General features: G+C 46.1%; 1 protein-coding gene across 1 annotated transcript; it reads left to right on the top strand.

Annotated features, from left to right (window-relative positions):
• Nucleotides 1-29,739: 29,739 nt before the first annotated feature.
• STMN3 (stathmin 3) lies at nucleotides 29,740-56,024 on the top strand. The gene is made up of 5 exons (XM_063959151.1): nucleotides 29,740-29,978; nucleotides 38,054-38,149; nucleotides 38,445-38,620; nucleotides 51,250-51,441; nucleotides 55,436-56,024. The coding sequence occupies exons 1-5, from the start codon at nucleotides 29,960-29,962 to the stop codon at nucleotides 55,493-55,495; spliced, it is 543 nt and encodes a 180-aa protein (XP_063815221.1). The 5' UTR covers nucleotides 29,740-29,959; the 3' UTR covers nucleotides 55,496-56,024.
• The last annotated feature ends 16,065 nt before the right edge of the window (nucleotides 56,025-72,089 follow it).

Below are 72,089 nucleotides of genomic sequence, written 5' to 3'. Positions count from 1 at the left end.
TAGAGACCCACATAAGGTATATCGACCCCCTAGACAAGAAAACGAGCAAAGTTATGACGAACGTAATTGGAATCATGGATCATATAGGAAAAATTTTTGCCCGCACCTGTAGTCTACAGCCAGTGAAATTAATTGCGAATCTTGGAAGTAAACCTGAGGTCCCAAGTTGATGTAATTGGTAAGTCATTCCTTGTAGATACAGGGGCGGCCAGGTAAACTCTGTGATTTATCTTTAAATGTTTCCTCTTCATCTCTGACGTTCACCGACAGAACTACAGCTCAAACGTCACATGTCTACTCGGTCTTTTCAGAGGTCTGCCCAACTCCGGTATATCTCACCAGCATCATTGTGCCTGGCCATGCACAGAGGGTGGAGAGAGGAAATACTGGTGGGGGAAGACTGTGCAGAGATACCGATAGACATGTTGGTGTGACAGCCTGAAGGTGAACGGAAACCTGACAATTTTTTTTTCTTTATTCTCTCTCTTTTTGTTTTTTCATGTTCTAGGAATGGTATTTCACACAACAGTTAAACACATGGTATTGCAAGATTTATGCTCCCTACAGAAAAGTCGCTAACTCGGAAAGTGTCACTGGACTGTCCGTTTCGGGAAGACTGAGAGGCAGCACTGTTGAGACAGCATCTGAGCAAGGAGAACAAAAAGACTAGAGGCGGTTATCGTACCAGTTTTCTTTCCCTTCTATTATTTTCTTTACCTCCCATTACCACTCTTTCTTTCTCCTCCTGCAAGATGGACTTACCCCAAGAGACTGCATTCCGGGTTTTCCTGTTGACCCTGTTGTTGACCAGAACAGTCTATTTCGGTGAGAGTACCAGAGAGGTCGAGAAAGGATCTGGAATGGGTTCTGATGACAAGGACGGATTAGTAGAATTCCAAGAGCAACACAGTCACCGAGCAAAGGCGAGTATCAGAAAACGATCTGGTAGTGTTAGGGTCTCCTGCTCTGTGCTGCCACGTCGTTATGGCAACCGGGAGACAAGTCCTAGCGGAGTAACCTGAGCGTAGCTGATACTCCGGTTCGGGTCTTTTGCTGTGCAGTGGTTACAGGCTCTGTGCACGGCAGGGGATCCGGTGCTGGTTTTTGTGCTCACAGTCTGTGAGGTCTGAGTGGGGCGTGGACAGCACCTGCTATATAAACCCTTTTCTCAGGTTAGGCAGATGCTGCTGAATCTTTGTTGGTTAGTCAGTTCCTGAAAGCTAGCTAGTACTGTGTAAACTTTGTAATTGTTTGTTGCTTACTGCAAATAGGCCTTGGGATTTGGTATTACACTCTGCCAATCCAGACCTAGCAGTAAGACTGGAGTCAGTCGTTTAACCTGCTGGGGTTCTTTTGCTACTCTGTGAACCTAGCAGGTTTGCGGCTGTATTCTCAGACTTGCCTGCCAAAATCCTTTCTCACTGTGCAAGGTGTTCAGGTGTCAGTTTAGTGGCAGTAAGCTGAACCAGTGCACTGCAAGTGAGGACTAGGATTGTGGAGACTCTCCTTGTGTCTATTACTCCATCTCTGACCAAGGAGTTTACTGCCACACCCGTTGGTAACCCTTTAGGGTTTTGCTGTTGCCCTTAGCAACAGCATTTCGGGTTCTCTACGTATTAAATCACAACATCTCGCTTCTTTCCATCTGAGCATTCCTAATACTAGGGAGACACCCAGTTTCTTAGCCTTTGGGCTTCTCTGTTCACTTTGTGTTTATTTTGTTACCCTATCACCTTCTATGTATGTAATGTCATATTCCCCAGTCTGTCTGTGAGTTCATTTGTTTTGCATCCCTCTCCGTTCAGACACCAGTACATTCCTGCTGGCACTGGTGTGCATAACATATTCAGCAGCCTAATACTCCTGTTGAAATTTTGTGGGAATATGGAGCATACCCCTCAAAATACTTTGCAACAGGTGGTCGATCAGGTGCAGGTCCTGACTCGACAATTTAATGATTTGTCCATTAAAATGCACACCTCGCAGGCCGCTGGCGGAGCTCCCGCAGCAGCAGTGCCTTCAGGGGTTAAGGAGCCGAAAGTAAATCTCCTGGATCGTTTTTCTGGAGATCGCTCGCAGTTCTTTTGTTTCAAGGAGAGCTGCAAGCTATATTTCCAGCTTAGGCCTCAGTCTTCTGGGTCGGAGATTCAGCGGGTGGGCATAGTGATTTCCTTGCTACAAGGAGACCCACAGGTCTGGGCATATGGGTTGCAGCCTGACTGTCCGTCGCTTAAAAGTGTTGATGTTTTTTTTACGGCACTGGGCATGTTGTATGATGACCCTGACAAGACGGCCTCAGCCGAGGCTCAGATTTCGATCCTTAAGCAAGGGCGAAGGCCAGTTGAGGTTTATTGTACTGAGTTTCGGAGGTTGGCCCATGATACCCAGTGGAATGACCCAGCCCTGAGACACCAGTACCGAAGAGGTCTTTCTAACCAGTTAAAAGACCAACTGGTACAATATCCCTTGCCTGATAGCTTGGATCAGCTCATGCAGTTATCCATTCGGGTGGATAGACGGCTGAGAGAGCGCAGGCTTGAAAGGGAGACCGAGGTTTCCTTCTTTCCCAAGGGAACCTCAGACTCCGAGGAATTTTCCGAGGAGCCTATGCAGATTGGGGCTACCCGCCTCTCCTCGCGTGAGAAGACGCGGAGGAGACAGCAGGGGTTATGTTTGTACTGTGGGAATAAAGGTCATGTGGTAGTATCATGCCCAGAAAAGCCGGAAAACTTCAGGGCCTGAGGGTGATGGGAAATATCGTGTCAGGCCAGAAGTCAGAATTTCCCAAGAAGACTTTTATCATTCCGGTGACCTTGAAGATCCTCGGTCAAACTGTCAAGACTGAGGCCTTTGTGGACAGTGGGGCCGACGGGGTTTTTATGGACCGCCAATTCGCCCTGAAACACTCTGTTCTTTTAGTACCCTTGGCATCGGAGATTGAGATTTGTGGGTTAAACGGGGAACCATTATCCCTGGGTAAAATTACCTCTTGCACTAGCCAGATTTCTTTGTTTATTGGAGCCACACACTCTGAAAAATTGTCCTTTTATGTGACTGTCTGTACTTTTACCCCATTGGTGTTGGGGTTACCCTGGTTAAGGGCCCACAATCCTCAATTTGACTGGGTCTCTGGGGAGATTCTTAGTTGGGGTACTGATTGTTTCAGGAGTTGCTTGAGCCTTCCAGTCAGGCTTTCGCAGCTAAGTTTGCCAGGATTGCCAGGATGTTATGCAGATTTTGCGGACGTGTTCTCCAAAAGAGTTGCAGAGGTACTACCTCCCCATCGCCCCTATGACTGTGCCATTGATTTGTTGCCGAATGCTAAGCTTCCCAAGAGCAGGTTGTACTCCCTGTCACGTCCTGAGACTCAGGCTATGGCAGAGTACATTCAGGAGAACTTGGCTAAGGGATTTATCAGACCTTCACAGTCTCCAGTTGGGTCGGGGTTCTTCTTCGTGGGTAAAAAGGACGGTTCGTTGCGACCCTGCATCGACTTCAGGGAATTGAACCGTATCACGATTAAAAACTCATACCCACTGCCTCTCATTTCGGTCTTGTTTGACCAGCTTCGTACTGCCACCATTTTTTCTAAGATTGACCTACGCAGTGCGTACAATCTAATCCGAATAAGAGAGGGGGATGAATGGAAGACTGCCTTTAATACCCACTCAGGGCATTATGAATATTTGGTGATGCCTTTTGGGCTCTGTAATGCCCCGGCAGTCTTCCAGGACTTCATGAACGATGTGCTCAGGGAATATTTGGATAGATTCTTAGTTGTATACTTAGATGACATCCTAATCTTCTCCCATTCCCTGGAGGAACATTGGAAGCATGTACGCTTAGTCCTCCAGAAACTCAGAGACCACCGGCTTGGGGCGAAGCTGGAGAAGTACGAATTTGAAGTTCAGCAAATCGCATTTCTAGGATAAATTATCTCCCCAGAAGGTTTCCAAATGGAGGGTTCCAAGGTACAGGCAGTCCTGGATTGGGTGCAGCCCACTAGTTTGAAGGCGCTTCAGCGTTTTCTGGGCTTTGCAAATTTTTATAGATGCCTCTGAGATGGGTATTGGGGCAGTGCTCTCTCAGATGGGGGTGTCTGATAATCGGCTTCATCCCTGTGCTTACTTTTCCCGTAAATTTTCGCCTGCCGAGATGAATTATGACGTGGGTAACCGGGAATTGGTGGCTATTAAGGATGCACTCGAGGAGTGGAGACACTGGCTTGAGGGGGCTAAGTTTGTGGTCTCAATTCTCACCGACCATAAGAATTTGGCATATTTAGAGTCAGCGAAGCGCCTCAATGCCAGGCAGGCACGATGGGCTTTGTTTTTTGCTCGCTTTAATTTTTTGATAACATATCGCCCTGGGTCAAAAAACATCAAGGCTGATGCGCTCTCGCAGAGTTTTGCTCCAATCCAGGAGACCACCGAGGAGCCATTGCCCATTGTGTCCCCACCATGTATTAAAGTGGGCATTACCCAGGATCTCTTGTCATTAGTCCTTAGAGCACAGGAGCAGGCTCCTCCAGACCTTCCGGTAGGTCTTTTGTTTGTGCCTCCTAGGTTAAGACAGCGAGTGTTCCTGGAATTCCATGCCAAGAAGTCGGCAGGTCACCCGGGTATTGCCAGAACTCGGGAGTTGCTATCTAGGGCGGTGTGGTGGCCCTCGGTGGCTAGGGATGTGGATCAGTGGGTTCGGGCATGTGACATCTGTGCCCGAAATAAGACTCCTAGAGGGGTTCCTGTTGGCCCATTACATCCACTCTCTATTCCATCGAAGCCATGGACCCACATTTCAATGGATTTTGTGGTGGACTTGCCCAAATCCTCGGGGATGACAGCCATCTGGGTTGTCGTTGACAGGTTTTCGAAGATGGCGCACTTCGTTCCATTGGTTGGGCTGCCATCGGCCAGACGCCTGTCTGAATTATTTATGCTGCATGTTGTGCGCCTCCACGGGTTGCCACTTGATGTGGTCTCTGACCGCGGATCCCAGTTTGTGGCCAAATTCTGGAGGGCATTTTGTTCCGATCTCCAGATTTCTGTCAGCTTGTCGTCAGGCTACCATCCGCAGTCTAATGGGCAGACTGAAAGGGTGAACCAGTCCTTGGAGCAGTTCCTCAGGTGTTATGTCTCCAAGTGTCAGACTGACTGGGTTGCTCATCTGTCCATGGCGGAGTTTGCCTATAACAACGCGGCTCACTCTGCTACAGGGATCTCTCCCTTCCTTTGTGTGTATGGGCATCATCCTAAGGCCAATTCTTTTGACCCCCAGGACTCCACGCCTGGTGGTTCCTCTGTGGTTTCGGTCCTTAGAGGTATTTGGAGGAAAGTGAAGAAAGCCCTTGTGTCTGTGTCATTAGTGACCAAAAGGGTTTTTGATAAGCGGAAAAGACCCTGCAGCTTCAAATTAGGAGACTTCGTCTGGTTGTCTACCAAGAATTTGAAGTTGAGACAGCCATCTCATAAGTTAGGCCCCCGGTTCATCGGTCCTTATAAGATCACTAGGGTTATCAATCCGGTGGCATTTCAGTTAGATCTACCCCATTCTTTGGGTATCAATAAAACATTTCATTGTTCCCTTTTAAAACGGGCGTTTTGTAATCCTTCTTCCAGTGGAAGACCTTCCCCTCTTCTGATACGTGGCCAGAGGGAGTTTGTTGTTGAAAGGATTCTTGACTCCAAGATGGTTCGGGGTCGGCTGTCATTTTTGGTGCACTGGAAGGGGTATGGCCCGGAGGAGCGGTCGTGGGTGCGCAGTTGTGATCTTCATGCCCCCAGACTGTTACGCTCTTTCTTCTCGCAGTTCCCCGATAAACCCGGTGGTAGGGGTTCTTTGACCCCTCGTCAGAGGGGGGGTACTGTTAGGGTCTCCTGCTCTGCGCTGCCACGTCATCATGGCAACCGGGAGACAAGTGCTAGCGGAGTAACCTGAGCGTAGCTGATACTCCGGTTCGGGTCTTTTGCTGTGCAGTGGTTACAGGCTCTGTGCACGGCAGGGGATCCGATGCTGGTTTTTGTGCTCACAGTCTGTGAGGTCTGAGTGGGGCGTGGACAGCATCTGCTATATAAACCCTCTTCTCAGGTTAGGCAGATGCTGCTGAATCTTTGTTGGTTAGTCAGTTCCTGAAAGCTAGCTAGTACTGTGTAAACTTTGTAATTGTTTGTTGCTTACTGCAAATAGGCCTTGGGATTTGGTATTACACTCTGCCAATCCAGACCTAGCAGTAAGACTGGAGTCAGTCGTTTAACCTGCTGGGGTTCTTTTGCTACTCTGTGAACCTAGCAGGTTTGCGGCTGTATTCTCAGACTTGCCTGCCAAAATCCTTTCTCACTGTGCAAGGTGTTCAGGTGTCAGTTTAGTGGCAGTAAGCTGAACCAGTGCACTGCAAGTGAGGACTAGGATTGTGGAGACTCTCCTTGTGTCTATTACTCCATCTCTGACCAAGGAGTTTACTGCCACACCCGTTGGTAACCCTTTAGGGTTTTGCTGTTGCCCTTAGCAACAGCATTTCGGGTTCTCTACGTATTAAATCACAACATCTCGCTTCTTTCCATCTGAGCATTCCTAATACTAGGGAGACACCCAGTTTCTTAGCCTTTGGGTTTCTCTGTTCACTTTGTGTTTATTTTGTTACCCTATCACCTTCTATGTATGTAATGTCATATTCCCCAGTCTGTCTGTGAGTTCATTTGTTTTGCATCCCTCTCCGTTCAGACACCAGTACATTCCTGCTGGCACTGGTGTGCATAACAGGTAGTCATGACACTAGGAGACATTGTGAAGGATTGTTAGCTGAGGAGAATTGTATCTGTAGAAATTGTGAAAACATAGTTGAGGACGGGTGCATCCAGAGATGTCAGTCCAGCCTTAATATCAACATGGACCGTCATCCATTGGGTGACTATCACTCATTAGTGGGTAAGGTTTTAAACCAAACGGAATGCTGGGTGTGCTCACAAGTACCTCAAGGTCAGAGCAAGTCAGGATTAGTACCGTACCCTTTAACACTAGATGAGGTACTTGAATTAAGGGGTGGGAGACTGGTGGACAAGAAATTTAATATTTCTAGGCCTCCTAGTTTGAAGCTCCACCAATATCATGTGGATAGGTCCTTAGTATGTTTTAACATTTCCAATCCCCGAAAGCTGGGAAATTGGGAAGTGACATGGAACAACCAAACCATGGCATTTTCACACAGAGCCAATAGAATGCCCATAGACCCAGAACTTATACGCCAAATAGCCGACGGTGGGAGATATTTTCGGTACAGGTATACTCTAGGAAGTAGGACCATGCGGGTTGGAGAAGTATCACCAGGATACTGTGCGCATATCATACAGCCTGATACATGTACTGAACAAATGAGAGAGTTAGGGATAGGATTTTTCACTTGGAAGGTTTGCAGTATGGTGATGTCATATTCTGTCCCATATGTTCTCCCCGATGATGCATATTTCATATGCGGGAGGAAGGCGTATAAGTGGCTTGCCCCAAACTCAGAGGGATTGTGTTACATTGGAAGAGTGTTGCCAGAAGTAATGACCATTACCCATAATAAGATGAAAGACGTTCACCGCAATGCTCAAGCTCCTTACACTCACACTCACTACGAACACATTGTTAAGAGACACCTTATAGATAGGACAGAGCACGCAGCCTCTGATTTGATCCACGAATCCACCGGGATTCAATTCCTACTCGCGTTAGATATCACCAGGGCCGGAGCTTCCACTAGGCAGCTTTAGGCAGCTGCCTAGGGGCGCCGGGACCTGAAAGGGCGGTCTGCTATAGCTGCATGAAAAAGGTAGTGTGGTCCTACATCTCATAGCCGCCTCAATCTCCCTGGCACTCGTATCTACAGTAGCCGTGACTGCCAAGCTCCTGTATTGCAGCATCCAGCTCCACCTGGCACAGGCAATAACTTTGACAGCTCCTGGACTCCTGGCTGGGGATGACATGCAGCGCTGCTCTTCATTCCAGGCTCTTTCACAGACTATTCAGTCCCAACTCTGCATCGCAGCCTGTAGGTAGGGTGGCTGCACAGTGCACTCTCTGCATTTAATAAGAAAAGAGGGGGGAGAGCAGCAGTCTAAGTGAGGGGGGGGGACGTAGATGAGAAGCTGGCATGCACGCAGATGGTGGAGGGGACAGAACAGAAGACATTTAAAAGAGTGGGGTGGGGTGGGGGCAGCAGGAGACCGCACAGACTGGGTAGATGGGGAGCGGGAGCAGCCATACAACAGACGGGGTGGGGGAGAGCAGCAGTATGCCTTTTTCCTGAAGGGCAGGTAGGGGGAAGGGGCAGTAGGCAGAAGTTTTGCCTAGGGTGCCGAGAGACCTTGCACCGGCCCTGGATATCACCCATTCCGCCAGAGGAATTATAAATTTTAGGTATATTCATGCGCTAGCGAACCTGATAGACAATATCACCGAGATGTATGATGACACCTTCAGGTATACTGGGAGGGAATTGCAAGCTTACAAAACGGAACTGATCCAGCACAGGATGGTTCTTAATTACATCACAGCGGTGACAGGCGGGTATTGTGTCACCCTAGCAACTCAGTATGGTGTGAAATGCTGTACGTATATTACAAACAGCACTGATGACCCCACCGAGGTCATAGATCAAAAGATGGACGATATCTTGCAGTTGAAGTGGGAGTTCCAAAGGAGACACAACCTTACCCTGACTGCTGTGAGTAATGAACTGACCGGCTGGGTTTCATGGTTGAACCCACGCAATTGGTTCTCAGGTTTAGGAGAATGGGCTCAAAATGTTATCGTGAATGTAGGAAAGTTTCTCCTTTGTATCCTGGGAGTTGTCATAATGATTGGTTTGATATTTAGATGTGTTCGGATTTCAATGCAGTGCAAGCGCAGTACCAAAGTGATGAGTTTGAGGAGCGAGGGCATTGTTACAACAACTGGTTTAATTTATGACCCATCAATTGAGACAATGTTGTGATAAGACATGATTCCACGGTCCGTTTATTTCACCCGTTTCTCCTTTGTTTTTCTCCCAAGCAAAAAGACATCCATTCGGAAGAGGACTACAGACTTTGAGGAAGAAGACTACAGACCTTTGATGGACATTTCCACAGACTTTGAGAGACACTTTAGAGACTTTAAAAGACTTTTTATGGACACTTGAAAGACTTTGATTATCACCCACAGCAAGGATACACCTATCCGGACAAGACTTCAACAGACACCCAAGGACAATTGCACACATTATTATGTGAATGTATTTGCGACACATGTCTTATCTTCATCTCTACAACCTTCAGGTAGTGACACACATAGTCGACAGGTGACATAGGTACATATATTAGCATTCACATGTTTTTCCCCCTGCATGCATCATCAACTAAATGTGCACCCCATTTGTTGGAACAAGGAGCCGAAAAGAGCTCGGTAGTGTTTGTTGGCCCACTTACAGACCCTTAATATGGGATAAGAAGGATTTAATGTATACTTCGCAATACCTCGAAGCTTATCTAGAACATGTACGGCACGATGATACATGCCCCCCAGACATGAAGTTCATACATACATGCTTTTGCTATCCCACTAGGACATACATTTCCCGCCTACTCCTCTCCTCCCTCCACCCAATCATTTATAGGTATTTCATATGTATTGTATATTTTTCTGCTTAAATGTTTAGATTGTGGCAGTTATTGTTGACTGCCAAAGGGTCGACTGTCAAAGTCGAAAAATATTGTTATACATATCCTTTTGTTCTAACCCCTCATGCACATGTACGCTGCTTGTGCACCCGGTCCCCCGTGCGTACACGTCCGCAAGTTGCGTAGGAGACGCTCCGGCGACTCGTGCGCATGATACGTGTATTTACGGCGGAGTTTGTGAGCGTGTAGCGTGCGACTCGAACGTAGCATATTTAACCCGAATAGTGCATTTTGTAGATATAGTTCCCTTAGATAAGGTCAACGAGTAATGTTAGTTTAAACAGTTCCTGGACAGAGAGATTCGTCTTTGCATGATAGGAAGGGTCAGACAAAGGTTGGTAGGTGATGTCTGGTATCCAGCTGTAGGGTATTTTTAGGGTAACATTCCGGTGTTAGTTAGGAAAAGATCGCTTGCTCCTGCGTATAGTTATGTGCAAAAGTAGATTATGAACATTAACTGTATTTGCTGTAAATTACACATGCGGCGGGAATCCTGAGGATACCTCCCACCAGAGCAGTTGGGAAAGGACATCGCCTACCTGTTCAAATCCACCTATGACCTTTGCTGTAATGTAGAGACGTGTCCCTGTGTCCAATGAACAATGAGATTACAGTGACCATTGTATTGTGAATGTATGTTGTGTATAAAAAGACCACTGTTGCCTGGCCAGCACACAGACTCTGAAGGCTTTCTCCCTGATGGCGGAGGACTGGTCCAGGACGCACTTGCGAGCGATTCCCCACGGAAGTATATTCTCTGTAGCCATTATTTTCTATTATTCTGTTTAGATTTCCTTGTTAGCCTGTAGTGTATAACTTGTATCTGTTTACCCCTTTTCTCTGAATAATCCACTGTGGTGTTAGAGCCCAGTGGTTTACCACAAACAGTGTTGTGATTTCACTTTCCTGCCTGGGCTTTTAAAGTAGATTAACCTGTTTAACCTGTTTTAGATTAACCTGCATTGTTAAGGTGTATGCACTGCGGATACTTTGTATCGCCAGTGCTATTTAAGGTTTAAAGTATAAGCACATCCTTACACTGTTTTCATTAATAAGGTTTACAGTATATTACTCTGTGTGCGTACGTGCCGCGTGTGCGTCGTGCCCACGGCACAGCGTCTGATACGCTAAGTGCGTATCCATACGGTACTCAGTACGCAAATAGCGTACTTAGTCCGTAGTGTGTGTAATAAGTCTAGCGGCCATAGCGGCTCCACGGTAATAGTATATAGCTGTTATGATTCCAGCACTCTGGTCTGAGGAGATCTTATTGCAAGGACCGGAGCACTGGAACGTAATGCTGGGAAAGGGGAATGGAAAGGGAATAGCCCCTGGCGCCCTATCTCCGTTGTCTCGCCCGTGCTGTCAGTACACTCTTGCGAGACTATGGTTGCTTGAGCCCATGGCAGCCGCGTTTGAAGGGCGGATTACGTCTGCCCAACTTCGATGCCCCCTCAGGTCTTAATGAGAGACAAAGAGTGTACCGAGACAGGGTGATAACAAGGGGCCCTCTTACTGAAACAACCAAAGCCAGGGGCTACTAACTAGCCTAAAACTAAATGTATGTGCAGCTTGCCGCCAAAGGAAAAGAACAACAAAGGAAATGCTGACCACACGCCCACACAATACTTGTGTGTACCGGCGGTGACAGCATAAGCAGAACCCTCTGCAAAACACCAGTGACAGAAATAATAATGGAATACAGCGGCCTAGGCCGACGGACGCGGCAGAGCCGCTACTCACGGAACCGGTACGAATACTGGCAAACGGACAGGAACTCCCAATGCTGCTGACACAGACTCTTAGAACTGGAGGACAGGCAGAATCCCAAACGAAAGACCGGTGGACACCAAGAAGCCAGAAACTTGACCAGGCACAGGCAAAGGCACTGGACCTCAGGACAGGAACGCCTCACGGCAGGACACGGGATCAGACATAGGAATAGACACAGGGACGGACTCAGGAATCGACACAGGAAGCTCAGGAACTAGCAGGAACCAAGCTCAGAACTCAAGCAGACCGGATACCCAGAAATATCACCAGCGTCTGTGAATTGCAGTCAGCCAGCATATAACAGAGAGGCCTAATTAATAATCTCATGCAGCTGCCCTGTTGCATGACTCCAAACTGACAAGATGCAATTAGCAGCCAGGTGAGGCTGAACACATGGGAACAAGCTGCAATTACACAGACTCACCAGCGGCAGCAGACAAGAGTATTCTAAAACAGAGCAACAGGAAATCTTGGCATGCAAGACAACTTTATAAACATAAATGTCACAACTGAGGGCCTGAGCTGACGGAAGGCAGCCTCAGTTGTAGGGGCTGAGATGTACCGGAACCTGGGAGGTTGTATCAGACCCCTGGACATGTAAGTAACATGAAGAGAAAACCGCCCGAAGGCGTGACCACGACAACTTGAGTAAAAGTCAATGATATTTATTTATGACAAACTCCATGCATCACAGTAGCAGTAAAAAGAAACATAAAAATCAGCAGAGAAATAATAATACAGTTCCTGGGTACTACAGGGTGGCAGGGGCCACAGAGCTCTGGTGGTATGAGACAGTTCTTATTATCTGCAAGTTGGAAAGTCCTTACCAGGCTCCACTGTAGCAATGAGGAAAGCCCAGGGTCGTACCAGCTGGTGTTCCAGGGAAAGCTGGACTGCTGTAGATAAAATGCTGCTGTGGGTACTGGTTAGAACCAGACAGGTGTTGGCACGGAGTGGATACTGGCTGGAACCAGTTAAATAATAGATAAAGCTTGAGAGCGATGCAATATAGATGAAATGTAGAATTTGAGAGCGGAGAAATAATAATACCGGTGGAGAGTGGTAAACTGCAGAAAGGACACCGGCCCTTTAAGAGAAGCTGTGCACTGCTGGAAGCTGAGCTGGAAGCAGGTGATGTTGTAGCTGGAAACAGGTGAGTCCAGAATGGATCGGAAAGTCAGGCTACACCGCAGATGGAATGCTGGTGCGGGTCTCTATAGCAGAAGTCTGGAGACAGGAGCTGGAACCTGGAAGACATTCACAGGAGAGAGACAAACTGGAACTAGGTTTGACAACCAAAGCACTGACGCCTTCCTTGCTCAGGCACAACCTATTTATACCTGCAGCAAGGAAGGCATTGGCTAGGCAATTATGCAAATTAATAATACAGACAGCAGATTGGTGAATATGATCAGATGACAGAATCCAAGATGGCTGCGCCCATGCAGACACTTGGAGGGAAGTTTGGTTTGTAATCCATGTGGTCTGGAAAACAGTAATGGCGGCGCCGGCCACCGGAGACAGGAGACGCCAGGCTGACAGGTGCACATCCAACCACGCGGACACAGCGGAGGCCGCGGCTGACGTAATCGCCACTCTGAATGCAGAAGCTCAGGAACGGCGGCGGAGGCCGCGGGAGACGCCATGCCAGATGTATAAGGCGTTACTGTGACAGCGTCCAGAGAGACAGGAGAGGATGCGGGAATATGCACATCAGGATAACAGATGGGATCCGGTCCTGGAGCGCTGAGCCAGCCTTAGGAGGCATCTGATGGGTAAGAAATGGCGTCCAGATACCCGGATCGTGACAGCACCCCCCCCCCCCCCTTTAGGAGTGGCCCCAGGACACTTCTTTGGCTTTTGAGGAAACTTGGAATGGAATCTCCGGACCAAGGCAGGAGCATGGACATCAGAAGCATTGGTCCATGAACGTTCCTCAGGGCCATAACCCTTCCAGTCAATAAGATACTGAAGTTGACCGTAACGGTGACGTGAGTCCAGGATCTTGGCCACTTCATACTCAACGCCTCGTTGAGTTTGGACTTTCGGAGTTGGAGGAAGTGAGGAATGAAACCGATTCAAGATTAACGGTTTCAACAGGGAAACATGGAATGTCCTGGGTATTTTTAAGAAAGGAGGTAACTGGAGTCTGTAAGCAAAAGGATTGATGACTTGATCAATTTTAAAAGGACCGATGAAGCGAGGTGCAAACTTCATACTGGGAACTCTCAACCTCAAATTCTTCGTGGATAACCATACCCGATCACCCACCTTGAGAGCAGGAACTGCTCGACGCTTCTTATCCGCAAACTTCTTGTACCTGAACGATGCCTTGAGCAGAGCTGATCGTACGCTCTTCCAGATATTGGCAAACTGATGCAAGGTGATATCCACTGCGGGAACAGAAGTTGCTGGAAGCGGTTGGAACTCAGGGACTTTAGGGTGGAATCCAAAGTTGGTGAAGAATGGTGTTGAAGAAGATGAAGAATGATACTGGTTGTTATGACAGAACTCGGCCCAGGGAAGTAATTGAACCCAGTCATCTTGAGAGGAGGACACATAGATGCGGAGGAAGGACTCCAAGTCCTGATTCACCCTCTCAGTTTGACCATTGGTCTGAGGATGGTAAGCCGTGGAAAACTTTAGCTTGACTTGGAGGACTTGACATAAACTTCGCCAGAATTTGGCTGTGAATTGAACTCCTCGATCTGAGATAATTTCTTCTGGAAGACCGTGGAGTCGGAAGATCTCTTGTATGAATACTTGAGCCAACTTTGAAGCTGACGGAAGACCGGTGAGAGGAATGAAGTGTGCCATCTTGGTGAACCGGTCAACTACCACCCAGATGGTATTGAACTTGTTGCACATGGGCAAATCAGTAATAAAATCCATCGACAAATGGGTCCATGGTCGACGGGGAACAGATAGTGGAACCAGTTGCCCCGCAGGCGACTGGCGGGATACTTTATGTTGAGCACACTTTGGGCAAGATGCAATAAACTCCAAAACGTCCTTTTTCAGAGTTGGCCACCAATAGGACCTAGAGATAAACTCCAGGGTTTTTTGGATACCTGTATGTCCGGCAAAGCGGGAAGCATGGGCCCAATGCATGAGCTTCTTCCTTAGTGTCGGCTTCACAAAACTTTTCCCTGATGGGGGCGTAGAGTCCATCCCTACCGTGGAGAATGCCAACGGATTTATAATAGGATGCTTGTCTGAAGACTCTGACTCATTTTCTTGCTCCCATGAGCGGGAAAGGGCATCGGCCTTGCGATTCTGAGAGCCCGGACAGAACTGGAGTTTAAAGTCGAACCTGGAAAAGAAAAGTGCCCATCTGGCCTGACGAGGGTTGAGACATTGTGCGCCTTTCAGATATAGAAGGTTCTTGTGGTCTGTAAGGATGGTGATTGAATGAGAGGCTCCCTCCAACAGATGTCTCCACTCCTCTAGAGCGAGCTTGATGGCTAGCAACTCCTGGTCGCCAATGGCATAGTTGCGTTCCGCTGGGGAGAACTTCCGTGAGAAGAAACTGCAAGGATGTAAATGGCCATCTTTAGCCCTCTGAGATAACACCGCTCCTACTCCAACGGAGGAGGCATCCACCTCTAAGATGAAAGGAGAGTCGATGTCAGGCTGTTTCAGGACAGGCGCAGAGATGAACCTCTGTTTTAAAAGATGAAAAGCTTGCATGGCTTCTTCAGACCACTTGGATGGGTTAGCACCCTTCTTGGTGAAAGCAGTAATAGGCGCCACAATGGTGGAAAAGTCTCGTATAAACTTTCGGTAATAATTGGCGAACCCTAAGAACCTCTGGACCCCTTTGAGGGTTAAGGGTACCGGCCAATTCTGGATTGCTTGTAGTTTCTCAGGATCCATCTCTAGTCCGGAACCGGACACAATGTACCCTAGAAACGGAATGGACTTGACTTCAAAGACGCATTTCTCTAATTTGCAATAGAGATGATTGACACGGAGACGGGACAGACCCTCCTTTACCCAAAAACGATGTTCCTCTAAATTGTTGGCAAAAATGAGGATATCATCTAGATAGACCACGACATGACGGTATAGAATGTCTCTGAAGATCTCATTGACGAAATGCTGGAAGACAGCTGGAGCATTGCTCAATCCGAAGGGCATGACGAGGTACTCATAATGTCCGTCACGGGTGTTAAATGCGGTTTTCACTCGTCACCCTCACGGATCCGGATGAGATTGTATGCACCTCTCAAGTCCAGCTTTGTAAAGATGGTAGCTCCGCTAACTCTGTCAAAGAGCTCAGTAATCAGGGGTAAAGGATAGCGGTTCTTGATGGTAATGTCGTTCAAACCTCTGTAGTCGATGCACGGCCGCAGACCACCATCTTTCTTTTTTACAAAAAAGAAGCCTGCGCCGGCTGGAGAAGAAGAAGGTCGAATGAACCCCTTTGCTAGGTTCTCTTTAATGTATTCCTCCATAGAATGCGTCTCGGGCAGAGACAACGGATAAGTTCGGCCTCGAGGTGGAACCTTCCCTGGAACGAGATCAATCGGGCAGTCCCATTCTCTATGAGGAGGAAGGATATCAGCAGAAGCCTTACTGAACACATCCGTGAAATCTTGATATGGAGGAGGTGGAACATCAGACGACCTGGGGGAGGAAGAACAGACAGGCAATACTTTAAACAAACATGTCTCAGCACAGGAGGAACCCCATGCCAGGATTTGCGTAGTCGTCCAATCAATTGTAGGATTGTGAAGACGGAGCCATGGAAGGCCCAGGACCACAGGATGTGTGGCTCTTGGAATCACTAAAAGTGAAATAAGTTCGGAATGAAGAACTCCCACTCTCAGACGAACTGGTAGAGTCCTTAGAGCAATAACTGTATCAAAAATTTTACTGCCATCCACGGCAGTTAAGGAAAAGGAGGAAGGAAGTCTCTCGGTGGGTAGGGACCACCGTTTAACATAGGCTTCGGTAATAAAGTTCCCAGCTGCTCCGGAATCAAGGAGGGCAATGACGTTCTGATAACGTTGAGCAACTTGAAGCGAGACTGGGAGATTACAATCTTGAGGGGATGGAGAGGAGATCATTACTCCTAGCCGGCCCTCTCCTTGGCGAGCTAGGGTCTGGAGTCCCGGACGTTTGGGACAAGCATTAATGGTGTGAGACGGAGCTGCACAATAAAGACAGAGAGACTCGGAGAGACGTCTTCGGCGCTCAGCAGGAGTTAAACGGGAACGGCCAATTTGCATGGGCTCATCTTTAGTTGGTGACAGTTGGCGAGGAGGAGGAGCAGAAGATTTTGGAGCAGATGATCTTCCACGCTCAGTTGCTCTCTCTCTGAAACGTAAGTCAACTTTTGTACAAAGTGAGATTAGCTCATCTAACTTGGAGGGTAAGTCTCTGGTAGCTAACTCGTCTTTAATACACTCAGATAAACCATGCCAGAATGCAGCATACAGGGCCTCGTCGTTCCATGCCAGTTCGGATGCCAGGATCTGGAACTGTATAAGATATTGTCCTACAGTACGTGATCCCTGGCGTAAACGGAGAATCTCAGACGAAGCTGAAGTTACCCGGCCTGGCTCGTCGAAGATGCGCCTGAATGTTGACACGAATGCAGTGTAAGAAGATAGCAGGGTGTCGGACCTCTCCCATAACGGTGATGCCCAATCAAGGGCTGAGCCACTGAGAAGAGAGATGATGTAGGCAATTTTTGTACGGTCACTGGGAAAATTGCCAGGTTGTAGCTCAAACTGAATCTCACACTGGTTGAGAAATCCCCTGCAGAATCTTGGAGAACCGTCAAATTTTGCTGGCGTTGGAAGATGAAGACGTGGAGCAGAAACGGGTAAGGTGGATGGGGTTATAGCTGGAGTCACTGTGGTTGACGCACCGGACGCGTCTGATCCACGGAGAGTTGTCTGAATCCCATCCAGCCGAGTAGAGAGATCCTGGAGACAGCGGATGATGTGGCCCTGTGCAGCCTCCTGATGTTCAAGTCGGGCTGCCAGTTCTTGCATCGGCCTGGCCTCTTGATCCTGGTCTCCGGCTGGATTCATTTGGTCAGTGCTTACTGTCACAACTGAGGGCCTGAGCTGACGGAAGGCAGCCTCAGTTGTAGGGGCTGAGATGTACCGGAACCTGGGAGGTTGTATCAGACCCCTGGACATGTAAGTAACATGAAGAGAAAACCGCCCGAAGGCGTGACCACGACAACTTGAGTAAAAGTCAATGATATTTATTTATGACAAACTCCATGCATCACAGTAGCAGTAAAAAGAAACATAAAAATCAGCAGAGAAATAATAATACAGTTCCTGGGTACTACAGGGTGGCAGGGGCCACAGAGCTCTGGTGGTATGAGACAGTTCTTATTATCTGCAAGTTGGAAAGTCCTTACCAGGCTCCACTGTAGCAATGAGGAAAGCCCAGGGTCGTACCAGCTGGTGTTCCAGGGAAAGCTGGACTGCTGTAGATAAAATGCTGCTGTGGGTACTGGTTAGAACCAGACAGGTGTTGGCACGGAGTGGATACTGGCTGGAACCAGTTAAATAATAGATAAAGCTTGAGAGCGATGCAATATAGATGAAATGTAGAATTTGAGAGCGGAGAAATAATAATACCGGTGGAGAGTGGTAAACTGCAGAAAGGACACCGGCCCTTTAAGAGAAGCTGTGCACTGCTGGAAGCAGGTGATGTTGTAGCTGGAAACAGGTGAGTCCAGAATGGATCGGAGAGTCAGGCTACACCGCAGATGGAATGCTGGTGCGGGTCTCTATAGCAGAAGTCTGGAGACAGGAGCTGGAACCTGGAAGACATTCACAGGAGAGAGACAAACTGGAACTAGGTTTGACAACCAAAGCACTGACGCCTTCCTTGCTCAGGCACAACCTATTTATACCTGCAGCAAGGAAGGCATTGGCTAGGCAATTATGCAAATTAATAATACAGACAGCAGATTGGTGAATATGATCAGATGACAGAATCCAAGATGGCTGCGCCCATGCAGACACTTGGAGGGAAGTTTGGTTTGTAATCCATGTGGTCTGGAAAACAGTAATGGCGGCGCCGGCCACCGGAGACAGGAGACGCCAGGCTGACAGGTGCACATCCAACCACGCGGACACAGCGGAGGCCGCGGCTGACGTAATCGCCACTCTGAATGCAGAAGCTCAGGAACGGCGGCGGAGGCCGCGGGAGACGCCATGCCAGATGTATAAGGCGTTACTGTGACAGCTTCCAGAGAGACAGGAGAGGATGCGGGAATATGCACATCAGGATAACAGATGGGAGCCGGTCCTGGAGCGCTGAGCCAGCCTTAGGAGGCATCTGATGGGTAAGAAATGGCGTCCAGATACCCGGATCGTGACAATAAAATAGGAATGAACCACTACCTGTGGTTCATAAAAGTATCCCCTCCTTAAGGGTGAGCTCCGAGCACCCCATGACACCCACGGGGAACATGAACAGAAGTATAACATAAAATACATAACCAAAATGCAAAAATGGAAATGAGCCACAGCCGTGGCTCATAACATTACCCCCCCCCCTTGAGGAGGGGTCAAAGGACCCCAAAATACAGACTATCCAAAACAAGGGATACACAAAAAAAAAACCTGACACACTGGTCTAACAGACATGAAAACAGAAACAAGCTGCAACCACAGCTTGTAACAGTGCCCTCCCCCTGACGGTGGCCACTGGACACAAGATAAGGAAAACAGTTTTGTTTTTTTGTTTTTATATCAAGGCAAGAGTCAAAAATTATTTCTTTTTCTTCTTCTTTTTACAAAGCTCTTTAGGTCTGACCAAGGTAATTCCCCAAACATTGTCTGAACTGATGGTACCACCCAGCAAGGCTGCGTTCAAATCAGAGACAGGTTTCTTACCCTTGGGAGCTGAACTTTCTGGCAAAGTACTATTATTAGAAGAAGAAGAAGTCAGAAAAGCACATCCTGCAGTCAAAACAATGGGCTGGGACTCTTGTGCCGAGTTTACAGTATTTGGTGGACTCTCAGCAGACAAGACGGGTGACTTAGAGGAACCTGAACCAATTTCTTTGGAACCATATCTTTTAATAATTGCATCACGGAATGCTGGGGGATCCTGAAGAATGGGATCTTCAGCTTTCATTAGGCTGGTCGCCCACTCAAAAGGCTCTCCTCTAAAAGAATAAATCAGATAAAGCACAAGGTTCTCTGAAGTGATGCCCAGAAATGGTCTAGACAACATAATAATGTAATAGTGTTTGTAAAGTGCCAGAAATTGGGCTAAGTCCCCATCAAAGATTATGGATGTTGAGATATCAGAGTCAGGATCTGTTTCCTTCCCATCTGACTGACTGGAGTGCTTTTCTAGGACCTGGTCACTATTGACCTTACTCGAGGCTGAGACTCTCTGAACCACACCCAGGGCAGTGACTTTCTGAACCCCACCCGGGGCAGTGACTTTCTGAACCCCACCCGGGGCAGTGACTTTCTGAACCCCACCCGGGGCAGTGACTTCCGGGAACCCCGCTGGGGCAGTGGCCTCCGGGAACCCCGCTGGGGCAGTGGCCTCCGGGAACCCCGCTGGGGTCAGCACCTCGGATTCTTTTACTGGGACCGAGCCGTCGGCCTCCCCCACTGGGACCGAGCCATCGGCCTCCCTCTCTGAGTCGATAATTATCGAAACTTCTCCCGGGACTATGACTTCCGGGACTTTTGCTGAAGCTATAACCTTCAGCACCTCCACTAATGCTACGCCTCTTAAGTTCTTTCCTGGGGAAGCGACCTCTAGACCCTTCTTAGAGGTTGCGTCTCTCGAGACCCCACTTGGGGATATTACTTCAAAGATCCCTTCTGGGGTTTTGCTTCTCGAGTTCCCTTCTAGAACTATGGTTTCAGATACCCTTTCTGGGGTTGCGCTCTTCAAGTCCCTACCTGGAGTAACAGCTTCTGAGACCCCTTCTGGTATGGAAACCTGAGCTAAAATATTTGATGTCCCTCTATAAGCTAGAGCATCGGGTACCGCTCCAGCACTCTGGGCATCGGGTACCGCTCCAGCACTCTGGGCATCGGGTACCGCTCCAGCACTCTGGGCATCGGGTACCGCACCAAGATCCTGAGCATCGGGCACCTCTCCAGGACCCTGGGCAATGGGCACCACTCCAGGAACCTGGGCAACGGGCACCACTCCAGGAACCTGGGCAACGGGCACCACTCCAGGAACCTGGGCAACGGGCACCACTCCAGGAACCTGGGCAACGGGCACCACTCCAGGGGCTTGCAACTCTGCTTCAACAGGAACCTCAAGAGAGGAGAGAAACATTCTCTTTTGATTCCTAAATCTATAATGGGGCTCCCTTGCCCAAGGACCCCAATTATAGGACAGAGAGCTTTTTAGTGTGGGTTGTGTGACAAGTACCTCTGCCACAGTAGAGACAGGAGTAGGTCTTGTATCCTGACTCAACTTGGCCAGAGGGCAAGACTCGTCACCACACTTTGGCTTGCGCAACTCACAGGTCTGCAGATAGTGGCCTAAACCCCCACAATATAGGCATAAGTTTAAGTTTCTGCGACGCAGACGCTCCTCTTCTGAGAGCCTGGGCCGCAGAAAACTTTTAAACCTTTTCTCTTCAATTAAACCAGAGGATTATCTTGTCACCATACTGTGAACAAGAGTCTCTTTAGAGATAGATGTACTCTCAACGACTTCTGGCAAGATGAGCAAGATTTTAGTCAGAAGGTTTTGCAGTTGCTTTAGGGATTGCTGTAAAACTTCTAGTCGCTCTGGTCTCAAAGCACTGAAAACAGAGTTCAGGGCTGCGAGAGATACCTGCAGGGCTTGCATAGTAGACATAGGAGGATTTAAAACTAGACAAGGCAAGACTAGACAAGGCAGGACTAGACAAGGCAGGACTAGACAAGGCAGGACTAGACAAGGCAGGACTAAATTTTTGCGAAACAAAACTACTTTTTTTTTTTTTTAAACACCGGACTGGATTATGCACACTGAATTCTAGACAAGACTGGATTCTAAACACCGGATTGGATTCTGCACACTGAATTCTAGACAGGACTGGATTCTAGACTAGACACTGGACTGGGCCAAAAAAGAAAAAAGTTTTATTTCTTTTTTGTGGTATGGCTGGTGATAATGTTATGATTCCAGCACTCTGGTCTGAGGAGATCTTATTGCAAGGACCGGAGCACTGGAACGTAATGCTGGGAAAGGGGAATGGAAAGGGAATAACCCCTGGCGCCCTATCTCCGTTGTCTCGCCCGTGCTGTCAGTACACTCTTGCGAGACTATGGTTGCTTGAGCCCATGGCAGCCGCGTTTGAAGGGCGGATTACGTCTGCCCAACTTCGATGCCCCCTCAGGTCTTAATGAGAGACAAAGAGTGTACCGAGACAGGGTGATAACAAGAGGCCCTCTTACTGAAACAACCAAAGCCAAGGGCTACTAACTAGCCTAAAACTAAATGTATGTGCAGCTTGCCGCCAAAGGAAAAGAACAACAAAGGAAATGCTGACCACACGCCCACACAATACTTGTGTGTACCGGCGGTGACAGCATAAGCAGAACCCTCTGCAAAACACCAGTGACAGAAATAATAATGGAATACAGCGGCCTAGGCCGACGGACGTGGCAGAGCCGCTACTCACGGAGCCGGTACGAATACTGGCAAACGGACAGGAACTCCCAATGCTGCTGACACAGACTCTTAGAACTGGAGTACAGGCAGAATCCCAAACGAAAGACCGGTGGACACCAAGAAGCCAGAAACTTGACCAGGCACAGGCAAAGGCACTGGACCTCAGGACAGGAACGCCTCACGGCAGGACACGGGATCAGACATAGGAATCGACACAGGGACTGACTCAGGAATCGACACAGGAAGCTCAGGAACTAGCAGGAACCAAGCTCAGAACTCAAGCAGACCGGATACCCAGAAATATCACCAGCGTCTGTGAATTGCAGTCAGCCAGCATATAACAGAGAGGCCTAATTAATAATCTCATGCAGCTGCCCTGTTGCATGACTCCAAACTGACAAGATGCAATTAGCAGCCAGGTGAGGCTGAACACATGGGAACAAGCTGCAATTACACAGACTCACCAGCGGCAGCAGACAAGAGTATTCTAAAACAGAGCAACAGGAAATCTTGGCATGCAAGACAACTTTATAAACATAAAATAGGAATGAACCACTACCTGTGGTTCATAACAGTATCCCCTCCTTAAGGGTGAGCTCCGAGCACCCCATGACACCCACGGGGAACATGAACAGAAGTATAACATAAAATACATAACCAAAATGCAAAAATGGAAATGAGCCACAGCCGTGGCTCATAACAATAGCTTTATGTTTTAAGGTAATATTTGACATTATCACCATTCAGGCCGTGGCCGGGCACCATCTGGCAGCAGGTCTCTAGAGGCCACCGTGGTGCGCAGTGACACCTGCGCCGAGTCAGGCAGCAGGAGAGCTCTCAGGGGGGTGGCGGAGGTGCCTCTTTTACCGGGCCACGTCCGCAGCTGGGTGACTTCTGGCATATGGTCCCTCAGGAAAGATCGCAGCTTCAACGCCAGAGGCCCCAGGAAGCCGGACACTACAGAGGGGTGCTCCGGGTGCATTGTGAAGGCAGGGGAGAGACGAAAGCAGCCAGTGCAAGGGCTGTATCAAGTATATTGATCACTTAAAGAGCGGGCCAGCTCGGAGCTCCCTGAGTACACGTCCGTGCTGGTAAGATGCTAAGCCACGCACAATGTAAAGGTCCCAGCTAAGGAGGACAATCAACATCATATCAGTGTATGCCTGCTTCTGTTGCAGATATGTGAACATTGCCTTACTATAATCTTCTTGCCTTTGCACAGCTCTTCACTCCCCATTTCCACCTTTCTGTTCATGAGGTGGTGAAAGTATCACATGCTACAAACTCTGCATGCGGATGTGTGCGTACACTATTTTGTATGGGCATGCATTATGCAAATTATGGTATTTTATGCTAATTAAATAACCATATGCCAATTTTAGCACCTGCACTTTGGTGTTTTCAAAGTGGAGTTATTGTGGTTAGCACAACTTTCCCCTGCCCTGTGTTATTTATAGTTAATTATATTGGAGAATTGATCAACTCAGCCTCCAGCTTTTTGGCCTTTTCACAGAGTCGGTTTAGAATACCGCTATAGTCTGACCAGGAAGCTGCAGCCTAGTGAACAGAGGACATACGAAGATGTGCTCACTCAGCGTACAATGGAAGTGACTAAGGAACACTGGTCCTGTCACCCTACAGCAATACTGCTGTCCAAACACTGTACGCAGCACTATTTGATTCAACCCTAGTCTGCACATTCCTAGTCTGTCTAGAAAACACTGCTAATACTTGTGGAGTTGTTGCCTTCAAAAGTAAGACATCTTGAAGCCTGTTTGTGAAAAGCCTATAGGTAGTTTTCTTGAAAAGGTGACTTAATTAAATGTGTATGAATGAAGGGATAGGCCATATATGCACTAGTTGGCTTACTTAAGAGCTATGCAATTCCTGCTTTGGTATAGATTAGGGCTTTTCACTATTATTCCTTTTCCACTATGTGATGCGGGTCGCAGCCGGGAGCCTGACACGGGTGCTACTCGGCTGCGACCCGCATCAGAGCCCCCTTTCCCACTGCACTCACCAACTCGGCATATTGCCGGGTTGGTGACGCTGCTGGTGATACGGCAGGGGCGACGCTGGGAGATCACATGATCTCCCAGCGCCGCCCTTCCATACACTGTGAATGGGAGCCGTCTCACATCGACGTAGTAACATAGTATCTAAGGTTGAAAAAAGACAATTGTCCATCGAGTTCAACCTATTTGTGGTCTCCTATGCACGATTATTTTGTATAAAATTTTGACTGAAGTTGCTGACTGCCGTTCCGATTAACCCCTCTTTTTTATAATAACCATAGTGCGTGACTATGCCCCGTAACCCTGGATATCCTTATCCATTAGGAATTTATCTAACCCATTCTTAAAGGTGTTGACTGAGTTGGCCATTACAACTCCCTCAGGCAGGGAATTCCAAACACGTATCGTCCTTACCGTAAAAAAGCCTTTACGCCGTATTGTGTGGAATCTCCTCTCCTCTAACCTGAGCGAGTGTCCACGAGTTCTCTGTGTTGATCTAACCAAAAACAGGTCCTGCGCAAGATCTGCATATTGTCCTCTTATATATTTGTAAATGTTGATGATGTCCCCTCTTAATCTCCTCTTTTCCAGTGTAAACATGCCTAGTCTTGCAAGCCTTTCCTCGTATTCCAGCATCTCCAAACCCTTAATTAGTTTGGTCGCCCGCCTTTGAACCTTTTCTAGCTCCAGGATATCCTTTTTGTAGTAAGGTGCCCAGAATTGTACACAGTATTCAAGGTGAGGCCTCACTAGTGATTTATATAACGGGAGTATAATACTCTCGTCCCTAGCATCAATTCCCCGTTTTATGCATGCTAATATCTTATTAGCCTTCTTTTCTGCAGTCCTACTTTGGGTACTACTGCTTAGTTTGCTATCTATGAGGACACCTAAGTCCTTTTCCAGTACAGAATCCCTTAATTTTACCCCATAGGTTGGTGTTATTTTTGTTCTTGTCACCACAGTGCATTACCTTACACTTGTCTGTATTGAAGCGCATTTTCCATTTCGCTCCCCAAGCTTCTAATTTAACTAAGCCATTCTGAAGCGACTCAGCATCCCCCTCCGCATTTATAACTTTACACAATTTGGTATCATCTGCAAAAAATTGACACCATGCTCTCTAGACCTTCTGTTAGGTCGTTAATGAAAATATTGAACAATAGCGGTCCTAATACTGAGCCTTGCGGCACACCACTTAGCACTTCAGTCCAAGTTTAAAAAGATCCATTAACCACAACGCGCTGCTCCCTATTATCTAACCAGTTTTTGACCCAAGTGCATATTGTGCTTCCTAGCCCTGATTCTTGTAGCTTGTAGATAAGTCTCATGTGTGGTACTGTATCGAACGCTTTGGCAAAATCTAAAAAGATTACATCCACCTCTTTACCCTGATCTAGGTTTGCGCTTACTGTTTCATAAAAGCCAAGTAAGTTAGTTTGACAGGATCTGTCCTTCATAAACCCATGTTGACATGGCTTCTGTTTACACTGCACAGCTTACCAGGTTGAACTCGTGTTCAACCCGGTAAGCTACCTGGGTAGGATTCCCGTTTCCACTAGCAAAAAACATAGGGGCGCATTTACCCGTGTTTTTTGAGCTAGTGGAAAAGGGGTATATGTAATAACTAAATCAGGGGACCACAAAATATGCATATTGCCTTAGGTAGAACAGTGATGGTGACTTATATAGTATATGTGTAAATAGGGAAAGAGGTAACAACTGTTAACATATATTGCTGATGATTTCCTTGTCAATGACTGGGGATCCAGGGGGGGGGGTTATTCAGACCTGATCGCACGCTAGCTTTTTTCGCTGCGCTACGATCAGGTCAGAACTGCGCTTGCATATGCACCGCAATGCATATGCGCGTCACACGGGTGCAAAGCCGATTGTTGTCCAGCGTTGGTTTGTATGAAGAATCCACTTACACGGGTGATCGCAAGGAGATTGACAGGAAGAAGGCGTTTGTGGGTGGCAACTGACCGTTTTCTGGGAGTGGTTGGAAAAATGCAGGCGTGTCCAGGCATTTGCAGAGCGGGTATCTGACGTCAATTCCGGGCCCGGACAGGCTGAAATGATCGCAGTAGCTGAGTAAGTTCTGGGCAACCCGGAAACTGCACAAATATTTTTTGTACCGCTCGGCTGCACATGTGATCGCACACTTGCACAGCTAAAATACACTCCCCTGTAGGCGGCAACTATCTAATCGCAGTGCTGCAAAAAATTGCTAGCTAGCGATCACGTCTGAATTAGGCCCATGGTCTCTAGGTCGACAGTAACTAGGTCAACAGTAACTAGGTTGACCACTATTGGTCGACAGGGTCTCTAGGTCGACAGGATCTCTAGGTCGATAGGGTCTCTAGGTCGACATGTCAAAAGGTCGACATGAGTTTTTCACAACATTTTTTTAACCTTTTTCATACTTAACGATCCACGTGGACTACGATTGGGAGTAGTAACCTGTGCTGAGCGTAGCGAGGCACCTTGCCCGAAGCCATGAGAGGAATCATTGTGCACTAATTGGGGTTCCTGGTCACTGTACGGAGAAAACGACACCAATTTTTTTTTTTTTAAACTCATGTCGACCTTTTGATCTGTTGACCTACACCATGTCGACCTAGAGACCCTGTCGACCTAGAGACCTTGTCGTCCTAGTTACTGTCGACCAATAGTGGTCAACCTAGTTACTGTTGACCTAGTTACTGTCGACCTTGCACACCCCTTTCAATGGTATCTCACAATTATATGGCAATGAGCAGTAAGCAACTTCTAAAAAAAGAAATTCTTTTGATCACACAGAGGGCCTTATTCAGACCTGATCAGGGGCGGATTGGGAACAAAAAGCGGCCCTGGAAAAATTTGTACTAGTGGCCCCACTTGGGCAGCACCAGAGGTGCAAGGTCTAGCCATGGGCCATGGCAGCAGCACCCTCCCCCCAAGCCTTTCCAGATAGTGGGGATGTCCAGCATCAAGGGGAAGTTAAAAAGAAATAAAATTAAATGTTATGAGCACATTATATGATACACTTTTAGAATTTAAGAAACTATATAATTCTTTAGAAAGATATATTTTCTTGCTTATTACACCAACCGTATCCCAATCACTATTTACTCAATCTTATATGTCAGCCAAGCAGGCAGACAGAGCATACACTAGATCATCTGCAATCACAGGCTAAGTGGCTAAGTCATTTTCATATATGCAAATTGTTTGGCATCTTATTCATTATGTCTATAAATAGGACCACATGTCCTCAAACAAAACAGGCCCCGCGGGTGCGCCGGCCCACCAGGAATCTTCTCTGTAGACCCTATGGCCAATCCGCCTCTGGACCTGATCGTAGCTGCAAATTTGTTAGCAGATGGGCAAAACCATGGGCCTAATTCAGACTTGATCGTAGTTTTGCACAGCTACGATCAGTTACTCAGACATGCGGGGGGACGCACAGCACGGGGTTAGTCCGCCCCGCATGTCTGGCTCTGCCCCACTGCACAAGTACAAAATCATCGCACAGCGGCGATGCTTTAATACTTTATGAATAGCTCACTACCAGCACAGCTCTTGCGCGCTTACAGGGAGTTACTCATCGCTGTCCGGGTTGCAGCAGCTTCACGGCCCAGGCACGCCTGCATTGCCTGGACCTCGCCCCTAAAACGGCAGCCAAACACCACCGACCCGCTCCCTCCTGCCCAGAGACCGTCTCTGCCTGTCAATCAGGCAGAGCCGATCGCAGAGCTGAGATGGCCGTCGGCTGTCTGGCACGCATTGGCGCATGTGCAGTTCAGACCTGATCGTCAGCTGTGCAAAAACGCACAGTTGCGATCAGGACTGAATTAGGCCCCATGTGCACTGCAGGGGGGACAGATATAACATGCAGAGAGAGTTAGATTTGGGTGGGTTATATTGTTTCTGTGCAGGGTAAATACGGGCTGCTTTATTTTTACACTGCAATTTAGATTTCAATTGTAACACACCCCACCCAAATCTAACTCTCTCTGCACATGTTATATCTGCCCCCCCCCCCCCCCACCCACCTGCAGTGCACATGGTTTTGCCCATCTGCTAGCACATTTGCTGCTGCGATCAGGTCTGAATTGGGCCCAGAATGCCTTTTATATTCAAGTAAATGTACTTTTGAGTTTAATACGATTTCATAGACCCATGGAAAACAAAACATACAAGAGCATACAACCATAAAATATTCACGTTGTCAAACTATACAATGTTTTTTTTCTGCATTCAAATTTGTTTATTTTAGGACCATATTCCCATTATTGGTTTATACTCATGTGAACAAAAGAAAGGGAGGTCTCTGCTCATGAGAACTTACAATCTAGAGGCAAAGGACATTACCAAGACTAGAAGATTGGGTAGGACTTTGAGTGCTGAATGTAACAGAAGTTGTACCCAGTGAGAACTGTATCATATGGGAGTGGGAAAGTATTTGGTAGAAAGGTAAGCTAGGAGAGAGTGTTTGCAAATGTTACAACTGGAGAGACTAGTGAAGTGACTTATGGCGTTGAATAAGTGGTGAGGATAAAAGGTGGTGAAGAGCTGTGTGGAGAGAGAAGGGGTAATTAGAGAAGAGTTAATGCGGATCTCTAAAGGTGCACTATAAGGGTATGGTATGTTGTGTCGACTGTTAGAATGGTGACATGAGAATAGCGACAGTCATAATGGCGACATTTAGCATGCCGACATTGAGTATTTTGACACTGATGAAATGTCAACATGCTAACAATGTCAACGATTGGTGATGCGGCTCCTCATGTGGTTGCAGCAATAACTCCCCTAACTCTGGGGCTGCAGCTAATGTTCCTGCGGTTGCAGATAATGTGCAGCTGCAGCGGTTTGTGTTGATAGTTTGTAAATGTTGACAAATGAATGGTGACATTTTGCAATGTCCACATTATGAACATGCCAACATTTTGCAGATGTCGATATGTTAGCTGTCAACATTTTAACAATGTCAACAAATATAAATGTTGACATTGTTACTGATCTTGATATACATAACCTACTTGTGCACCAGAACACATTTGTGCATATTGCCATACCTGATAGGAACATAAACAATACGTATGGGTATTCATTTAAAGCATGATCTGAACATCTAGCAGTAAATGTGTACTTATTTACATAGATGACCCAACCCTCAAGCTTCACACTTGTACTAATCCACACACATCACAATCACATAGATTAGTAACAGCCTGATAAAGTGAAAATAGGACATATTGTATTATTGTATATATAGCCATGGCCTGCCACACGCTTGAGGAAATACAAATAGTGCCTTCATTATATAGTCTGGAAATGACAATGGGCTTTTTTTATTAAGGTATTTTTTTCAGTCTCTACTTGTTCTCAATGTATATCATATGTATTATTCTATGAGGTATGATAATGTAATAACATGTTTATCTGCAAGCATATGTGATGTATGGCTCAGGAAGGCAAACCATGGATGATGGGGGTCCTTCCTTCGCTGCTCACAGAGAAGAAGTGTTGGGGATGTAATGAAGTATGGTGGGGGTTGGTCCATGCTCTGACAATAGAGGGGGGAGGCAGCAGTGCTGGGTGTGACTCTGCATTAATTCACCTCTATTACTGATTGTAGCCAGAGCCATCTATAACAGAATTGCCCAGAATCTCCCTTGCTAACACCTCTGGTAAATGTAACCCAGCAGCAGCCCCACCACCCTTTTCTCTCTCTAACAACCGGCCTGCCTCTCCCACCTCTGTCTCCTCCCTCTTGCCTGGATCCCCCTAGAGCTGAGTCAGGCGTTACCAGCATTGCAGTACTCCACCACCCAGCACCATCTCCACTCCGCATCCTTCAGCACCATGGCCAGCACCGTCTCAGGTAGGACCGGCTGCCCCTCTGCATCCCAGTTATCCTCTCCATCCAGGCACCTGTCAGTGGTGACCGATACATGAAGGAGCCCCACCAGTCTTTCCGGCATAAGACACACTCACATAGGGGTTCCCTGGGTGTGGTGGGCAGCGGGTGCAGGCTGCCTTTCTTGCGCATTAGTTTTTTTGGGGGGCCAGAAACGCCCTTCATCTACATCCGTGATGCTGGATGGGTGTGCTGTGTGCACGAGTAATAATAGATCGTATGTGATTTTTGTGTTGACATGTATATAGGAATGCGTGCATGCATATACACGTATGGTCTCTGCATGAAGAACACTTACTCCCCTTGCTGGCAGTTTTCCATTGTTCATACAGACAAATCTTTCTCCTTTGTTGATAAATCCCTCAGTAACAGCATCGCACAATGCAGCAGCAGAACCCTGTTTCCTGCCATTGATTGGACCCTGCGCCCACGCAGCTACACTGGCTCTGTTCTCCCCCTGCATGGGTGGGATTTCTTACATTTGGTGTCTGGGCTTTCTTCCCTTGCCTAAGACATGGCACTGCAGAAATACATGTTGCTGCCATGTCACTGGCTACATGCCACCCTCTGCCACTCGCTCTCCTGCTGGGGAAGGACCCAGTGAATGTGAAGGTCGGCCTTGATGGCACTGTATTGAGCGATCTTATCAGATGGTGTCAGGCTGGGGAGTGGCTGCTGATCTAAGCAGCTCCAATTCTCTTCCACAGCTTGCTTTGATTTCATTTTCCTCAGTGCGTATAGCTGCATTATGGATGGATGAGAGGTGAATCTAATAGTTCCCTATAAATTGTATAAAAAACCCAGATTCCTTTATGCTCCGTGTTATCTCCATTCTGATTGCCATAATTACGGAGTCTGAGGTCCAGGGATTAGGTACTGTTTCTCAATGAGAATACAATGGGGAGATGGGAGTGGACGGTAATTGTGAATTGTCTGCTGAACATCTTTGTACCAGTTCACGTTTGATACCCAGCAGTATTTTATTCTTTGCAATACAATTACTTCTGCATACGAAAATGATGATACATTTAATAAAGTCTGGGGAGGTTGTCATTTGTGTGTTGTACAGATGTTCACCCTTTTCTATCTAGCTGATAGCTCAAGCTATACACAGGGTGCTTATTACCATAGAGCATGGCGATGCTGGATGTCCCCTATTCAGCAAGATGGAATGGCGCAGCTGGGGAGCGTTATAGTCTATACCAGTCCTTTTGGAGCACTATATTCTAGTGTTACCAATGTATTACCTATCCTGTGTGTACTTATAGGCTGCTTCTCCTAAAAGCAGAAAAGTGCTTGCTCCATGAGCTTAATTACTCATTATAGATTGAAATGTATTCATGATTAGAAATAAAACATCTGTATACATAATAAGAATGATACAAATGTGCTACCTGCAGATGGTTTCCATATCAAGTCTTTGTAAATCTATGATATGTGAGTGGGGTTACATGGGGTCTATTTAAGCTTATATTTACTAAAACTGTCACTGTGCTTTGCATACAGAGGGAGTCTTATAACTGGAGTCAGATGTCCCATATAGCACATAATGTGTCGGTAGAATGGGGGCTCTGAAAATGGATTAGATTATTTTTTTTTAATTCCAGATTCTATTTATTTTATTGTATAAATTATTAAGAATTCATAATTTGTAGATTCATTAATAAATATATGATAATATCGATCTAATAAGTAGTTACTTCAGGCAGTTCCTGGTTCACATTATAGTAATCTTTGTATACTACTTTTTTTTTCTTTGATACTTTGTAGAACATACAGACATATGACAGTATAACACCCTATATTTATAATTAGAGAAAGTAAACTGATCCATTTGTATTACTTCTTGTCACCTTAACCAATCCAGACAGAGCAATGCCATTCTGTGGAAATGCTGACAATGTGGAGGGTGTGCTTGTGTTTTATACTAATTGTGTGCAACTGATGCTTCTCATCCACCTACAGCCATCTTTTCAGCAGTTTCTAAAAGGCTTTGGCTTGGCCTGCTGCAAACAGCTGGAGAGACACAGGTTGCCTATCTCCCACCTAGATCTTGCTTAGGATAAAAAAAAATGAAGGCCCCAATACTACAATAGCAGTTGTATACAAAGCTTAAGTGAATATCAACTACAGTTTCAAAATGTTATGGGTAGGTAGGATTGGTGGGCCAGTGGCAGAACTACCAGCATTGTGGAAAGGGTGCGGTCGAGTAGTGTCTGGTCAACAGCAATTCCGATGCCCCTGCCCCCCCTTCCATCCTCCATCCCCTGAAAACGCAGAATGGAGACCTCTTATTAGCAGGTGCCAGACAGGTTGAGGCTTTATGCTGCATGTGCGTCATTCTTAGACAAGGCCCCTGCCCGGGTCTTTTGAAAGCAGAGAGGGGCCCAACAGGCTAGAGAGGCATCACTGTTACCCAAATTTAGTACTCATAAGTCTTAAATATTTGCTAGATATCAATTGACAATAATGTGTCTAGAAGAATATAATAACTTCTCTGGTGCTTGCAATGGGATCCGGTCAGGATCGCGGCAGTCAGAATACCGACGGCAGCAAACCCGACACCAGCATCCCCAAAAATACACCATACCGGTGCTGAAATCCCGACAGACGGAATGCCGAACGTCCACACACCGCTACGCTGGAAAGGTACGTTGGGGGGGGGGGGGGGGGAGGTTTAGGCTGCAGGGGAGGAGAGTTAGGATTAGGCTGCAGGAAAGGCAGCTTATTATTAGGCACCACCGCCAAGGGCACTGGCATTTCTATAATGGGTGCAGTGTGTGCAGTGCACATGGGCCCCTGAGTCCAGAGGGGACCCCCACCGCACACGCAGCACCCATTTTCTAAATACTCACCCCTCCGGAGTCCCATGCTGATATCCACGGCAGTGTTAACACTCCGTAAAAATGGAGCAGCGGCCATTTTTATGGAGTTCTGCACATGTGCAGTACAAAAATCACTGGAAAAATGGCCGCCGTGCCATTTTCCCGGAGATTTGCGCATGCACAGTACAGTCTGAGCGCTTTAGTGCTCAGACTCTCAGCACTGCTGGCAGAGGGGAGGGGACCCGAACGGAGGAGGCTGTACCCGGGCCTCCTCCTCTCTTAAAGCGCCCCTGGCCGAGGGTTAGGTTTAAATTGCGGGGAGGGTGGGTTAGGTGGCGGGGGTTGGGGGGATGGGGGTAAGTATATTTACTTTCTCCTGTTGGGATTCCCACCATTGGGATGCCGCGGTTGGTATTCTGACCGCCGGCATCCTGAATCCTGGCAAATCGAACCCGACCCCTTGCAATAGTCTGAAAATAGAGCTAGTGTAACAAATATAAAAATAGACACTTAGGGGTACATTATATAAAGTCCAGGTACAGAAGTGCAGATGTTGCCCATAGTAACCAATCAGAGTCTACTTATCATTTAGTACCTTCTAGACGATAATAGGTAGACTGTGATTGGTTGCTACAGGCAACATATCCACTTCTGTAAATCCGCACATTAAATATAAGGCCTAATTCAGTAAGGCCCGCAGAAGTGTTAAAATCGCTATTTGCCGACTTCCGCACTTCTGTGCATGCACACACCGCCATCTTAAACTGAGATCGCACGCGATTGCAGGTTAAAAACCGGAGGGAGGGTGGTAACGGGGCGTTGATGCTGCGTTTTGTGGGCGTCGACGCACCATTTGGGGGGCACGGTCCGGAAAACGGAGTCATGTCCAGACCGTTTACGGGGCGGACCGTGGCACTACATGACATCACACGCAGCTGCTGCAACCAAAAAAATGGACGCCCTCCATCTGCCTCCGCAACTAGGTTGTGTAGGCAGGGGGCAACCTTAATCATTAGAGTGCATCACTGTATAGTCATGTGCTCGCATGTCAGCGGGGGGGGGGGGGGGCAGGAATGGCATGCCCCCCCATGTTAGAGAAGCGAGTTGTAGCTTTGCGATTTTTCGCAAAACTAAAACTCAAGCTGAATTAGGCCCATAGCCCCTAGTTTCCATTCCGTGTAAGCAATATGCACACTTTTAGTACCAAAGAGAAACAGTCACAGTTAGTGCAGTGTAATGCAGAACCATAGAATGAATGCAGCAAATACATTTCTGTTCACAGCCCACATTGTACGAAAAAAAAAGCGCCCAAATCAAAAGCTCTGCTGTCACTGCCTACCAGTTCATATATGCTAACGTTTTAAGACGTCTCAGTTTCCTTTTCTCAAGGCTATGCAAGACTGAAAAGAAGGTATATATAGGGCATATATATATGCAAATATCTATGCTCTCTGGGGCAAATCCAGGATTTGTGGAGGGGGCTTCCAAATGTTTGATTTTAGACTGATTGTAGCAAGCCCATGATGAATGCATAATTAGCATGTAACAAGCTATAGTCTGTCCCAAACATAGGGGGTCACTCTGACCCGATCGCACGCTGCAGTTTATTGCTGCAGTGCGATCGGGTCAGAACTGCGCAGTCGCATGCCAGACGGCCTAAGGCCGTCAGACCGCTACGATCGCCTCTGCCTGATTGACAGGCAGAGGCAGTCGCTGAGCGGGGGAAGGGGGGCGGAATGGCGGCATTTGGCCGCCGTTTCATGGGCGCGGTCCGGCCAATGCAGGCGTGGCCAGACCGAACGGGGGCGAGCCGCAGTGACTGTGTGATGTCACACGCAGCCGATGCGGGCCGGGGAGCAATGAGCAGCATGCTAAAGCCGCGCTGGTCGGGAGCTTCTCTTAAAGTGCAAAGACATCGCTGCTGTGCGATGCCTTTGCTCTTCTGCGGGGTGGGGGTGGGGGGTGGCACTGACAGGCGGGGCGGAATAGCCCTGTGCTGGGCGTCCCCCCGCATGTCAGTGTGAATGATCGTAGCTGTGCTAAATTTGGCACGGCTACGATCATCTCGGAATGACCCCCATAGTGCAGTGTATGTAATACAGTACTTCAGACATATGCAGGCCCAATGATCACAGTAAGCCACTTACAGATTCTCTTTCTGGTGAGATAATTGAGCATTCAGATCCATAGACACACACACACACACACACACACACACCAGACTTGGGGGTAAATTTACTAAGATGGGAGTTCTATTTACGATGGGATGTTACCCATAGCAACCAGAGTCTACTTCTCATGTATCTAGCACCTTCTAGAAGATAATAACTGGATTCTCCAAATCTGTAAGCAAAATTTCTAATCTTAGGCTGTGGTGGTATTTAACTGGAGAAATGGGCAGCAGAAACAGACTAAAATGAGCCAAAAAAAATAAAATGCATAAACTTAATATGTGAAGGGACCATTATAAATGAACAAAAAATGAGTTTTGTAGTTTCCAGCATCTGTTTGCACCTAGTAATATATAGAGCACATGGATAAGTGCATCAAAGTGGCAGCATATGTGGCGGTTTAAGGACTGTATGGACCGACGCCCGAGATCTCCGGAGGTGTGAGACACCGGCCGATCTCGGATGTTTTTTAAAGGGGCAACTATGTACAAGGCAAAACCATGCCTTGTAAGTGATTGCCCCTAAAAAAAAACATCCGAGATTGGCCGACACCCCGCACCTCCAGCGATCTCGGGCGTCATTACATCTGGCCCTACATCTTTTGAAGGCAGGAGGTGTAGAGATGAGGCCATTCCTTTCTAAATACAAGTGGCGGAGCATAGGGCCTAATTCATGTTTGTACGCAATGGCCGATTATCTCGCAACGGAGCAATTATTGGCAGACTGCACATGTGCTGCGATTGCAATGCACAGTTGCCACTGTGATCTTGCTCACAATGACGATTTCATAGAAAATGGATTGATATGAAGTGACTGTTTGGAGGTGTTAATGGGTAGTTTATGTGGAGTGGTTGGGAAAACGCAGGCGTGTCATGGCCATTTTCGGGGGGAGTATCTGCTGACGGCTGTGAACTCATACATGCAAATACATGGCGTCTGAGTCGCTACTGCTGTGTCACTACAGTCTGCATAGCCGTAGACCAACCCTTAGCCCTGATGTTCCTCGTTTTTGCGTATAGGTCGCAAATGACTTTGCAATGGCTCTGGTGGGCACCTCTTTTCATTTCAGGGCAGCAGCTTCATCTGCTAACATTAGCCGGTTTGTAGCCTAGAAAGTCGCTATTGCTATTTCGTAGAAACATAAATTAGGCCCATAGCACTAGCATGCAAAACAAGATTCCATTTTGTTGGATGAGATATTTAAATAAGGTTAAAGCGGAGAAGAGGAAACATGGACAGTCTTGCTGGTTAGTAAATAGAGCCTTTTTCTGCAAGCATTTTGAAAATGTATATTTAAAATTATTAGCAATATTACTTCCTAATCAAATCGGAGTGCAGTTGTATCTAGAACAAAGGTCTCACAAGAAGATATCCTCTATATTCTGATGTTCCTTTGTAGTCATCTTCCTATGTAGTACCCAAACCACGTGCGCGCAAGCACACACACTATTTTGCCAGCTGCTTGTCATGTCTGGGGTTTGGTAATTAATGTTGAAAGCTGGCGCCAGGCTTTCTCCTCCCTTGAGAAGGAAAGGTTGTACACATATCAGCTTATTAGGACTGGGTATTGGGAAGAAAGCTTCTAGTGTCCTTAGTGACATGTCTGAGTTTCAAAGCACCAGATGCCTTGTCTGGGGACTCACTACTGTCTGAGATCATAAGGAGATGATGTCTTGCTGTATCTGTTGCAAGGTTCCTACTCTATTGAAACAATTCTATGTACTATAAATCTCACATGTTGCAAATGACTGAACACCTTTACCCTTAAAAAGTCATAATAAATATTGAATTAAATTTCAAAACATATTCAAACATCACTTTTCCTGTGCAAATTTAATAAGATACATCACAACTTTGTAAATATTAGTTATATATAGCACTTATTAAGGTCATCTGTACCCCAGTAAATTAACAAACTGCTAATCTGAACATCATTCACGTGTGTGACCCGCATCTTCAACACTAACTGCAGTCACTTGGACTGCAATTACCACTACTTACTGGCATCAGTTGCACTTTTATGTGTACTGGACAACACTGAAAGGAGTCACCTGCACCCCTCACACTTTAGTTAAGCTGGGTATACACTATACAATTATTTGGCAGATCATCTGCCAGATCTGGCTGGCTGGGAGGAAAATCAAATAATGGATTAGAGCAAATAATAATAAAATCAACTGCTTGCTCTCAAACAGTGGAAAATGGACAAAAACTGTAATTCAGACAAATTGGTTAAATCCGTGATTAAACCAATTTGAACGACAGGTTGTGTCAATTTTCCAGTGTTTGGGAGCAAATGGTCGATTGTCATCTGCTCTCATCCATTACCAGATTTTCATTCCAACCAGCCAGATCTGGTAGATGATCTGCCAAATAATTGTATAGTGTATGCCCATCTAACACTAAGCAAAAGGGCGTAAAACAAACTGAACCAATTGCATAGTACACACATCTCTAGTGCTGATTGAATAACACTGTCTCAAGCGGGTTGGATGCTGGGATCCTGGCGGTCAGCATAGCAACCCCGGCAGCAGAATGCCAGCAGGGGCGGGTGGGGTGGGGGCACAACAAAGTCCTTGTGCTCGCCACGCTGTGGGCCCGGTGGCTTGCTGCGCTCTCCACAGGTTTTATTCCCACTCTATGGGTGTCGTGGAATAAACCCTGTGGGTGGGCATACCGTCGGCCGGCATTTTAAGCACTCTGGATTCCAGCGTCTGCATGGTGGCTGCCGGGATCCAGAGCGACTGTCACCGCATGCCTTCAAATAACCTGAACCACTGTTCACCCGAACCATTTGCATTCAAATCTTAATTGGACTGTCTGAAATCCTATGAAAAAAACACTCGTCAACTGAACACTACCTTTGTGTACCTGAACAACACAAACATATCACATTTACGGTTTGAACATTAAAATAATCATAAACACACACTCATCACCGACCTGTACTGAGCATCACCATCCTGTGAGTAATATATTCATGTCACAAGTCATGTGGCCTGATTTCTTGATGTCTTGTCAAAAGTATTTTTTTCTCTTGCAGCCTACAAAGAGAAGATGAAGGAGCTCTCTATGCTGTCCCTGATCTGCTCTTGCTTTTACTCTCAGCCTCATCCCAACACAATCTATGAATATGAAGGTCAGCAAATGTCTAATTTCTTTCAGTTACCATATTTTGTAGATCAGACTGTAAATAAGTTTATTAATTCCCCTGCTCTGGCTTGCATTTATAGGTGCATCTTAGAATTTCGATAACTTTTATGAAATTAAGGCTGGTGGCTATAAAGAGGCAATCAAAGCCACTAAAGTATATGTGGGAGCAAACTAAAATGAATAAAATAACTTCAATCATATTGCACATTCTCTGACAAAGAGAATATATCATTAATATATCATCCAGTGTGAGAGTAATGAATCCGCTTGTTCATTCACAGACATGGAGGTCAAGCAGCTGAACAAGAGGGCATCAGGGCAGAGTTTTGAAGTGATCCTTAAGTCTCCTTCAGATCTGTCCCCAGACAGTCCTCCTGTCGCCACCTCTCCCAGGAAGAGGGACATTTCTCTGGAAGAACTGCAGAAGAGGCTGGAGGCTGCTGAGGAGAGGAGGAAGGTAATTTAGGGTTTTGCCTGCTTCATTTGACTAGGGCTGAAAAATTCCAAAGGCAAATTTATGAGAAGCAGATGGGTGTGACCAGTGCTTTGTAGGTGTGGCCAGTGCCTTTTGTGCGTGTACACCCCCTATTCCAGGCATGGCCAACCTGTACATCTCCAGCTGTTGCTAAACTACAAGTCCCAGCATGTGTTACCAGCTGATCAGTGGGAGAGTATGTTGGGACTGCGTGGCCAGCTAGGCAGATGGCCATCATCAAGCTGCCATGATGATGGGTCCATTTTTAAGTGGAGGCTTGGAGCTGTAGCTCCATCCACCCCATTGATAATCTGGCCCTGGGTAGTGTAAGTGATTGACTTCTAAGATTAGTATACTGACGTAGAGATCTGCCAAAATGTAAGCTTCAACTATTTGTACACTGAATTGAGACACAGTATCACTGAGATATTATTGATTTATACTTGTAAGTGAATCTATTTATATGCAGGGCCATCTTAGCAGCACTGTAGGCCCTGGGGAAAGCAATGCAGTGGGGCCCCTACACACTCATTCATTGGAACCAATAAACAAAAATTGTAACATGCCCTTCCTGCATTCTTGAGCTGTCTTCTCCACATGCTTCCTAGAATTGTGGGGACCTGGGCAGCGGTGTAGTGTGCCAATATGTTAAGATGGCTCTACTGTAACCCTGTCATCATTATATAATAGAATTACATTGGCAGTACATAAGGAAATGGTATGCCTTGTGTACCTTGCCAATTGTAGATTCAATTATAGATTAAATTGATTCCGTGTAAACTACACATTTCTAAGACTTAAATCCTTTTCTTATCGCAGCCTTATATGTATCAGATTGACTAATAATTCCTTAGTGTCTATATATTTATCATTCACCCCCAATGACACAGAAGAGCATGTACCTTGCAAACATAATAAGGGTCTGTATCAAATGTGTACATATATTAAATATCTTGTTTACTTGAATCTCCCCCCCCCCCCCCCCCCTCCACACACACACACACACACTTCCACCTGCCGTTTTCACTCTTTTCTGCCACCTACATAAATAAACCTGTCAATCATTAAGGCTTCTGAAAATGTTACAGCAGTTAACAGAAAGAACTCATTTAGAAAGTAAGGGGCTGAGGCCAGCATCTGCTCACATAAAGGCTCATTAATTAACACTCTTTCTTTATTTTACCAAGGGCACCTGTTTGTCTTGACAGCCTATTTTGAAGGGTGCACACCAACTTAACGGTCAGTGGAACCGCCACCAGAAAATCTATGAGTCTAGCACTGCGGGTTTGTGGTGGCTGATCTGAAAAAGCACATGGTGAAAGGGACTCATCACTTCATATTCCATCCTACCACACCCTCTGTTAATTTAAACCTTACAGTTTTGTTCCTAAAATATTGCTCAATTTAGCCTCTTTTATTGCTCCAAGAGCACCTACAAATGTGTTTTCTCACAGTAGTACAATATGCATCTCAGTTAAAGTATAGGATGATGCCCAATCTCCCCCACCTCAGAGGTTGTGGATAAAACTCTTGCTCACAGAGTAGGGATCACGCCCTAAATACACTTTATCCATGATTGCAGTTATTTAGTATTTGCATGTGTGCAAAGAGTAGGCACATTAATGTCCTTAATCTGAAGTTTACAAAGAACCCGGCCTACCCAACTCTTCCCATCAGAAGGTGCACTCCTGTAGACATGTCCATCATGGGCCACATATGCATGTGCTTCTACATAAGAATGGCTGCATTTGCATGAAAGCAGGGGTTGTCACACAATAGCTTTTTTGCAGCACATTTTTTTCTACTTTTGTAAGTTTGGAAATAAGCATTATAGTTGAGAAAGATCAATGCTGGCCATACAGTATGTAATACTACAGCAGGTATGACATGGAAACCAGCATGACGGCTGATAATAATCTGTATAAAATGGATTGGCTTGTTATCAAATATATTGGTAAATGTGGTTGAAAGACCACTATCAGCCTGAGTGTGCAGTCATCTCCCATCTTGAGTAACAGGCACCAGTGATGACAACCAGAGCTGGCCCTAGCCAATTTGATGCCCTAGGCAAAATTTTGTCTGGTGCCCGCTAGCACCGCCGCTATTTCTGCATCTGAACCAGCAACACTTAGACAGTGGGGCCCACCGGGGGGTTACCCTGTGGGCCAGTTACACATTTATAATTCCACACAGTAATGTACTTTACACATATGCCCCACATTAATAATGCTAGTAGCTTTTTTTATACAACTTACTTTTGCTTGCTGGCGTGCTTGCAGTCAGTGTGTGCGCCCATGCAGCTCCATGCACCCGTGACTGCATTTTTTTGATAGGAGGTGGCAGGATGGGTGGGTGCGTGCTTGCGCTCGCACCCGTTAAAGGGGTACCCATACAAGGGATGTGACCTCACAGGGTATGCCATCCTGGCAGGGTAATTTTACGGCAAGGACTGACTAGGAAATAAAGTGTGGGGAGAACACATGCCCATGTTATGTCCCTGCAGACACCTGGGGTTTGCACAGGGATAAGGGACACAGAATAGCAGGGTCCCCCTCCCCCATGTACACAAGCAGTATAGGTGATGTCAGATTTATGTGAAGCAGTCTTCCAAATACACATGTGGTATCATAAGGAGCCATCCAGTAATAACCTTATATAGTCAGTGTAAAGATAACAGGTCCAGGAATTGCAGTTACTGGGCTTCTGCTGTCTGTCTGAGGTCTCACAAGTCAGGGGCATTCAAGCATGTCGAAGGGAGTTTAAAGAACTTTAAGGGAGAGTGTGCATTTTATTTGACAAATGTAAACAGCAGTGTATACAAGTACTGATTGAATACATTTGGAAAGTAACAGTTAGTTTGCAGACTGTCCCTCCCAGCATGAGATACTGCAGGGACATGCTTGGATGCCCTAGGCAAATGCCTAGCCTGCCTATAGCTAAGGCCGGCTCTGATGACAACAGTTTATTCACATATATGATAAAACACAATGATCCTGTCACTTAGAGGTCACACCAAGTGACAGGTTAGGTCTGTCTGTGGTCACAGTACAGGTTCCAGCTATTGCAGTATTTTCAAGCAGATGAAACGTGATTGAGACCCTCTCTTTATATTAATGAAATAAGGTGCTGTGTAAATAGCAGTGAAACGTAGGGGGAAATGTAATAGGGTGTGAGAATCAGAAAGTGAGAGATTTTGGTAATCATTTACATGGCAAAACCAGGTTGATTTTGCCATGTAAATGATTGCAACTTTAAAAAAAAAAAAAAAAAAAACAGGAGAATTTTAACTAAAATCTCTCACTTTCTGATTCTCACACCCTATTACATTTCTCCCTTGCTGTCTCAGTGAATCATCAAAAAACAGGAAATATTGGCAAAGGACTTGAATGAGTTTGTCAGTATAGATCTATGATATATTCACCATTAACATCACCAAATATAATAATAATAACAATAACAAAAATACTGGTACCTAACAAAAAATATTGCATAACGCAGCAAGGGTTAGCTTAGGGCTTTGGAGGGACAGATTTGTGAGTCGACAAATAATACTGTCACCAGTGTATTATAACTATATATATATAGTTTATATATATATATATATATATATATATATATATATATATATATATATATATACACACACACACACATACATACATACATATACACACACATACTGTATATAATTTTTTACAGCTCTATTGATGATGAAAACTCCCATATTTGTTGGCAATAGGGTTTTTTCTCCCTTTGATGACTCTGCCACATATGTGACTGTCTCTGCAGTGAACATGTTATGGACATTGCTCACATTTCAGTTACAGTCAGTAGAAACATGTAACAGAAAACATTAGGACATTTTTATATTTGAGTCTACCCTTTTTCCATATTACTCTACCTATCTAGGAGTGAAGAGTTGATAAAACAGCAGAAAAAAACAGGTTGCATGCAAGTAAAAATAAATAAATAGGATTTTAATTACCTACCGGTAAATCCTTTTCTTGTAGTCCGCAGGGGATACTGGGATTCCATTTAGTACCATGGGGTATAGACTGGTCCACTAGGCGTCTTGGGCACTTTAAGAATTTGATAGTGTGTACTGGCTCCTCCCTCTATGCCCCTCCTACCAGACTCAGTCTAGGAAACTGTGCCCGAAGAGATGGACATACTTTCAGAGAAGGACATAGAAAAAAGCAAAATGGTGAGATTACGAACCAGCACACACAAAACAAGAGGAAAGCCATGGTAACCAAACTTGAAACCAGGAACAGCAACAGCTGAACCAAACTACATTACTGAACCAAGTAACAGTGCAGGAAAAACGAAGCCCCGGGCGGGCTTCCAGTATCCCCTACGGACTACGAGAAAAGGATTTACTGGTAGGTAATTAAAATCCTATTTTTTTTTTTAGGTCCTAGGGGATACTGGGAATCCATTTAGTACCATGGGGAAGTACCAAAGCTCCCAAACTGGGTGGGAGAGTGCTGAGGTTCCTGCAGAACTGATTGACCAAACTGAAGGTCCTCAGAGGCCAAAGTATTGAACTTGTAAAACTTTGCAAACGTGTTCGAACCTGACCAAGTAGATGCTCAGCAGAGCTAGAAAGCCGAGACACCCTGGGCAGTCGCCCAAGAACCGACCTAGTACAGTGGGCCTGTACAGATTTTGGCACCGGCAAGCCTGCCGTGGAATAAGCATGCTGGATAGTAAGCCTGATCAAGCGTGCAATGGACTTCTTTGAAGCAGGACAACCAATTTTGGGGGTCATTCCGAGTTGTTCAGTTGTTATTTTCTTTTTGCAACGGAGCGATTAGTCGCTAATGCGCATGCGCAATGTCCGCAGTGCGACTGCGCCAAGTAAATTTGCTATGCAGTTAGGTTTTTTACTCACGGCATTACAAGGTTTTTTCTTCGTTCTGGTGATCGTAATGTGATTGACAGGAAGTGGGTGTTTCTGGGCGGAAACTGGCCGTTTTATGGGTGTGTGCGAAAAAACGCTACAGTTTCTGGGAAAAACGCGGGAGTGGCTGGAGAAACGGAGGAGTGTCTGGGCGAACGCTGAGTGTGTTTGACGTCAAACCAGGAACGAAACTGACTGAACTGATCGCAGTTGCCGAGTAAGTGTGGAGCTACTCAGAAACTGCTAAGAAGTGTCTATTCGCAATTTTGCTAATCTTTCGTTCGCAATTTTGATAAGCTAAGATTCACTCCCAGTAGGCGGCGGCTTAGCGTGTGCAAAGCTGCTAAAAGCAGCTTGCGAGCGAACAACTCGGAATGAGGGCCTTTATTGGGATCATAAAGAACGAACAGCGAGTCCGATTTCCTGTGATGAGCTGTCCTCTTTACATACACCTTCAAAGCTCTCACACCATCCAAAGACTTTGAAGTAGTAGAGGTGTCCGTAACAACTGGAACCACAATAGGTTGGTTGATGTGAAATGCGGACACCACCTTAGGAAGAAATTGCTGACGAGTCCGGAGTTCAGCTCTGTCCTCATGGAAAATTAAGTAGGGCTCTTGTAAGACAATGCCCCCAGCTCCGACAAACTTCTTGCTGAAGCCAAGGCCAGCAGTGTGATGGTCTTCAAACCAGTCCGATAGGAGGAAGTGTAGAGCCAAATTGAGATCCCAAGGTGCCGTGGGAGGCACAAAGGGAGGTTGAATGTGCAGAACACCTTTCAAGAACGTCTGTACCTCAGGGAGAGAAGCCACTTGTTTCTGAAAGTAAACAGACAAGGCCGAAATCTGGACTTTAATGGAGCCTAGACGTAGGCCCACATCCACTCCCGACTGCAGAAAAAGCGGGAAAACGCCCCCGATGAAATTCCACTGCAGAATATTGTTTGCTTTCACACCAAGAGATGTACTTCTTCCATATACGGTGGTAATGTTTAGACGTTACCCCCTTCCTGGCTTGGATCATAGTCGGGATGACCTTGTCAGGAATCCCTCTCCTGGTTAGAATCAGCCGTTCAACTCCCATGCCGTTAAACGTAGCCATGGTAAGTCTTGATAGACAAATGGGCCCTGTTTTAGAAGATGCTCGCGAAGAGGTAGAGGCCACAGATCTTCGGCCAGCATCTTGAGAAGATCCGCGTACCAGGCCCTTCGCGGCCAGTCCGGGGCAATGAGTATTGCTTGAACCTTTTCCCTTTTTATTCTCTTTAGAATTCTTGGGATCAGTGGAAGTAGAGGAACCACGTACACCAGCTGGTAGAACCACGGAGTTGTCAGAGCATTTACCACCAGTGCTTGTGGATCTCTCAACCTGGAACAATGCCGCTTGAGCTTCTTGGTGAGTCGAGAGGCCATCATGTCGATCTGTGGATATCCCCATCGACTTGTCAACCACCGGAACACCCCCGGGTGAAGGCCCCACTCTCCCGGGTGTAGGTCGTGTCTGCTGAGGAAGTCCCGGGAATGAAGACCGCCGACAACGCCAAGGCGTGTTTTTCCACCCAGAGGAGAATTCTTGACACCTCTGACATTGCTGCTCTGCTTTTCGTTCCGCCCTGTCGGTTTATGTATGTTACCACCGTCACATTGTCCGACTGGACTTGAATGGCTTGATTCTGAAGTAGAGATGAGGCCTACAGAAGGGCATTGTAGATAGCCCTGAGTTCAAGGATGTTTATTGGCAGGATGATTTCCTGACTTGACCATCTTCCTTGAAACTGCACCCCCTGGGTGACTGCTACTCAACCTCTGAGGCTTGCGTCTGTGGTTACCAGAATCCAATTCTGAATCCCGAACCTCCGACCCTCGACGAGGTGAGAAGTCTGTAGCCATCACTGAAGGGAGATCCTGGCTCTTGGCAACAGAGGGATCCTCTGGTGCATGTGAAGATGCGATCCGGACCATTTGTCCAACAGATCTAGCTGGAAGGGCCTCGCATGAAACCTTCCGTACTGAAGTGCCTCGTAAGAGGCCACCATTTTCCACAGAAGGCGAATGCACAGATGCACCGAGATGCGGGTTGGCTTCAGGACAGCCCGAACCATCGACTGGATTACCATAGCCTTCTCCAAGGGACGGAACACTCTCTGAGACTCTGTGTCCAGTATCATTCCCAGGAAAGGAAGCCTCTGTGTCGGTTCCAGGTGAGATTTTGGTAGGTTCAGAATGCACCCGTGATCCAGGAGTAGTCTGGTTGAGAGGCCAATGCTGTCCAACAACCGCTCCCTGGACGGTGCCTTTATCAGAGGATCGTCCAGGTACAGAATTATGTTCACTCCCTGTTTGCGGAGTAGAAACATCATCTCTGCCATCACTTTGGTGAACACCCTCTGTGCCGTGGAGAGGCCAAATGGCAGGGCCTGGAACTGGTAAGGACAGTCCTGCAGTGCAAACCATAGATAAGCCTGATGAGGCAGCCAGATCAGAATGTGAAGGTATGCATCCTTGATATCCAGAGACACTAGGAATTCCCCCTCCTCCAGATCTGAGATCACCACTCTCAGAGACTCCATCTTGAATTAAACACTTGTAAGTACGGGTTCAGCGACTTGAGGTTCATAATCGGTCTTACCAAACCGTCCGGTTTCGGTACTACAAACAAGTTGGAATAATACCCCTAGTTTTGTAGATGAGGTGGAACTGGAACAATGACCTGAGTCTGTACTAGTTTGTGAATGGCGTCTTGTAAAGTTATACTTGCCTCTTGTGAAACTGGTAAGCCTGGTTAGAAGAATCTGTGAGGTGGGAGCTCCTGGAATGCCAGTCCGTAGCCCTGGGAAATAAGATCTACGACCCAGGGATCCTGGCAAGAACTTGCTCAGATGTGACTGAAGAATTTTAGTCGGGCTCCAACCTGCTAGTATTCCAGGCATCGCGGTCCACCGTCATGCTGAAGGTTTTGAGGAAGCAGAGCTGGACCCTGTTCCTGTGAACAGGCAGTTGCAAGTTTGTGTGGTTTACCTCTAGTGCCTCTGGTGGCTGTAGAACCACTGAGTTTGCCCCTAAACTAACTTGGAGGTCCGAAAGGACTGTAAATTGGGACCTGAGTAAGCCTTCCTAGCTGGGGCAGCTGCAGAAGGCAGATATGTGGACTTACCTTGTCTAGTTCATCTCCAAATAAGGCCTATCCTGTGAAGGGTAGGCCTTCCACTCCTTTCCTGGAGTAGCCATAAGCCCCTACGTGCCGACACTGCCTTAGCTGTAGTGCGTGCATTAAGCAAGCCTATCTCTTTTATGGCTTCCACTGCAAAGTTTGCAGAGTCCCGTATATGTTGCAGAAGTAAAATAATCTCCCCTGGAGGTAAGGTATCTAACCCCCTAAATTAGGTTACCCAACCATTTGGCAATGGCTCTTGTAATCCACCCACATGCTATAGTGGGTCTCTGGGCCACCCCAGCAGCTGTATACAAGGATTTGAGTGTGGTCTCAATTTTACGATCAGCCACATAGTTCAGGGAGGCTGCACCCGGGACAGGCAATACAATTTTTTGTGACAGCCTGGATACTGATGCAACCACTATCGGTGGATTAACCAGTTTTTCCTATCCTTAGGAGGAAAAGGAAAAGTTGATAGCAACCTTTTAGGGATTTGAATTTTCCTAACCAGATTAACCCACGGTTCTTCAAACAGGGTATTTAGTTCATTTGACAAAGGAAAAGTGGCTGAGGATTTTTTTTGTAATTAAAATAAGATTCCTCACTCTCCTCTGTCACCTTATCAGGGATATGCAGAACTTCTCTGATAGCCTCTATGAGAGATTCTATTCCCTGTGACAGAGTACCCTCCCCCACCTCTGAGTCCACTTCCTCCTCCTCCATGTCTGACTCCTCATCATCAGAGTCAGACTGCAGGATACGGGGCAAAGTTCATTTTTGCGGACAAATGGCAGGGGACTGATACGCTGGTTTGGGTACTGAGTCTCTTTTCATAAACTCAGTCATCGATTGTCTTAAGTATTGCGTCTCTCATTGCGGGACAATTTATTAGAAATGTTGGAAATCATTCCCCTCATGGAGTCCAGCTATGCTGGTTCTGCCCCGCTAGCCTTGGAAGGTACACTACACTGAGTACACACTAGTGAACCCCCTGGAGAAGAGGAACACTGTGCCTTACATGAAACACACTCTTTGCCTGACATACTGTAACAGTGACAGCACACACACACATGAAAAGGTTAAATGCACAATTAACCCACAAAGAGCCCTTCCAGGGAGACACAGAGAAAGTATGGAGCCAGCACACAGCGCTCTTACCTCTAATGCCAAGCTTAGCCAGGTCCCCCCTGCAATGACCCCCTGTTACCGCTGAGGTAATCTGGAGTCTCTCCGGAGGAGCTGCGAGTCCCTATCAGTCAGCTGCAGAGAGAAAATGGTGCTTGTGAGCTGCTGCATCCGCTCATAGTGAAGCCCCGGCCCTTCAATGGCACGTGGTCTTCCCGCATTTTTTTTTTTTACTGGCTGAGGTAATTTTGTGCCTAAAATGTTGTCAGCCCCCTTTTAAGTATGTAATGCCAGTCTGGGTACTGTGTACACATATAGGGGGTGATTCAGAGTTGTTCGCTCCTTGCCGATTTTCGCTATACTGCGATTAGTCGCTTACTGCGCATGCACAAGGTTCGCAGAGCGCATGCGCTAAGTTATTTTACACAAAAGTTAGGTATTTTACTCACAGCATAACAAAGCTTTTTCATCGCTGTGCTGATCGTAGTGTGATTGACAGGAAGTGGGTGTTTCTGGGCGGAAACTGGCCGTTTTATGGGAGTGTGCGGAAAAACGCAGGCGTTCGAGTTGCAAAACGCAGGAGTGGCTGGAGAAACGGGGGAGTGGTTGGGCAAACGCTGGGTGTGTTTGTGACGTCACACCAGGAACGAAAAGGACTGAGCTGGTCGCAATGGCTGAGTAAGTCTGGAGCTACTCAGAAACTGCTAAGAAATTTCTATTTGCAATTCTGCTAATCTTTCGTTCGCACTTCTGCTAAGCTAAGATACACTCCCAGAGGGCGGCGGCTTAGCGTGTGCAATGCTGCTAAAAGCAGCTTGCAAACGAACAACTCGTAATCACCCCCATAGTGTACTGAGACTCAGTTCACCCCCTCAGAAGCTGTATGTCTGCACTGTGTACTGAGTCTAGAGACTCAGCCGCCCCATGTAGAAGCCGTGCGTCTCCGTACCCTCATGCCGCCATAATGGCTGGCGACCCGTTAACCGGGACGCTGTCTTAGTAGTCACCACTCTTCTTTCTTCTGGCTCTTTTAGGGGTGGTGGCGTGCTGCGGGAATGTACGCTTGCCGTAGTGGGGCTTGCGAATAGTTCTCTCAGGAGCTAGTGTCCTGTCAGTGGATAACGGGACCATTAACCCTTCAAGAGGTTGGGCCGTTCCCCCCCCCCCACCCCCGTAAGTCCCACAAAGCAGGCAGGCTGCCTGAAAATAATAAACATAAAATAAATGCAGAAAACTCTTCAGGAGCTTCCAGAGACGTGACCGGCTCCTCCGGGCACATCTTCTAAACTGAGTCTGGTAGGAGGGGCATAGAGGGAGAAGCCAGCGCACACTATCAAATTCTTAAAGTGGCCAAGGTTCCTAGTGGACCCATCTGCAGCATTATTAGCGTATAATCTATTTAAAAGCAATAATTTATTATTATGATGATGATTATTATCATTATTATAATAAGAATAGTACTCCATGCGGTCAACCTTTATTATGATTAGCCACGGACACTATTTGCCGGAACATTTCCACCCAAGACAGGATAGTTTTGTTTGATGATGCAAGTCTCTGGAAATTGTCCTGGAACCCAGTTGTTACAAATGCCAGGGAAGGCAAGAGCCGGCCCCAGGCATAGCAAATGCTTAGAGCATTTGGAATGCCTAGGGGTACAAGCAGCTTCTGCTGATTAAAATGATATGCGGCATGCCTGTATTCTGTGTGTGACTATGGCTGTTTCTGCATATAAAATGCTACGTTACAGTGTATTCCTGGAAATCACTGTAACGTAGCATTTCGTATGAAGATACAGCCACAGAAGCTGCTTGTGCATCCTAGTCACATAGCAATGCAAATAAGATGCATTTTCATCAAAAAAAGGTGTATGTCGTTAGCAGAGCTGGCCTAGAGCTGCCGGCGGACTCATGCCAGGCATCTCCTGCTGCATGGCGTATTGAGGCAAGATGTATGAGGATACATCTGTATCCAAGCAGAGGCAGAGGTCACAGTGTTAGTGGCCATGTGAGTGCTGTGTGCTGGTGGGTTGATTGTGCAATAGTGTTTGGCATAGATGTAAGGGGCATTATGTATGTCATTATGTGTATAAGGGCATTAATAATATGCAGAATATTTTAAAGGATATTATGTGTGTCATTATGGGTATAAGGGCATTAATAAAGGTTGGCATACTGTGTAAGGCACATTATATTTACAATTACATTAATAATGTGTGTCTTGTGTAAGGGGCAATTACTGTATGGTATTATGTGTATAAATGCATTACTAATGTGTGACATTATGTGTATAAGGTGCTCTACTGTGTATACGTTAGGTATAGAAAGGGCACTACTGTGTGGTCTAATGTGAATAAAGAGCAATATGGTGTGGTGTAATGTGAATAAGGAGCAATATGGTGTGGTGTATTGTGAATAAGGAGCAATTCAGTGTGATGTAATGTGAATAAGGGGTACTACTGTGAGGAGTAACGTATATAAGGTAAAGTGGTACTAAGGGACACTTCGCATGATATAATGTGAATAAAGTTGCAGTACTGTGTGGCATAACTTGAATTGGGGGTACTATTGTGTGGCCATGCCCCTTCCCAGCAAGAACACGCCCCTATTTAAAATATAGGGGGTTGGACCACCAAAATGAGAACTGCTATGGGTGAGGAGTGATGGTGCTGGGAAAGGGTCAGAGGTGGAACTAGTGGCGGTGTTAGGGGGCACCAGCCAAAATCTTGCCTAGGGCATCATATTGGTTAGGGCTGGCTCTGGGGAAGGCCCACCATTCCGTCCTGTCCCATAACTTCAGAAATAATGTTCCACACACCAAGCACATTCCTGGATGGCATACCAGCTGTCACTCAACATCTACTATAACAATATGTGATATACATAAGATACACATACAAGTTTCAGTTACTTTAAAAAAAATAAATGTAAACACTCTGTAATAGTAATAACTAAGAATATTCCAATGTAACTAACCAAACAAGAATATTTGGGATGCCAGCGGTCATGTGACTGGCGCCGGGACACCGACAGCTGACATCCCAAAGGTAAGTATCTGTGTGGGTATTAGGGTTAGGGCCCGGGGGGAGGTGGTAGGAGGATTAGGTGGTTAGCCATAGCATCCACCTCACAAAATTTAGCCGCTAGACACCACCCCGCTAAATTTAGCCCTAACCCCCACCAGAGGAGGGTTAGGGTTTGGAGGGGAGTGTTTGAGGGTTAGCCTACTTACCTGCCAAACGTGTCGGAATTCTCGGATTCAGGAAGCCGGTGTCAGTCATGTGACCACCGGCATCCCAAACACCGGGATAGGATACTAAACCCGAATATTCCAATGTAGGTGATACGGATTCTGTATAAAAAATACTGTTTAGGAATAATTCTAACAGTATATTTCCTGAATAGTCTTGGCTTGTCTTTTTTTCTGCCAGTCCCAGGAAGCCCAAGTGCTGAAGCAGCTTGCTGAAAAGCGGGAACATGAGAGGGATGTACTGCACAGAGCAATAGAAGATAACAACAACTTTAGCCGAATGGCTGAGGAAAAACTCAATTACAAAATGGAGCTGAGCAAGGAGATCCGCGATGCCCACATGTCTGCTCTCAGGGAGCGTCTCCGTGAAAAGGTATCAGTCTCTGTTAGGAACAGCACAAAAGCAGTTAAGGAATGAAGTGAGGTAACATAATGCAATAATGCCAGATGAGAGGGAGGTTTGATGAAATGGCAGATTAGTTAGTACACAGGAACTGGGAGAAGGAATTAGGGAAATATGTGCAACCTACTGCCATCCTATACTGTGATACCCTTACATGATTCCACCAACACACATATGACCGCATGACCATTTCCCCAATTAATCTAAGGTCACATCTTCCCAAGTACTACCCAGGTACTGAAAGTGTTAGAAGAAATGGCAGAGGGTGCACTGTGATATCTGCCTATTTCTGTACTACTCTTGTGCTTTCGCTCTAACGGGCAAATTAAATTGGCAGCAAAATTGCTGTAAATACAGCGATATCCGTTTTCGCCACATTCACATCTTTTTTACATAAAAAATACCGGCACACTCCTGCGATTTGCATATTCAATTAAGAAACCTCAAAAACAGGATTACTGTGAAAATTGGGAAAATTTACCTGTACCCTCCCAAAAAAAGCTAAACTAACATCAGATAACAGTACAGAAGTTTATTATTGGTTATAATAAAAGTATTTTGGGTACTTAAATTGGATCAAATGTGTTATATACATGTTAAAAAATGATAGAAAGCTATTTTTTCAGCATAATAAGTGCTCTCATTAAATTTGGGGTACATAAAAATGGGTATAAAGTACTGTATATATTTGGGTAATTTTAAGGCACTTTTAAAAAGAGTGGAAACATACCTATTACTCCCATCTGCTAGTCTAAAAACACTTGTCCCACTCATAAAGCACCTCAGTATACCTGTCCCATACCTTGTTCCCCAATAACCATCATTTTGCACTTTTTACCCCCAAAAAAGACATGTCACTATTGGCCAATAAAAAATAGTTTAAAAAAAAACAACTTCTAAGTGCCTAATTAGTCATCCAGGGGGGTGTCCCAGGGGTTCTGAACCAAATCCCAACATTTTTGACTTTACATAGGGATTTTCCCCACGTGTATCACCTGCTCAGAATTGGTGAATTTAAATTTGCGGTACAATTACCACAAAACCATTTCCGCAGACTATTAAATAGGCACGTTTCAACATTCACTGTAAATTTGTGGTTTTTAATTGAATTTGCCCCTATATAATAGACACTAATCACTCCATTTGCTTTATCTATCATGCACTCAACTGATAAAAGCAAATTGCTCATCAGTTGCTGTGATTAGTTGCAAATGAAGCACTTATAAAATGTTAGTAAATAGTATCTGTATTCAGCCAGTGGAGAAAGTTCCACTTCCACCCTTCCTCAGATATGTTACTCTATGGTTTTCCCGGACTATGGGCCTAATTCAGAGCTGATCGCTGCAACGGCAGCGATCGCAGCCTGAAGCACATTGTCTTGTGCGCACGCGCAGCGGCCACACTGCATGTGCGCACACAGTGAAATGCAAAAGCATCTCACTGGTGCGATCACCTCTGCCTGATTGACAGGCAGAGGCGGTCGTGTTGCGTGGCGGCGGCTGAACAGCGTTGGGGGGGCGCAGTCCGGACAACACAGGCGTTTCCGGACAATTGCTGATGTTGTGGTAGGGCTTGACATGCGGGGTGGACTAGCCCTATATGCTGAAACACTTGCCCTTTCAAATGCATGTGGAATGCTGACATCACCAGGAAAGAGGCAGAACTTTCTCACTGGCCAAGACCACAGTGCTGAACAGACTGTTTATGTGGCAATGCTGGAACAAATAAAAATCCATTCAAATATACACTATAAATACAACAAACATGGCATACATATCTAAAATGGCAACTGAATGTAAACAGTAGTGGCTAGTTATGGTAGTGTATGATTTGACTTTTAGAAACTATGATGGAAATTATTCCATTTATATTTTTAAGACATATCTAATTTAGTCTAAATCATTAAATTCATATCTGAGAAATGAATACCCATAGTTATAAAGGTGCTCATGGCAGGTCTTACAGAAGATCTGTCAACTACACACAGTAGAATTAGCCAACTAATAGTCATGAAAATGCAATATTAGGCAGGTCTTATATTAGTCAAGCATTGTCACAGGGATGTCACTGGCTTCTAGAAAATAGAAAGGCTGCACAGTAAAACCACCTGAGCTGAGTCACAGTATGTTGGTATAGCTGCATCATCTGAGAGCTTGGCCCCGCCATGTTGTGAATTGTGTGCCCCTTTGTGGCAGTGCTGTACTAAAGGAAAGTGTACGTCAAGTGCATGGCTGTACCTCTTTGAAAGGCTCAGGCCTTCTTCGGACTCGTTCTCTTTGTCCAAAATTCTATCAATTGTTGATATTGATTGACAGTTGATTTCAGTGGAATGGGCACCGCATTTGACGATCTATGTGGTCATTGTCTGACCATTTCCCATACATAATTAATATGCCACAGTTAAAGACGCTCTGCAGTCAGCATAGGTAGTTGGATCCATATGTGGCTGTTCACCTTTACATTAAAAGTCAAGAAAGTGTTATAACATTTGATAATTTAACCACTTGGGATATTGTTCCATTGGTGGCTATTGCTATCTTCCATAGCTTAGGGTAGGCTCATCCAATATCTAGTAAATTGTAACCCATCAATAAATTTGTAACTAGTAACATCACACAGGCAATTCATGACTAAATAATGCAGCGTTGGATTTCAGTTAATCCATAGTTTGCATTTTCATGAACACTGGTTCAACAACTTTGTGTAGCCAACAGTTCACCATCAGTTATTAGTCAAGTTCCACATTGGACAGTCAGAGCGACAAATCCTATAAACACAATTGCATAGTCAGCCCTAGGCATAGGCAAACTAGGCAAATGCCTTGAGCATTTGGAATGCCTAGGGGCACAAGCAGCTTCTGCTGATTAAAATTATATGCAGCATGCCTATATTCTGTGGCTCTATCTGCATACGAAATGCAATAATAATGTGCAGCATTATGTGTATAAGGTAAACTACAGTACTTGGTGGCAAAACGTATAGAAAGGGCACTACTGTATGGTCTAATGTGAATAAAGAGCTATATGGTGGGGTGTAATGTGAATAAGGGGCACTACTGTGAGGAGTAACGTGGTACTACTGTGTGATGTAACGGGAGTAAGAGACACTATTGCATGATATAATGTGAATAGAGTTGCAGTACTGTGTGGCGTAATTTCAACTGGGGGTATTATTGTGCGGCCATGCCCCTTTCCAGCAAGAAAACGCACCATTTTGGGCTGCGCACTGTTTGTGCACACTGTTCCTATTTAAAAAACAGTATAGGGGGTAGGAGCACCAAAATGAGGACTGCTATAGGTGAGGGGTGATGGTGCTGGGAAAGGGGTACAGGGTCAGAGGCGGAACTAGCATCTATGCAAAGGGGCACCAGCCAAAATCTTGCCTATGGCATCATATTGGTTAGGGCCAGCTCTGACTGCATATGATAAGAGCAGAAGGTTGACAAAGGACGTTAAGATGTAAGATAGATAGACAGGGTCCCGCTTATGAGAGCTTAAAGTTTAAATGTAATTTTTACCTTGAACTACAAATGTAATGTAGATATGGGCTACATAATGGATTATCCCTGTTTAACTGATCAGTTATAGGGGGGAAAAAATCAACTTATCAATAGACTCTATTTGTATATTTTGGTGTATATGCTTTGGGTTTCAGTCCTTTCAATGATGTTAAAAGGATAAATACACAGAAAATTTAGTTTTTCGGAGAGTTCAATAAGTTATGATAGACTACATAAGGCAGTATGCCGTTAGCCCTGATGCGATTTTGGACATTCAAAACGGGCAGATATTGTGATTAATGACCGATGGACCGAAGGAAACGCAAGATCTCAGGTAAGTGTACCTGTGTGTTCTGTAATAACTTATTGAACTTCAACCTAAAGTACATTTTTTCCCCATGTGTGGAGAAGACACCTTCTTCTGTCATGTTATAGTGATGTTGAACAACCATTGTGTCCTTCCAGGAGCTGCATGCAGCAGAGGTTCGCAGGAACAAGGAGCAGCGAGAAGAAATGTCCGGTTAGAAGCCGCTGCTGTAAACTTCCATGCTAACTCCTGAAGACAGCAAATGAAACTATTTTACGTACATGTCATCCTTCACATTATCTCACAACCCCTGTCTATCTCCCATGCCCCCCTTATCTGTCACCTTTATGACCCAACCATCCTGGAGTAATGAAATCCATAAGATTATACCATATGGATCGCACGTCTGCAGATTCTTCCAGAGAAGTATGCCCCTTGCATATTTTATTTTGAAACCATATAAATTACAATGGTCCGACCATTTGGAGTCCATTTACTGATGTGGAATGAGTACATTTTGTTGCGCTTAGGTGTCGATGATGTTATGGTGATGGGAAGCCGTCCTATACCTTATAGTCCTGGAACACCCATCTACTCATGATGGTTTAGGCCATCACATTTTATTCAGAAACATCCATGCAATTAAAGGAAAACTATCATCATAGCACATTTTATCACATGTTGTGTCAAATGTGATATAATTGAACATTGCAATTTATTAAGTTATAAAAACATGCCTGGATTTAAGTATACTGAGCATTGTGTTTTTTATGGAGCGGTTCATTAGGTCTTAGAGGTTTAGGGCCAAAAACATAAATTGGGTGTAAATTTCTCAAAAGAAGCAAGCATAGGGAATAGTTGCGTATTTGCCCATATGCAGAGCTGTACTCATCTCGTAATGTGACTGCATCAGCATGTGTGCCATATTTGTAGCATATACTAGTCATCATTATTAGCGTATGTTGCTCTTGATGTTTAACAGATGGCAAGAGGTGTATTTTCACTTATGTCCAGGTCTACAAGGTGTTTCTTTGCCGCCTCTTCGGATCATACATTTAGATGCAATCCAAATGCATGAGATGGGCAGTATCCTATTAGCAGCTGTACTTTTCCACTGTTAATAGGATTGCTGGGGGCTATCCTATTAGCCCCAATGCCAGCATCCTTTCTCCCAATGCTTCGGATGCCTCAGACCACCAGAGCCCCAATTCCACGTTTTCATGCGATCGTGGTTCCAATTTCGGCCGATGAAAACAGTCTCTAATTGGATATTGAGATAATGAGCATTGGTCATTAATCGCGATATCGCATTTTGATACACGTGTAATAGAAGCCATGGATTAAAAAATGCAAAATTCAATTATATTTTACACAAAACTAAAATAGTGCGTTGGTGATACTTTTGCTTTAACTAAGTGTCCGACACTTTGCCTGGCATAATAGGGATAGTTTGAGTGCTCACCTAGACAATGTAGCACGCTGCTTACTGACTGGAAATTATTAAAGAGAACTTAATATCTGAGACAGGAACCACAGGGAAAGCCAAAGCAACCAATTAAGACTTTTTCCACATACAGTAGGTACTGCTGGTGGTATCTGGATAATTAGTCAACAGTGTCTAGGTCAACAGTCAATAGGTTGACATCATATGCACGTGGACTACGAGTAGGAATAGTAACCTATGGTGAGCATAGTGGTAGTGGAGCAAGCCACCTTACCTGAAGCGTGGCAAGCAAAGTGAGCCCTCAAGGGTACACGTTTCTACTGAATCTGGTCACATATGATGAAACATACAAAATGACACCCAAAAACTTAAAAAAAAACCCATTTCAACCATTTCTGTGTTGACCATTGTCATTGCGACCCTTTGTACCAGTCGACCATGCCCACTTGCCTACCTTTTGACCCTGTAGACCTATTGCATGTCAACCATATGGGGTCCACCTAATGACTGTCTACCTAGACACTGTAAATCTTCTATACCACACCCCTAGTTGGGACATAATGAAAATACTATTTTGTAAATATCTCACAACGTTACATAGCACATAATCCAAGTTTACTGGTTCAATTCTCAGTTTGGCTAGAAAATTTAAAGGTAATCCAAGGGTTACATAGGTCTGAAAAGAAATAAAAAACATAAGTTAATCTTTAAGAGATTGCAGTAGAAATAAGACTTTCTATTAATATTGTTAAAGGCTGAATGCTAAGAAAGCTTAAAATACCAATTAAAGATTTGTAGAAACCTATGCAAAAGCCGTGCAGGCTGACAATGTTACCACTTGCTTCCATGCATCTTCTCAGCAGATACAGGATTCCTCAAGGCTTTGGACTATACAGGGTATACAGTGGGAATGGTTATGTTAGTGTAAAGAAGCTTCTGGGAAATTAACACACTTCCCTTTAGAATTATACAAAGGATAGTAATTTTGAAAAGGCAAATCAACACCAGACCACGTGACATGATCAACGGTGGAAGTAGGGCTTACTTCTTACTAACAAGCTTTTGGGAGTGCCTTGTAACTACTGTTACATACTTTTGTGTGTGCCATCAGCTAGTACATGAAACAGTAAGGTACAAAAGTGGTAACCTGAAGTACAAATGGTCTCTTGCAATGACATGTGCCTACTTTTGCACAGATGCACCTACATGCAAAATGAGATTTTGTTTTGCATCATACAATGATTTAAATAAAAATGTGTAAAGCACATATCTAAACAGAGAAACCCAATGTAATAAAGCATTAAAACATAAAAAGTGACAAATGTAATATAGACAGCCATGATGTCCCCTCACTGTAATAATTAAAGATATACATGAAGGTAAACCAAGCAGTATTTTAGAAGGGAACTAAAGAGTAAAAATGATAAAGGGTTTGCCCTAACTAGCTGTACTCCCACCCAGAATGCTAGATACAGATTAAGTTTTCATTAGCTGTTCAGAGATTCGGGACGTAAACATGCACTTTGAAATGTGCTACATGAACAAGTAGGTGGGGTTCAAACTACGTGATAAGTCAAAGTTTTTTGGGCCCCGTGTCTCATGGAGCAATTAAATTGTTGCTCCTTTCGGGTGTGAACAACACAGACCCCCATTATCTCTACAGTAAGGTCTGAAGGGGCCTACACACGGTGCAATATATCTACCAATGGTGGTCATTCCGAGTTGATCGCAGCAGGAACTTTGTTAGCAGTTGGGCAAAACCATGGTGGTCATTACGAATTGTTTGCTCATTGCTGATTTTCGCTATGCTGTCTTTTGTTGCTAAATGCGCATGCGTATGGTACGCAGAGCGCATGCGCTAAGTTATTTAACACAAAACTTAGATTTGCTGGTGTTCGTGCAACGCTTTTCAGTCGCACTGCTGATCGGTGAATGATTGACAGGAAAGGGGCGTTTCAGGGTGGTAACTGAGCGTTTTCCGGGAGTGTGCTAAAAAAACGCAGGCGTGTCATGGAAAACGTGGGAGTGTCTGGAGAAACGGGGGAGTGGCTGGCCGAACGCAGGGCATGTTTGTGACGTCAAACCAGGAAATAAACGGACTGAGCTGATCGCAATCTAGGAGTAGGTCTGGAGCTACTCAGAAACTGCAAAGAATTATTTAGTAGCAGTTCTGCTAATCTTTCGTTCGCTATTCTGCTAAGCTAAGATACACTCCCAGAGGGCGGCGGCCTAGCGTGTGCAATGCTGCTAAAAGCAGCTAGCGAGCGAACAACTCGGAATGACCACCCATGTCCACTGTAGGGGATGCAGATGTAACATGTGCAGAGAGTTAGATTTGGGTGTGGTGTGTTCAATCTGCAATCTAAATTGCAGTGTAAAAATAAAGCAGCCAGTATTTACCCTGCACAGAAACAAAATAACCCACCCAAATCTAACTCTCTCTGCACGTTATATCTGCCTCCCCTGCAGTGCACATGGTTTTGCCCAACTGCTAACAAAGTTCCTGCTGCGATCAACTCAGAATTACCCCCGATATGGACTAAATAATCCATCGGTAGAAAACACAGTGCATATCGCACCGTGTGTATACAGCTTACGATGCCGACGCATGCACCCGCCGGGTCGGTATCGCAAGAAAAAAAAGAGACTGTGCAGGCAGCTCAATTTTGACTAGAAAGTGTACATTCTAGTACATAGGGGATGTAGTTGGAAACCCGACGGTCAAAATACAGACGCCGGAAATCCCTACCACCAGAATGCCGTCAGCGCCGCCACAGCTATTCCCACTCCTGGGTGTCCACGACACCCATGGAGTGGGAAGAGAACCTGTGGCAAGAGAAGTGAGCCAGCAAGGGGCGTCGTTCCGCCCGCCCCCCTGCCGGCATTCTGATGGTCAGGATTCCGGTGTCGGTATATTGACTGCCAGGATCCCATACCCAACCCGTACACCGTATAGTCAAAATTGACCATAGCAAAAAATTGCACAGAGCCAAAATCGCACCGTGTGTCTAGCCATTATCTGTAGTTTTCGGCTCCGGGGAGTTCAAGGGAAGTCGCATAGTGCAAATCAGCCACATAGGCAGAATCGCACCGTGTGTATGCAGCATTATGCCGATATCTAGATAATAAGGTATTCATTTTTTGAGGCCTCGTTCTTTTGGCATTTACATCCTGCCTTCAATAAACACCAGAAGAAACTTACGCTGCTGGGTACATTTATTCTAATCAAATAAAAATGGACAACATATAGAAACATGCACACTATTATTGCATGTTACTGCAGTCTATGAGGACTGTGAAGTGGCTCAACAGATAGGTAACCCCATCTTGAGGCAAAAGTGTCTCCAGCATCTTCTCTCCAGGCTTCTCCCTAAGAGGAGAATGAAAGTATGATCTTCCTCTTTCACTTCTCCACATCAGCTGCACGCCTCTGCAAATCCCTACACTGGTTCAATCTGATCTCCAGAATCAAATTCAGATGTTTCACCCTCATCTACAAAGCTCTCCAAAACATCCCTTCATACATCTCAAATCTCATCTTCATATATTCTCCCTCGTGCCCGCTTAGCTCTACCTCTGACCTCCATCATTTCTGATAACTTCTCATTTCTTCCATGAATCTCCACACATATGGGAATTCCCTACAAGCTGTCAGTCTCTTCCTTAGACTTCAAAACATTTAACGCTCTCCCAAAATCTCTTAAGGCAGGTACACACTAGGCGCTAAAGGGAATGCCGGCGATGAACGACTATCGTTGAACGATATAGTGCTACACAGTGAACGTTATCGTTCTACGATAAAGATCAGTGACGTCACCGCCGGCATTCCCAGACATCAGCTCAGCCCGACATTGGGGGTAATTCAGATCTGATCGCTGGGCTGCAAACTTTGCTGTCCTGCGTTCAGATAATCGCCACCACCAGGTGGAGTGTAAATTCGCCGTGCAAGTGTGCAATTGCATGTGTACGCCAAGCTGCAAAAATCCACTGTGTGCAGTCTCTGCACAGCCCAGGACTTACTTCTCCAGTGCGATGAGAAGAGGCTGATCGGGGCAGAAGCTGATGTCACACACCCTCCCTGAAAACGCTTGGGAATGCCTGTGTTTTTCCTGACACTCACAGAAAACGGAAGTTTTTGGGAACCGCACAAGTCCTCAAATAGATTAGTAGTATAATTAGTAGCCTCTGAAAGACTGAATTATCTCGAATTGCTTCTAGATATAGCAACAAGGGGTATGGATAGTCAATCTTGGCCCCACCTGGTTGTTGCTTTCAGTGGTGCTCCACAGAGTCAATGTAAGGCAGTACAGAAAAAAGTGTTTAGAAAGTAGACTCTTTTTTGGGAGCACTCTAATTCAGAGGGTAGAAATATAATTAATTAATTAATACTGGTAAAACCATTTTTATTAGATTTATACATTAAAAAATATTTTTAGGAGTATTTGCGTGAAAAATTAGAAGCTTTGCGAAATATAAAACACATTATAATTGGTACGTGATATCCGTATCACAGTGTATCGGTTGTCCACAATTAGGACTGGCCCATCACTCCATATATACATAAGGTGCAATAAAAAATTGGGATAATATGTAGCCACCTGGCTTATTCACCCTGTAACAATCAGCCACAGGTAACAGTATACACATGAGTGAAGGTCTATTGTGTGGGTATAATTTCTAAACACCACACAATGTCCACAATTAGGACTGTAATCCACAATGGATACTTGCTGAATAAATGATGGTCATACATTACATAAATCTTAATGTGCAATGATGTATGAACTCTGTAACCACAGTCATTAATTTCCGGCAACCGATACACTGTGATACGGATATCACGTACCAATTATAATGTGTTTTATATTTTCGCAAAGCTTCTAATTTTTCACGCAAATACTCCTAAAAATATTTTTTAATGTATAAATCTAATAAAAATGGTTTTACCAGTATTAATTAATTAATTATATTTCTACCCTCTGAATTAGAGTGCTCCCAAAAAAGAGTCTACTTTCTAAACACTTTTTTCTGTACTGACTCACAGAAAACGGTCAGTTACCAACCACAAATGGCCTCTTCCTGTCAATCACCTTGTGAACGTCCGTACGATCTGAATTTTCTCACCATTTTGTCGCTGACCGGGGATGCCCTTTGTTGTTGTACAACGCGTGTGCGCATTGCGGTGCATACGCCGTTAGGACCTGATCACCTGCTGTGTGAAAACGCACTGCAGCGATCAGATCTGAATCACCCCCACTGACTGGTTGAGCTGCATGTCAGCGCAATATTGGTAACCGCTGAATGACGTGCGGGTGCGCGCATCGTTCATCAATATTACTCCATACACACTGAACGATATAAGCCTTAAAAAATAAGAATTTACTTACCGATAATTCTATTTCTCGTAGTCCGTAGTGGATGCTGGGAACTCCGTAAGGACCATGGGGAATAGCGGCTCCGCAGGAGTCTGGGCACATCTAAAGAAAGCTTTAGGATCACCTGGTGTGCACTGGCTCCTCCCCCTATGACCCTCCTCCAAGCCTCAGTTAGGATACTGTGCCCGGACGAGCGTACACAATAAGGAAGGATTTTGAATCCCGGGTAAGACTCATACCAGCCACACCAATCACACTGTACAACCTGTGATCTGAACCCAGTTAACAGCATGATAACAGAGGAGCCTCTAGAAAAGATGGCTCACTACAGCAATAACCCGAATTTTTGGGTAACAATAATCATGTACCAGTATTGCAGACAATCCGCACTTGGGATGGGCGCCCAGCATCCACTACGGACTACGAGAAATAGAATTATCGGTAAGTAAATTCTTATTTTCTCGGACGTCCTAGTGGATGCTGGGAACTCCGTAAGGACCATGGGGATTATACCAAAGCTCCCAAACGGGCGGGAGAGTGCGGATGACTCTGCAGCACCAATGAGAGAACTCCAGGTCCTCCTCAGCCAGGGTATCAAATTTGTAGAATTTTACAAACGTATTTGCTCCTGACCAAGTAGCTGCTCGGCCAATTGTAAAGCCGAGACCCCTCGGGCATCCGCCCAAGATGAGCCCACCTTCCTTGTGGAGTGGGCATTTACAGATTTTTGGCTGTGGCAGGCCTGCCACAGAACGTGCAAGCTGAATTGTACTACAAATCCAACGAGCAATAGTCTGCTTAGAAGCAGGAGCACCCAGCTTGTTGGGTGCATACAGGATAAACAGCGAGTCAGATTTCCTGACTCCAGCCGTCCTGGAAACATATATTTTTCCGGGCCCTGACAACGTCTAGCAACTTGGAGTCCTCCAAGTCCCTATTTGCCGCAGACACCACAATAGGTTGGTTCAGGTGAACGCTGAAACCACCTTAGGGAGAAACTGAGGACGAGTCCTCAATACCGCCCTGTCCGAATGGACAATCAGATAAGGGCTTTTACAGGATAAAGCCGCCAATTCTGACACGCACCTGGCCCAGTCCAGAGCCAACAGCATGACCACTTTTCCTGTGAGATATTTTAACTCCACAGATTTAAGTGGGTCCAACCAATGTGACTTTTGGAATCCAAAAACTACATTGAGATCCCAAAATGCCACTGGAAGCACAAAAGGAGGCTGTATATGCAGTACCCCCTTTTACAAACGTCTGAACTTCAGGGACTGAAGCTAGTTCTTTTTGGAAGAAAATTGACAGAGCCGAAATTTGAACCTTAATGGACCCCAATTTCCGGCCCATAGACACTCCTGTTTACAGGAAATGTAGGAATCGACCCAGTTGAATTTCCTCCGTCGGGCCTTACTGGCCTCGCACCACGCAACATATTTTCGCCAAATGTGGTGATAATGTTTTGCGGTTACATCCTTCCTGGCTTTGATCAGGATAGGGATGACTTCATCCGGAATGCCTTTTTTCCTTCAGGATCCGGCGTTCAACCGCCATGCCGTCAAACGCAGCCGCGGTAAGTCTTGGAACAGACAGGGTCCTTGCTGGAGCAGCTCCCTTCTTAGAGGTAGAGGCCACGGATCCTCCGTGAGCATCTCTTGAAGTTCCGGTTACCAAGTCCTTCTTGGCCAATCCGGAGCCACGAATATAGTGCTTACTCCTCTCCATCTTATCAATCTCAGTACCATGGGTATGAGAGGCAGAGGGGGGAACACATACACTGACTGGTACACCCATGGTGTTACCAGAGCATCTACAGCTATTGCCTGAGGGTCCCTTGACCTGGCGTAATACCTGTCGAGTTTTTTCCCAACGGTTTATAATCATATGGAAGACTTCTGGGTGAAGTCCCCACTCTCCCGGGTGGAGGTCGTGCTGAGGAAATCTGCTTCCCAGTTTTCCACTCCCGGAATGAATATTGCTGACAGTGCTATCACATGATTTTTCGCCCAGCGAAGAATCCTTGCAGCTTCTGCCATTTCCCTCCTGCTTCTTGTGCCACCCTGTCTGTTTACGTGGGTGACTGCCGTGATGTTGTCCTACTGGATCAACACCGGCTGACCTTGAAGCAGAAGTTCTTGCTAAGCTTAGAGCATTGTAAATGGCCCTTAGTTTCAGGATATTTATGTGAAGTGATGTCTCCAGGCTTGACCATAAGCCCTGGATATTCCTTCCCTGTGTGACTGCTCCCCAGCCTTGCCGGCTGGCATCCGTGGTCACCAGGACCCCGTCCTGAATGCCGAATCTGCGGCCCTCTAGAAGATGAGCACTCTGCAACCACCACAGGAGGGATACCCTTGTCCTTGGTGACAGGGTTATCCGCTGATGCATCTGAAGATGCGACCCCGGACCCTTTGTCCAGGAAGTCCCACTGGAAAGTCCTTGCGTGGAATCTGCCAAATGGGATTGCTTCGTAGGAAGCCACCATTTTTACCCCGAACCCATGTGCATCGATGCACTGAGACTTGGCTCGGTTTTAGGAGGTTCCTGACTAGCTCGGATAACTCCCTGGCTTTCTCTTCCGGGAGAAACACCTTTGTTCTGGACTGTGTCCAGGATCATCCCTAGGAACAGAAGACAAGTCGTCGGAATCAGCTGCGATTTTGGAATATTGATAATCCAATCGTGCTGCCGCAACACTACCTGAGATAGCGCTACACCGACCTCCAACTGTTCCCTGGATCTTACCCTTATCAGGGAATCGTCCAAGTAAGGGATAACTAAAATTCCCTTCCTTTGAAGGATCATCATCATTTCGGCCATTACCTTGGTAAAGACCCGGGGTGCCGTGGACCATCCCTACGGCAGCGTCTGAACTGATAGTGACAGTTCTGTACCATAAACCTGAGGTACCCTTGGTGAGAAGGGTAAATTTTGACATGAAGGTAAGCATCCTTGATGTCCCGAGACATCATGTAATCCCCTTCTTCCAGGTTCGCAATCACTGCTCTGAGTGACTCAATCTTGAATTTGAACCTCTGTATGTAAGTGTTCAAATATTTTAGATTCAGAATCGGTCCACCGAGCCGTCTGGCTTCGGTACCACACTAGTGTGGGATAATACCCCTTTCCCTGTTGCAGGAGGGGTACCTTGATTATCACGTGCTGGAAATACAGCTTGTGAATGACTTCCAAAACTGCCTCCCTGTCAGAGGGAGACGTCGGTAAAACCGACTTTTTTTTTTTGGAAACGGCGAGGGGGAGACGTCTCGAATTCCAATGTGTACCCCTGAGATATTACCTGAAGGATCCCGGGGTCTACTTGCGAGTGAGCCCACTGAGCACTGAAATTCATTGAGAACGGGCTCCCACCTTGTAAAGCCCTAGCGTCATACTGAGGGCTTGACAGAGGCGGGAAAGGGTTTCTGTTCCTGGGAACTGGCTGATCTCTGCAGCCTTTTTCCTCTCCCTCTGTCATGAGCAGAAAAGAGGAACGCTTTGTCCGCTTGCCAACAAAAGACTGCGCCTGATAATACGGCGTCTTATTTTGAGAGGCGACCTGGGGTACAAACGTGGATATCCCAGCTGTTGCCGCGGCCACCAGGTCTGAAAGACCGACCCCAAAAGTCCCCTTTTTAAGGCAATACTTCCAAATGCAGTTTGGAATCCGCATCACCTGACCACTTTACTGGTAGAATTGGACAACGCACTTATACTTGATGCCAGTCGGCAAATACTCCGCTGTGCATCATGCATATATAGAAATGCATCTTTTAAATGCTCTATAGGCAATAATATACTGTCCTTATCTAGGATATCAATATTTCCAGTCAGGGAATCCGACCACGCCAACCCAGCACTGCCCATCCAGGCTGAGGCGATTGCTGGTCACAGTATAACACCATTATGTGTGTAAATACATTTTAGGATACCCTCCTGCTTTTATCAGCAGGATCCTTAAGGGCGGCCATCTCAGGAGAGGGTAGAGCCCTTGTTCTTACAAGCGTGTGAGCGCCTTATCCCCCCTAGGGGGTGTTTCCCAACGCACCCTAACCTCTGGCGGGAAAAGGTATACTGCCAATAACTTTTTTAGAAATCATCAATTGTTATCGGGGGGAAACCCACGCATCATCACACCCTCATTTTATTTCTCAGATTCAGGAAAACTACAGGTAGTTTTTCCTCACCAAACATAATACCCCTTTTTTGGTGGTATTCATATTATCAGAAAAGTGTAACCATTTTCCATTGCCTCAATCATGTAATGTGTGGCCCTATTGGAAATCACGGTTGTCTCTTCACCGTCGACACAGGAGTCAGTATCCGTGTCGGTGTCTGTATCTGCCATCTGAGGTAACGGCCGCTTTAGAGCCCCTGACGGCCTATGAGACGTCTGGACATGCACAAGCTGAGTAGCCGGCTGTCTCATGTCAACCACTGTCTTTTATACAAAGCTGACACTATCACGTAATTTCAAACCGTACATTCACTCAGGTGTCGACCCCCTAGGGGGTGACATCACTATTACAGACACTCTGCTCCGTCTCCACCTCATTTTTCTCCTCATACATGTCGACACAAACGTACCGACACACAGCCCACACACAGGGAATGCTCTGATAGAGGACAGGACCCCACTAGCCCTTTGGGGAGACAGAGGGAGAGTTTGCCAGCACACACCAGAGCGCTATATATATACAGGGATAACCTTACATAAGTGTTTTTCCCTTTATAGCTGCTGTATTGATTTATACTGCGCCTAATTTGTGCCCCCCTCTCTTTTTTAACCCCTTTCTGTAGTGTAGTGACTGCAGGGGAGAGCCAGGGAGCTTCCCTCCAACTGAGCTGTGAGGGAAAATGGCGCCAGTGTGCTGAGGAGATAGGCTCCGCCCCTTTCTCGGCGTCCTTATCATCCGTTTTTCTGTATGTTTTGGCAGGGGTTAAATGCATCCATATAGCCCAGGAGTTATATGTGATGCATTTATTTTAGCCATATAAGGTTTTTATCGATTTATTGCGTCTCAGGGCGCTGCCCCCCCCAGCGCCCTGCACCCTCAGTGACCGGAGTGTGAAGTGTGCTGAGAGCAATGGCGCACAGCTGCAGTGCTGTGCGCTACCTTATCTGAAGACAGGACCGTCTTCTGCCGCCGATTTTTCCGGACCTCTTCGCTCTTCTGGCTCTGTAAGGGGGCCGGCGGCGCGGCTCCGGGACCCATCCAGGCTGAACCTGTGATCGTCCCTCTGGAGCTAATGTCCAGTAGCCAAGAAGCCCAATCCACTCTGCACGCAGGTGAGTTCGCTTCTTCTCCCCTTAGTCCCCCGATGCAGTGAGCCTGTTGCCAGCAGGTCTCACTGAAAATAATAAACCTAAACTAAAACTTTCACAAAGAGCTCAGGAGAGCCCCTAGTGTGCACCCTTCTCGTTCGGGCACAGAGATCTAACTGAGGCTTGGAGGAGGGTCATAGGGGGAGGAGCCAGTGCACACCAGGTGATCCTAAAGCTTTCTTTAGATGTGCCCAGACTCCTGCGGAGCCGCTATTCCCCATGGTCCTTACGGAGTTCCCAGCATCCACTAGGACGTCAGAGAAATAAACAATAAAGACATTTATGTTTTTATCGTCTATTTTTAAGGCTGAAATTGGCTAGTGTGCATGGGCCATTAGGCGTATATTTACTGAAGTAAGGATTTTTTTTACTAAAGTGCAGGTTAACACAAGTGGAGATATTGCCCATAGCAACCAGATTCTAGCTATTATCTTCCAGAAGGTGCTAACTTAATGATAAGTAGAATCTAATTGGTTGCTATGGGCAACATCTCCACTTCTATAAACCTGCACTTTAGTAAATATAAGCCTCAGAGTCTACCCTAGTCCCACCTGTTCAATACATACTAGTACACCTTTACAACTGGTCTTACTCTCCACTCTGCACCACACTCCCTCCTCCTGTTTTTAGCAGTGCCCTTTCTCATGAGCAGGGCCCTTCTTACCCTTTGTTTTCATGTCTGTATTTTGTTGGTGTAAAATGTACATGTTTTAGGTCTGCCTAGTTTCACTGGCATGAATGAGCATGCTGGAGCTATTTATACCAACAGTAAAAAATAAGAATTTACTTACCGATAATTCTATTTCTCGGAGTCCGTAGTGGATGCTGGGGTTCCTGAAAGGACCATGGGGAATAGCGGCTCCGCAGGAGACAGGGCACAAAAGTAAAGCTTTTACAGGTCAGGTGGTGTGTACTGGCTCCTCCCCCTATGACCCTCCTCCAGACTCCAGTTAGGTACTGTGCCCGGACGAGCGTACACAATAAGGGAGGATTTTGAATCCCGGGTAAGACTCATACCAGCCACACCAATCACACCGTACAACTTGTGATCTAAACCCAGTTAACAGTATGATAACAGAGGAGCCTCTGAAAGATGGCTTCCTAAACAATAACCCGAATTAGTTAACAATAACTATGTACAAGTATTGCAGATAATCCGCACTTGGGATGGGCGCCCAGCATCCACTACGGACTCCGAGAAATAGAATTATCGGTAAGTAAATTCTTATTTTCTCTATCGTCCTAAGTGGATGCTGGGGTTCCTGAAAGGACCATGGGGATTATACCAAAGCTCCCAAACGGGCGGGAGAGTGCGGATGACTCTGCAGCACCGAATGAGAGAACTCCAGGTCCTCCTTTGCCAGGGTATCAAATTTGTAAAAATTTACAAACGTGTTCTCCCCTGACCACGTAGCTGCTCGGCAGAGTTGTAATGCCGAGACCTCTCGGGCAGCCGCCCAAGATGAGCCCACCTTCCTTGCGGAATGGGCCTTAACAGATTTAGGCTGTGGCAGGCCTGCCACAGAATGTACAAGTTGAATTTTGTTACAAATCCAACGAGCAATCGACTGCTTAGAAGCAGTGCCGTCCTTTAAATGTATATTTTTAAGGCTCTGACAACGTCCAACAACTTGGAGTCCTTCAAGTCGTCTGTAGCCGCAGGCACTACAATAGGCTGGTTCAGGTGAAACGCTGATACCACCTTAGGGAGAAAATGCGGACGCGTCCGCAGCTCTGCCCTATGTCGAATGGAAAATTAAATAAGGGCTTTTATAAAACAAAGCCGCCAGTTCAGATACTCTCCCGGCCGAAGCCAGGGCCAGTAACATAGTCACTTTCCATGTGAGATATTTCAAATCCACCTTCTTTAGTGGTTCAAACCAATTGGATTTGAGGAAATCTAAAACTACATTTAGATCCCACGGTGCCACCTTAGGCACCACAGGAGGCTGTATATGCAGTACTCTTTTGATAAAAATCTGGACCTCAGGGACTGAGGCCAATTCTTTTTGGAAGAATATTGATAGGGCCGAAATTTGAACCTTAATAGATCCCAATTTGAGACCCATAGACAATCCTGATTGCAGGAAATGTAGGAAAACGACCCAGTTGAAATTCCTCCATCGGAGCACTCCGCTGCTCGCACCACGCAACATATTTTCGCCAAATACGGCGATAATGCTTCGCGGTGACTTCCTTCCTTGCCTTTATCAAGGTAGGAATGACTTCTTCTGGAATGCCTTTTCCTTTTAGGATCTGGCATTCAAACGCCATGCCGTCAAACGCAGCCGCGGTAAGTCTTGAAAAAGACAAGTACCCTGCTGAAGCAGGTCCCTTCTCAGAAGTAGAGGCCACGGATCGTCCGTGACCATCTCTTGAAGTTCCGGGTACCAAGTCCTTCTTGGCCAATCCGGAGCCACTAGTCTTACTCCTCTTTGCCGTATAATCCTCAATACCTTTGGTATGAGAGGCAGAGGAGGAAACACATATACCGACTGGTACACCCAAGGTGTTACCAGCGCGTCCACAGCTATTGCCTGCGGATCTCTTGACCTGGCGCAATACCTGTCCAGTGTTTTGTTGAGGCGAGACGCCATCATGTCCACCATTGGTTTTACCCAACGGTTTAATAGCATGTGGAAAACTTCTGGATGAAGTCTCCACTCTCTCGGGTGAAGGTCGTGTCTGCTGAGGAAGTCTGCTTCCCAGTTGTCCACGCCCGGGATGAATACTGCTGACAGTGCTATCACGTGATTCTCCGCCCAGCGAAGGATCCTGGCAGCTTCTGCCATTGCCCTCCTGCTTCTTGTGCCGCCCTGTCTGTTTACATGGGCGACTGCCGTGATGTTGTCCGACTGGATCAACACCGGTCTTCCTTGAAGCAGAGGTTCCGCCTGGCTTAGAGCATTGTAGATTGCTCTTAGTTCCAGAATGCTTATGTGAAGAGACTTTTTCAGGCTCGACCACACTCCCTGGAAATTTGTTCCCTGTGTGACTGCTCCCCAGCCTCTCAGGCTGGCATCCGTGGTCACCAGGATCCAATCCTGCATGCCGAATCTGCGGCCCTCCAATAGATGAGCCTCCTGCAACCACCACAGAAGGGATACCCTTGTCCTCGGCGACAGGGTTATCCGCAGGTGCATCTGAAGATGCGACCCTGACCATTTGTCCAACAGATCCCTTTGCATGGAATCTGCCGAAAGGGATTGCTTCGTAAGAAGCTACCATTTTTTCCCAGGACTCTTGTGCATTGATGTACAGACACCTTTCCTGGTTTTAGGAGGTTCCTGACCAGGTCAGATAACTCCTTGGCTTTTTCTTCGGGAAGAAAAACCTTTTTCTGAACTGTGTCCAGAATCATCCCCAGGAACAGCAGACGAGTTGTCGGCATTAATTGGGATTTTGGAATATTCAGAATCCATCCGTGCTGCTTTAACACCTCTTGAGATAGTGCTAAACCCATCTCTAGCTGTTCTCTGGACCTTGCCCTTATTAGGAGATCGTCCAAGTATGGGATAATTAATACGCCTTTTCTTCGAAGAAGAAATATTATCTCGGCCATTACCTTTGTAAAGACCCGAGGTGCCGTGGACAAACCAAACGGCAGCGTCTGAAACTGATAGTGACAGTTTTGTACAACGAACCTGAGGTACCCCTGGTGTGAGGGGTAATTGGAACGTGGAGATACGCATCCTTGATGTCCAAGGATACCATAAAGTCCCCTTCTTCCAGGTTCGCTATCACTGCTCTGAGTGACTCCATCTTGAACTTGAACTTCTTTATGTACAGGTTCAAGGACTTCAGATTTAGAATAGGCCTTACCGAGCCATCCGGCTTCGGTACCACAAAAAGAGTGGAATAATACCCCTTCCCTTGTTGTAGAAGCGGTACCTTGACTATCACCTGCTGAGAATACAGCTTGTGAATGGCTTCCAAAACCGTCTCCCTTTCTGAGGGGGACGTTGGTAAAGCAGACTTCAGGAAACGGCGAGGTGGCTCTGTCTCTAATTTCAACCTGTACCCCTGAGATATTATCTGCAGGATCCAGGGATTTACCTGCGAGTGAGCCCACTGCGCGCTGTAATTCTTGAGACGACCGCCTACCGCCCACGAGTCCGCTTGCGAAGCCCCAGCGTCATGCTGAGGCTTTTGTAGAAGCCGGGGAGGGCTTCTGTTCCTGGGAAGGAGCTGCCTGTTGCTGTCTCTTCCCTCGTCCTCTGCCTCGTGGCAGATATGAATAGCCCTTTGCTCTCTTATTTTTAAAGGAACGAAAAGGCTGCGGTTGAAAGGTCGGTGCCTTTTTCTGTTGGGGAGTGACTTGAGGTAGAAAGGTGGATTTCCCGGCCGTAGCCGTGGCCACCAAATCCGATAGACCGACCCCAAATAACTCCTCTACGCATCGCCTGTCCACTGTCGTGTCCATAAAGCTCTTCTGGCCGAAATGGACATAGCACTTACCCGTGATGCCAGTGTGCAGATATCTCTCTGTGCATCACGCATATAAAGAAATGCATCCTTTATTTGTTCTAACGACAGTAAAATATTGTCCCTGTCCAGGGTATCAATATTTTCGATCAGGGACTCTGACCAAACTACCCCAGCACTGCACATCCAGGCAGTCGCAATAGCTGGTCGTAGTATAACACCTGCATGTGTGTATATACCTT

This window comes from Pseudophryne corroboree, chromosome 3, assembly GCF_028390025.1.
Source record: "Pseudophryne corroboree isolate aPseCor3 chromosome 3, aPseCor3.hap2, whole genome shotgun sequence".
NCBI classification, from domain to species: Eukaryota; Metazoa; Chordata; class Amphibia; order Anura; family Myobatrachidae; genus Pseudophryne; species Pseudophryne corroboree.
This window is presented reverse-complemented; position numbering and strand designations above follow the sequence as displayed.

Excerpts from the sequence above, each read along its gene's own strand:
- STMN3 (XM_063959151.1), top strand. Across the intron at positions 38,621-51,249 it reads CTGCTGAGGAGAGGAGGAAG|TCCCAGGAAGCCCAAGTGCT; the intron begins GTAATTTAGGGT and ends TTTTTCTGCCAG. Across the intron at positions 51,442-55,435 it reads GGGAGCGTCTCCGTGAAAAG|GAGCTGCATGCAGCAGAGGT; the intron begins GTATCAGTCTCT and ends GTGTCCTTCCAG.